The sequence below is a fragment of the Manis pentadactyla genome, chromosome 16, assembly GCF_030020395.1.
Source record: "Manis pentadactyla isolate mManPen7 chromosome 16, mManPen7.hap1, whole genome shotgun sequence".
In the NCBI taxonomy this organism is placed as follows: Eukaryota; Metazoa; Chordata; class Mammalia; order Pholidota; family Manidae; genus Manis; species Manis pentadactyla.
Window position 1 is genome coordinate 7,233,944 of NC_080034.1, and position 70,924 is coordinate 7,304,867.

Below are 70,924 nucleotides of genomic sequence, written 5' to 3' on the forward strand. Positions count from 1 at the left end.
TCCAGTATATGAAGAATGTTTTAAGTCTGCAGAGGATGCTGTTCAAAGTAAAATTCATATTGTAAAATTCCCCTGCAGCCTCCAAACTGGGATAACACATTAGAATGAGTGCTATAATGGCTTAAGCATGGCAGCTCTGTAATTGCTTAGCATGAAATAGGCTACAGAGGGTGGGTATTGGAAATTGAAGGTTAAACCAAGAGAAACAGGCTTCTGGATAGGAGAGTTGGAGAAGCTTTACCCAGTGGAGGACCTCTGGTCCTTAGGAAAAAACACAAAGTGGCAACAAAATATCGTGGAGTTAGGATGCCTGGACCCAAGTGCTGCAGACTTCCTTAGCCAGGACATGGCTTAGGAAAGAGATCAATAAGCTTGTTTTTAAAGGTTTCCTGAGAAAATTATTTGGGGAATACACAGATGTAAAAGAATTGTATTGGGGTTTTCCCGTCCAGGAGTGTGCTATTTGAACAGATTAGTCTTTTTCCAACTTTTTTAACTAGGATGCATAGTAAAACTATACCTCCTATTGCAACATATAGTACACAGACACACAGTATCATTGCATCTGCGACATTGTCAGTTGGGAGTCACAAATGCTCCCGATTATAATACTATTACAGGACATCAATTTAGAGATGATAAAATATGAACAAATATCTTAAAATAGATGGAATATAATTTGTATATGAATTACTGAAACAAGTCTCAGAGTAGTACTTTTATGACAATTAACTGTATGACCTAATGAATACAGCCAGCACTTTGAAAAATAGTGACAGTAGAAACAGGTTCTAGATCAAAATGATTGCATCCTTTCTCTATGGCATAAAAGCACAGGGACAACCTCTACCTATCTGCATGTAGGTAGTCTTGCAGGCCCAGAGCTTACATTTGGAAAAACTGGTCTTGTCCACAAATCACAGCCAGCCTTTCATGGGAAGGTGGTTGCTCTCTTTTCGGTGTGAATTTCTGTAATGCAATGTGACATCAGTTTTCTGCACAACTTAACTGCCCTAGTACTTCAGTCAACATGAGATTATATTCTAGGTTCTCGAGGCAGCTCGCACTGTAAAATCAATTGCAACTAATTTCTGCCCAAAGCCGCTGAGGCAATGGGTATTCGTGGAAGGCGGCCAGCGGGTTCCACGGTCGGCTCGGTATCGGGACGACCTATGGAGCTTGTTGAACAGACTGAGTCAGAGCTGCTCACCATAAGGTTTGGCCATCCTTCCCACCTGCTGTCCAGCCAGGTTTAAGAAGCACTGCTCAGGAAGATGGACCCACCTGAGAATAGTGTTTGTGAGAAAAAAAAGCATTTACTTTAAACTTTTTATCCAGTGTTTGACCCAGTGATTGTTTTGGAAAAAGAAAATTTTTTTATAGCTTTTACAGTTTTAAAACCAATCTTAGGACAAAACAATGCTGGGGAACATGACAGTCACCAGTTCCAAAGGCGTTGCTTCCATTTTCTTTCCCACACCTCATTCCTCATACTTAACCATCCGTGATGGGAGTCGGTGCACCGTGCTCAAGTCATCCAGACACACAGCAACAGAACACACAAAAGATTAAACTTTAATTCTTTAGTTTACTGGGAATTATTTGTGTTCCAGAACTTTGATGAAAGAACTTCTACCAAGAAAAGATTTGCTCAAGGCCTTGCCAGTCATACATGCCTATAGTTTCTTCTAGTAACAGCTTTATCTGTCACATACTATAAAACGCACCCTTTGGAAGTGTGGGGAAGCCTTCAGCATCTGCCCGGCACATGCGGCTGTCAGCTTCAGCCCCCTTCAGGCCATTCTCATCACTCAAAAGAGCGGTGCCCTTTTTAAGTGCCAAGAAGCCGCCCAGAAGACAACTTTTAAATTTCCTGGGCCAGTTTGCACATCAGCCTCAGGCCTAGACCGAGGGGGCGATAGTAACCAAGATTGTTTTATATCAGTGAAGATTCAGCCCCTGGGGCTGTGGAAGGAAAGAGTGAACAAAATCAGTTTTGGTGTAGAAGAGAGCAGCGGACGGGCACGGCCACTGGGCGGCAGCAGCCCTGTCGGGCGAGCGAGTGGCAGGCACACGGGGAGCCATTAGGAAGTAGCTACTCTGACAGAATCACCCATGAAAGCATTGTTTTCCCTGACAGGTCATGTGATACATTTCTCGTAGAGTTTGGGAATATGAAAAAGTTATCTCCTGGTCCCCTTGATGAGACAAAGAACTGTACCACTGCCACCGAACCCCGAGGTGGACCTTAATGTTGAAGTGTAAGTAATCTGCGTTTTACTCCGTTGATCCTCAATTTTGAACTGTTTTCTTTAAAATGTTTCAATTACATTTTTAGAAATGAGTAAGGGATAATTATCAACAAATAGGTTTTAGAGACTGGGATACATACACAAATCTTTTCACTTGGTTTAAAAAAAAATCTCAACCCTTTTAAAAGTGCACAGTGGCAGTAAGTACATTCGTTGTGCAACAAGACAACCAAAATCTTGAGAACTCGTTCTGCAAAACTAAATTCTGTACCAAGTCAACAGGAATTCCTCATTCTTCCCCTCAACTCCTGGCAAGCACCTACTCTGAATCTGACCACACTCGGTATTCATGTGGAATCTATGGAATTTGTCCTTTTTAGTGACTGGCTCATTTCACTTGGTGTAATGTCCTCAAAGCTCATCCATGTGGTAGCAGGTGTCAGAATTCCCTCAAGGCCGAGAAACGTTCTGTTCGTTCACGTGCATTTTGTTTAGCCATGCCACACAGCCATGAACAGGTTTTTGGGCACTTCCACCTTTCTGCTTGACCCGAGCCAGGGCTCTTTGAGACCCTGCTTTCCGTTCTGTTGGGTGTACCTCCAGGAGTAGAATTGCTGCGTCATATGGTGATGCTACTCTTAATTTTGGGGAACATCAAACTGTTTTCCATTGAGCTGCACCATTTAGAATTCTGCTAGCCGTGCATAAAGGTTTCAGTACCAATTCCTGCACCACCTTGTCAAAACTTTTGTTTGATGATAACCATCCTGACATTTGTGAGATGGCATCCCATGTGGTTTTGGTTTGTACTTAATGACATAGGCAATCACAAGAGAAGGTAGTTTTATTTTGGAAGTATCGTTGCTATACAATGTTGTATTGGCTTTAATGGTACAAGTTACACATATTAAATCCTCACCCCCTCTAGTGCAGATACTATCTATCAATGTAGTAAGATGTTACAGAATCACTGACTATATTATTCTCTATGCTGAAGAGGACATAGTTCTTAATACTCATGTCACAAATATTTTATCCCACTTAATTACCCACTCGTTTTAGTTTTGTCATCTCTTCCGTAATATTCATTCCTCCAAAAAGCATGTCCTGGGTGTCTACAACTGTGGCGTGGCCTGTATCCAAGAGGTTTGAATCATGAGGCTAAGGTAAGGCAGTATTAAAGTCAAGGTGGAATGCGGAACACGCAGTAACAGGACTCCTGTGGGAAGAGAGCCCGGGAGGAGCGGCTTGTCTTCCCTGTGCGCCTCCCAGCCTGCACGGCTCTGCGGCCCAGGAGCCCCTCGCATCTCTTGGCTTCCCTGGGGTATCCAGACTGTTTGGACTGCTCTGGACAGCATTGCATTCTAGGAGGTGGTATTTCTGAAGTGGAAAAGCCATGACAATTAAGCTAGGGTGAGACTCAAAAATGACAAAATACTTAAAAAGTATCAGTAATAAACTTCAAACTTGGCTGTAAGGTAACTTCACAATTCAAGGTCATAATGACTTAATTATAGGTGCCTGTCTTCACCTTCCCTCCCTCCATCCCCTAACCAATTATTTTAGACACTGGGGGTTTCTTGGCCGCTCCCTCTTTCCTGTCCACATGAACTTCAGGCCCTGGCCTTTCTACCACCAGGCAGGATGGTCTGTGACGGGTGGAGGAAAGCTGACCTTCTGCCGGAGGCTGACGGTCATCACTGTTGGGGGATTTCTAGCAGGAAGGTCCACTGGGCAAGGTTACATATTCAGCTGACTTCCCAGGGTGCTGTGGCCTGTAGCACTTCTGGCTCACAGCACCAAAAGGGAGGCTGTTTTGAAATACTCTTTTAAGTGACATAATTTTATATAAGTCAACGTATTTTGTATGATGGATTTAAAAAGATTTCACATTTAAACCAAATGGCAGAACCTAAAACAAATGTTTTCCATCAAACATTTTCAACGAGTTACCACTAATGGAATCACATTATAAAGCTTAAGTTCACTGACAAGCACAGTTCTCACCCGGCCCAAATCACTGCTGTCAGGGACCTTCCGGTCCCTCAAGGTGATGTTTTCTGATACTCCACTCAGTAAGCCCCCCATTCACTTGTTTCACTCCTTAACCAGGAAGCAATTTAAAACCAGTGATTTCCCTTCTAGTGCTAAAATACCTTTTAACGAAACACAATCTAGTGTTGTACCCAGTATTGCCTCTGTAGTAAGAATTCTGCCCTAAAGTGGCCCCGATGACAAAAGGAAAAGCCGCCGCTCTGTGAGATGACTGCGTCAGACGCCAAAGAATTCCGCATTGCTGGACAGTCCAAGTTACAAGTACCTTTCACTGGTTGCCAACCTAGACTTTATGAAACAAATCCATGAAAACTGAGCATTCAAGCAGCCAAACACGACTACAGAACAAGGTTTCGGCTGCCTCACCCGCATACTCAGGCTTCACCTACAGATCTGGAGCCCAGGTGACTCTGGGGCTGCTGCCCGCCGCGCGTGCCTGCTTTGGCCTGGAGCTGATGCAAGGGTGTCTCCCTGGACAGCTACCGGAGACCCGAGCAGCACCTCCAGGTGGAAGCAGGGCCCTCGGCCCACTGGACTGTGTTCACTTTCCAGTCTATCTGGAGAGGTCGCGGGCCCGAGGAGTCAGCCAGAGGGCTGCTGGTCGTCCCACCTGACCAACTGCGGCCACACTGTTGAAGAACTGTTAGAAGAGAAAGGCCAGCACCCCTCGGGGTTTATGTCAGTTCTGACTTAAACAGCAATGCTAGTCACCCATTACTACAGATTTGTCTTCAGTGCTAAGAAACTGTGCCTTAGAGTGTCAAAGAAAATACTGTATGATATCAAACAACTACCTTTATTCTCCCTCAACCAGGTTACCAAAACATTTCCACACTGTGGATGATGGAAAAACTGATGATTTCTAATCTGTTTTACAGTGTCTTTATTAATGTTCAAAGGCAATTACTGGTGGTGATTTCCTCCAGAAGTACAGCAATCTTAGAAGTCAACTTTTACACTAATATCACATTCCAATATTGGAAATTAGCCAAATGATTATGGATGATTTTATACAGTCTAAAATTTTTAGCCTTAAGAATCGGAGGGCTTGGAAATCACCTCCAGACCCACAACAAAGCAGACAACACTAACTTTCAAAGCCAGTTGAAGGATGAGAGCTTCACTTTTGTTACATTTTATGGCCCAAGCCCTTGTGAACAGGCAAATCTGGAAGCTGGTATTTTTCAGCTTTACTTGTAGGTCCACTGTTCCATCTCTGAGGAACAATTGCACAAAGCTTCATCAATAGGCTCCTGGAGAAGGAGGGCTTTACAACTGCTTTTTGAGATACAGGCAAACAGCACAACTAAACCTCCATCCTGTTCATGAGCTGATGACAAACCCATCAGAACTAACAAGGTTATTTTAATGGGTCCAATATAATGCTGCTTATCTCCTATTATGCTCTCATGTTGATTAAAAGTCTTCTATGAGTAGAAAGCTACAACTGTCTCTCTTCAAGTTTGTCTGTATCGCACAGGCGCGGATCAGTTTTGGGCAGTTCATTCAAAGCCCCCTGTCTCTGCTGGGTGGTCTTCACAAACCTGAGCAGGTTGATGATGGCAGCAGGTGTCACTCCAGGTATGCGACTAGCAGCCCCAATCTAAGAATGAAACCACAAGAGAAACCTAAGTGAGCTATGTCAAATCAAACCAAATCTATTTCCCCCTAAAAATAATCTGTGTATTAGTTTATATTTTCAAAATTACTATCTTAATGTATCTTCAAAATAACTTTGTCAAGTAGATAAAGGAAATGGGAATATTATAATATCTTCATTTTGCCAAACTGGAGAAATTGGGGCTCAGAGAAATCACAGCATTTGTTCAAGATCACATAACTAACAGATGGTAGCATACCTACTTTTTCATTGAATGAACACAACATCCTCAGCAGTGTGCAGGGCAGCACCTAGAACTAGTCTTGTTAACATTTCTGTGGTGTATTTTTACAGTGAAATGTATGAATACTTCCTCTAAGTGGTATAACGACTAAGCAGCCCATCCGTTCACGTCAGTTTTTATTACCAGGAGAGTCTAGCAACTGCTTCCAAACTCTGCGTGTCCACGACTGTGGAAGAGGGGTTGTGAAATCTGATGACCAGTGACGTCCACTGAACCTTCTGTGATAACAGACTTTTTATACTACTTTATTTGCATTGTAACACCATATGTGGCTACTGAGCATGTGAACTGTGGCTAGTGTGACTGAAGGGGTGTTTGAATTTTATTTAACTTTAGTTAACGTAAGCGGTCACATCTGGCTAGAGACTGTCACTCAGGCAGTGCAGCCTATGACTGCCTATTAGATCGTGGTCCAGAAGGAACAGGATACATGGAATCATAAAGGTCAAGGCCTATTTGCCTGGTTTCCATGATGGCTATTTCTAAGAACACCATGTTTTGTTGATGAAATTGCTCTTCCCTTTAAAAATCTTTTTTTTCCCAAAACTTTTTATAGGTTATATTTTTGCTAAATGCCATTTTATGAACCACTAACTACTAAAAAAAACCACCACAAAAACCAAAAAACACTACCCATTAAACTATGACACATCATCAATTCTTAACATACGGTTCAGTTACAGAGATGTTAAAATGTGCATCTCAGAATCAGAATAAAGGTAGCCTATCAAGCTTTAAATAGTTGGTATTAGAAGTTTGACAGTATGTACTACAGAATCAAGTTTTTCATCTGTTTACGCATGTGCACGTATACACACACGCGTGGGGCAGGGGACCTCTGTGGCCCCCTCTTCCTTCTAGTAGCTTCTAAGGAAACACTATGGGACCCTAGGGAGGGATCCAGGCAGTGATCTGAAAATCCTGATATGTATTACATTTTACCCTAATGTGGTTTAAGTTACTTACATAGTTTACAGTAATGGTTTAACCTATGGCTGGAACCAGAGAATAATCAACTCTGTTCTTGACTTTTAGTTTTTTATTTAGACTAAGCTTTTTCATCTCTTTATAAAAACATATCAGCATGTGTTATACAAAGACCTATATGAAAATAAGAGGTTGTTTTTTATAATGAAATAAAATATGTGGCCACTGTAAATCCAGGTTCAAAAAATTAAAGCACTGGCTCTTTATTTATAACCTGTTCTATCCACTGCGTGCTGTCTTACCGTCTGTGGGCGACTGAAATGTAGCTTCTCTCGGACTTCAGAGGACAGAGACACACCCCTAAGAGTCAGATAATCCAGGTCTTCTGGCAGCCGGAGAGCTTCATCTCGCTGAACTTCCTTTATTTCTTGTTGCTGATAGAAGAGCACCAATTCATAAGTGGCTGGTGAGCAAAATTAATTATGTTTACAAGGAGCTTGTGCATACAGTGTCTCATCCCATACTCAACACCCCAAGATAGGTGGGGTAGGTATTCCCTTTGGCAGGTGAGGAAATTGAGGCTAAAATGAAGAAAGGGAGTATCCTGCATATTAACTACAGTACTCTTTTATCTGGTCATTTATTGCATGCTCTTTTCATTTCAAAAATGTGAAAAATTAAAAGTAAACCAAAAGAAATTGCTTTCTCAAGTGCAAATTTAGGTGGAACGTTTCCCTCAACAGGCTGTGGTTTTGAATTTTAAGTCCTAAAGACAGAATGTTTCTTCAAGAAAACTTTTTCTGAATAATGCCCATATAAAGCTGTAATTTTAAGTTGTGGAGTTTCTTAGATGGTAACACATTAATTTAAATAATTTAGCTAAAGTTATACTCAGAAATGACATTAGAAAGATAATTCAGCAATCATTTTGTGATTAAAGCATTCTGATCTTAGAAAATTAAATTCAAAACTTGTTTTAAAACCTAAATTGAGGTGGGCATTCTTACCCTGTTCAAGAAAGTGAGTCTTCCCTAGAGGCTTTGGTAGCACCTGCCTCCTTCATCTCACTGGCAGCCAGAAAAATATCAGCTCCAAGCCTGGCTCTACCAGTGACTACGGGCATGTCGTTATCCTTCTGGGATATATATAGCAGTAATCTATATATTGGTATGCATATATAGTAATAGAGCAAATTAGTACAAATTATAATATAATTTTATGACTCAATAAAGTAATTTTTCCTCAATAAAGAAGCCATGATTTTGAAGTATAGTTTAACATTACTTCTTAAACATGAGTATATTGCTAGTGTCCAGTCATTTGGAAGAACAATTCTAGATTCTAGAGTTTCAGTGAGTTTCCTTTTCCGGTGAGCCTTTTGTTAATGTGTGTGGTGGCAGGCAGGTAGCACTCGGGTCATGTAAACAGCAGAAGCACAGCAAGGTGACAGGCCTCTCTGGAACCAAAGGAAAATGCCGCGGCTTGTGCTGGATGGAATGCAGCACCCTGAGCACCTGGGCTGGTCCCCAAGGGGTGTAGGGTCCTTTCCTGTTTGAGCAGTACAGCCTCATATGACTTCTATCCTTCTCCCACCTATTCCGTTCTCTGCCTTTTTCTCCACGTAATTTTCCTCCTCGGGAAAAAACTCTATCAAAATGCAGAAAAGTGATATTATTCTCAATATTCTTATGTTTGAAATTTTTCATAATGAGAATCTTTTTTTTTTTTTTTTTAATTGAAGGGTAGTTGACGCACAGTATTACATTACATTAGTTTCAGGTGTACAACACAGTGATAAAACATTTATATACATAATTCTAGGTTGCAGCTATCACCCTACCAAGCTGTTACAATATCTTGACTATATTCCTTATGCTATACATTACATCCCGGTTACTTATTTATTTTACCATTGGAAGTCTGTCCTTTTTTTTTTTTTTTTTTTGTGAGGGCATCTCTCATATTTATTGATCAAATGGTTGTTAACGACAATAAAATTCTGTATAGGGGAGTCAATGCTCAATGCACAATCATTAATACACCCCAAGCCTAATTTTCATCAGTCTCCAATCTTCTGAGGCATAACAAACAAGTTCTTACATGGAGAACAAATTCTTACATAGTGAATAAGTTACATGGTGAGCAGTACAAGGGCAGTCATCACAGAAACTTTCGGTTTTGCTCATGCATTATGAACTATAAACAGTTCCAATATGAATACTCATTTGGTTTTTATACTTGATTTATATGTGGATACCACATTTCTCTCTTTATTATTATTATTTTTAATAAAATGCTGAAGTGGTAGGTAGATACAAGATAAAGGTAGAAAACATAGTTTAGTGTTGTAAGAGCAAATGTAGATGATCAGGTGTGTGCCTGTAGACTATGTGTTAATCCAAGCTAGACAAGGGCAATAAAACATCCACGGATGCAGAAGATTTCTCTCAGAACAGGGGGGGAGGTTCTAAGCCTCACCTCTGTTGATCCCCAATTTCTCACCTGATGACCCCCCTGCGACTGTGCCTGTCTTAGGTTGTTCCTCCCTTGAGGAATCTTACCCGTCTCTGGCTAACCAGTCATCTTCCGGGGCCATACAGGGAAATGTAAAGTTGGTAAGTGAGAGAGAAGCTTTATTGTTTGAAAAGGTTAGCTTTTTATTTCCTTGCATATTTATGCCCTGTAGCTTCTATGCCCAGCATTTGTCTTGAGGTATCTTTACCACTTGGAAGAATTATGATACTCGGTAAATTTGATATAAGGCACGAATTCTATTTAAGGGTTGTAATTAGGAAGGAAGAAGAAAAGCTATAGAAGTAGCAGGCAGAAGAAAACATGGGAAGATTGATTATTTCTTTGACATATCTTCTTGTAGAGTAACTTCAGCATGTATAGGTTTTAAGCTACTACTTAAATTGTGCACACACATTAACATAATAGGAGTATAGTTACATAACCAAAGCATACCTGTAATAACCAGCCATCTCCAGTGAAACCAAGAAAACCAGTTAGGCACCTTAGGTATTTGTGAAAACTTATCTATGATATGGTGGATATTGTCCAACTGAACTTGAACAGTCTGAGAGAAATCAGACAAATTAAAACAACCCATTCCTGGGGAATGTTCACATCCCTTATGTTCTTTTAACAATGAGAATCTTTTTTAAAAATGCAGCACGACTACAAAAATCAGCCGTGGCTTCGCTGGTCCGGACACTCAAAGCCGAGAGCGCACCGGGTTGTAATTTACAGTGGCCGGCTCTGGATTTCTCTGCCCGATACAAAGTAAGTAATTATTAATGATCAAGTATTTCAGTATATTGTCAAAGCCAAAGACAGTATTATTTTCTCATTACTAGAACATTAGATGGGGGAAATGTAAAAAGTTCAAGCAAGCTTTCCTTTGGGCACAGGAAAGCTGTACAGAAGCCCCAAACGTGAGTGTGCAGCCACCTGGGAATGGTGCTGGCCTGTGCTCAGTGGGTTTGAGGTGCAGCCTGCCTGAGGTTCTGCACTCCTGGTAAGCTCCCAGGTGTCGCGACGCTGCCAGCCCAGAGACCTGCTCTGAGCAGCAGAGCCCAGGACTACGCTGGCTCTACGGCAATACCGGCCCTTCTGGACACAGAGCTCCCAGCAGATCTGCTGTCCATTCATAATGTGAACACATGGAAAAGAGAGCATACAGACCTCTTGAGTAAAAACTTATTTTTTCCTACCTTCTATTTTCAGTCTTTCAGCTAGCTGTGTACATGTAGTGTACTTCTTCAGGGGCTCTGGGGCGGCCTTGGCTAACCGTTCCATGTCAACTTCCTCATACTTCAGGACATCTAGAGCACTGCCAATACACAAAGGTTTCATTACCATAAGGGCCTGTGTCACTCACACCAGATTAAGAACAAGATTCCTTGGAAATAATACCAAGTCTCAGTATAAGTCACATCAGAAGGTACTCCAAAGCCTCTGTGAGGCCAGCAGGCGGGCACAGCACCTGTGGCGCCAGGGCCTCTGCAACGTCAGAGCGGGACTCTCCCCTCACCCCCCGCAGGGGGCCGGTCGTTGGTGAAGTCTGCATCGCTCCCATCCACTATCCTCCCTGTCCTGGTGAGACAGCATTCTCTGGCAACGAGGGTTTGATGGGATTGCTCAGGAATTTACAGCTATGCCAGATAGAGCCCAGGTCCTGTGAATGAGTTACCTTTCTGCAGGCTCGGGACCAGCTGAGTTCCTGCTCTGCAGAACCCCGAACTAAGAACAAGAGGACACTTGTGTTTTAAGTCTCTGCAAAACAAACTGATGGAAATGCTAGAGGGGTTCCTGAGTACTCTTCAGTGTGACACTTTCACCTACGTGAGCACAGTCCATTCCAGTTTCTGGGGACTGTGAACTTTTGACGGTTCATGCTCAGTCCCACTTCCATGATCTGGCTTTTTACTTTCCACCGTCCACTAAAGTCTCCTGGGCCAAAGCAAGGGGAGAGGAGAACAATATTGCAGCTAATGCTGCCGATCAGTAAAATTCCCAGGCAATGTACATGGCTCAGCAAAGGAACACGCCTAAGTAAAAATGCTGACAGGTAGATGAGGTGAAGCCTGCAGTGACTCGATTCAATGGCACGTGGTAGGATCACACTAGGGGGAGAAGCTTCAGGCATGCCTCACCTCCCGAGTGAGGGGCTCCACGGGTGCTGCTCTGACCAGTACAGTCCTTTACACTGGGCTCAGATTCTTCTGCTGTCACCAGCACCCCCTCAGCCTTCCCCTGAGTGGAGATGACTAGACCACTCGTGGCTTTGTTAATTCTTACTTGCTTCATTTACGTGTGCCCTTTTTGGTTATTTATAATCTGTTCAAAGGGTTATTGCCAGGGCAACTAAAAATTGTGCATGATGAGTTCCATTGCTGCCGAGACCTTGGTGCTACTTGGTTGAATCCTAACACTGCCCTTGCTTGGCTCATCTCACTCCAGGGGTCCCAAGACTGCAAAATACTGTTTCCTTCTAATTTTGTTTGGTTCTCACAAGGCCTCGCTGATGGTTACTGTTTCCCTACATCCCTGCCTTAATTCATTTTATTTCTATTTACTAACTTTGGTCTCTCTCTTTTAATACATTACCTTTTTGGTAAATTCTGAACACTCAAAATCTAATGGGATGGTGACCTCAGAGAAAAGCCCTTGACCATCTAACTTGTAAAAGCTTTTAAATAATCTGTCTACAAGGCTGGGAGCTGTTCTCAAGTCCAAACTTCAAGACCTTTGAGTCAGTTCTAAGTCTCAGAGAGCAGAACTCTGGCAGTCAGGACAAGCTAGCACACTTCAATGTAACATGAGATAATCTGTGAGCTTCCTAATAACATGTGTTTCCCTGTGAAGCCTGTGAGTAATGTGTGTACACATGCACTTGTGTATCTCTTCTCAAAGTTGGTTCACTTGTCAGTGTTAAGCTCAGAGCTGAGCACGCATGCAGCAGATGCAGTTATTTGACTGATTTTTCATCTTTTTAGTTTTATGTCTCTAGACATGGATTAGCTTTATGTATCCAGCCTCATTTAGGAAGGCTGAATGCTAGACTGTAACTATCCGGCTGAAATAAAATACGGGGGCTGGGACCCTGCTTTCTCCTAAAGGGGAGGACACCTGAATTAAAAAGCATGTGGCCAATTATGTTTTCAAAAAAATCACTTTGACAGAAGGGCTAGTCATGGGAAGAGTTTGGGAAAAATATAAAGCTGAGGGCCACCTCACTCATAGTTTACTCATCAGGCAGCACTGTGGACTGCTGACAAGCACCCCTTACCCCTACACCTCGATACACACTGGTCACATTCACTGCAAATTCTGATTCTATAAATTTGAGATAGCACAATATTTGATCAAACCAAAGCATAATGTTATACATTCTTTGCACAAAGATTGAAATAATGTGAGCCCTCCTAAATCTAAAAAACAAATACCTGGAAAATGAGTGAATTATAAACTATGTTTACAGTTCTGCCATCTCCCAGTGCCACTTAGCTGGTGAACAGATATATCATCACCCTTACTTATGAATCAGGCTTCATTCCCGTGAATGAGATCCCCTGGTTTGGGTGACCATAATGCACGTTCTTTAACACTTACTGTTAATATAATTTAACATCTGCTTCATATCCCCTGAGTGATGCCAGTGCTTTGGGAAATGTCTGGGAAAATTAAAACTTGGGAATTAAATGACAAAACACTGTGATGAGATGAGAGCCAACAGGATATATCACACCAGGCTGTTAAATAAGGAGAGAGCACCTGGAAAGAGCAGAGATAATAAAAAGCAGCACTGAAATTGGTGTAACACCAAGTTCACAAAATCCTGGGCAAGGAAAACGGGGGTTTAAGAAAAAAGGAAAAACACATTGGGACACAGCAGCAAGATCAATGCCATATGGGCCTCTCCGTGGCTGTGACTGTAGATGTGAGACTTCTAAGCAACTCCCACCCTCATTAGCTTAGATCTTAGCTCAAGATATTTTTTAAAGGGAAAAAGCAGTGGTGAGATACGCAAATTTTGAATTTTGCAAGGTCCTTAGAAATGTATCTCTGAAGCAAAAAGCCCTACATTAATGTTCATTAGACTCATAGAGTCCCTATAGCCAGAATGGTAAAAACAAGGACAAAAAACCTAAAATGCAACAAGGGACTCTTCAAGTAAGTCTAAAGAATTTAAAACACTCAATCAAAGAGGTTTCCTTGCTAGAGCTCCCAGATAAGCTGAGACTGCTCTAATTGCTCCATGCCTATAAAAGAAAGCAGGTAACTTATTTTTCTTGGTATGTAACCTCTAAATCTCAAAATAGCCAGAAAAACCTCACTGGGAGCCCCTGAGAAATTATGTAAAGAAAAAAAATAATAATTTGGAATCATATATATTTTTAATATTGGATAAAGAGAGAAATTACATCTATAGGATTTTGAAATGAAGCCCAAAGTAAACATTTAAAATACGCAGGTAAGAAATCTATAGGCAGTGTTTCTGTCATGATCTCATTTTTCTGTAAAAAGTGAGAACGGTCTATACTAAAAATGCATACCTGAGTGGTAGACTTTTATCAATACTCATAGAAGCCTCTGGAATTAACTTTTTCCATTTAGAACTTGAAAGCTCAATGGATTTTAGCACAGAAATGCCTTCTTCTAGAGAAGACTTCATCCAAGCAGCCCTTTCGTATCGCTGTTGGGACACACAGCCAGCTTCCTCATACCCTAGAGCAGGGAGGGGAGGGACACGATGAGCGAGGTGTTGGAGACGAGGGGCCCCGGCCGCAGGGCGCAGCGGTACCTCGGAACGTGAGCCTGCTGTCGGCGTTGTCGGGGCGCAGAGACAGACGGAACTCCGCCCGGCTGGTGAACATGCGGTACGGTTCGGTGGTCCCGCGTGTGGTGAGATCATCTATCAGGACGCCTATGTAGCCTTCTGTCCGGCTGATGACAAAAGGAGGCTTGTGTCTGACCCGAAGACTTGCGTTGATTCCAGCCACCACGCCCTACAAGACGGCTGAAATGGTTACAAGGCCATGATGAGCGCAACAGAGCCAGCCCACTCACACCACCTGGGAGGAACGTGGGGCGGTGAGAAAGCAGGCACTGCCTAGAAGGGCCGAGACCGAAAATGGGGTCCTTCCTCAGGAACGGATGCAGGGATGCACCACTGTACAGTGCTGTGATCCACTGTTTCAAAAATACGTAGCATTCCTGATAAGCCTACATGGGCTATCTTTTTTAAACTCCACCTCTAAGACCTTTCGAGCTTTTTCCCACTTACAAATGACATAATTTTCCACTTAAAAGGGATAATATTTTTTAATAAAGTTATGTTAAAAGAACTAAATTTTCTTTTTTTAAGCTTCAGAAGCAATATAGTGGATCTAATCAAAATACAGTACCAAATCTAGGAGCTCAGAAAAGGATAATAAAGCCACAAGAGTTTTTTTAAAATCCTATTGTACACGGTAGCCATGTCACAGGCCCTGAAGCAGAAATGCGTCTCCTTATGTCGTGAGCTGTAAGGTCTACAGTCCCCGTAACAGGCGCTGAAGGGGGAACACCAGGTGAAGTCCCCGTCGCGTCTGCACCGCCTCCTACTTGAGCTGCAGCTTCCTCGTAGCCGGTAGTGCCGTTTATTTGTCCAGCAAAGAAGAGCCGCTGCACCAACCGAGTCTCCAGAGAGGGAGCAATCTGACGGGGGTCGAAGTAGTCATACTGAACGCCATAGCCTGCCCGGGAAAATGGCACAAAATGAACAAAAATGGAGCTGCGTTTGCCACGAGGGAGAGAGATGAGAATTACCATGAAATGTTCTTCAAAAACAAAGACTATTTTAAATGCACAGCTGTTGGGCTTTGTCTCCTGAGGCTCTAAGCCAGCAGAACTGCAGCTCAGATCTCACTGCGTGACAGGATGCTGAGCCCACAGTAAAGGGGAGTAGGGTTCTCTGTACCTGGCTGAATCATCTTGGCGTTCTCCAAGCCTCTGATGCATGTGATCATCTTCTCCTGTAATTCTGCTGGCAGTGTCATAGATAACCCTTGGGGGTAGATGAGATCAGAATCCAAACCTTCAGGTTCCAACCAAATCTGATGTAGCCGGTTTGGAAAACGCAAAACCTTTGATTCAATGGATGGGCAGTATCTAGAACAGGACGTTGAAATACATACATTTAATGAAACCAACAAGAGGGCTGACATCATCTCTTACAGTCACTGAGCCCCAGGGTCACATCCTTACCGGGGTCCCCTCGTAGTCTCCTTAACGTGACTGTTGAGGTGAAGGTTGTCCAGGACAATCTCGTCCACTCGCGGATTGGTGTGTGTCAGGTGGCACGGCAGCTGGTCCTCTGGCTAAAGCACAGGAACCACTCACCACACTGTGTAGCGTCTCCATGAGCCTTGCCTCTTCTGCACGCTGTGCACGTGCTCTTATAGACATTAAATATATGCACAATGCCGAGTACTCCCTGTGAAATATTTTTGCCCAAACAACCTGAGATGAACCGAAATCTGAGCAAGCCTCTAGATCTACCAGTTCACAGGAAATATAGAGAATGGAGGAGCTAGACAAATCTAGAATGTGGGGAATTCTAGAGAACAAATGACTCAGTTTCTTCCACATATAAATGTCAAAAAAAAAAGCGGGGGGCAGGGGGGTGGGTAACTGTTATAAGACACATCACCCAATGCCATGTGTGCTCCTTATTTTGTTTAAAACAACTATTAAAAAACAGTTTAAATAAGCTGTAAACATTTAAAGTAAGCATTTAAACTGGGAAAACTGAACAGTGCTGGGTGACGTTAAGTATGCTTTGCTGGGTATGCTAACAGTACTGTGCTTGGTTTACACAACTTTATCATCTGTGAAAGACACACACCAGAGTTATCTTAAGTGAAACAATGTCTGACATCACCACTGCTTTAAGACTCAGCAAGAATAAAGTGTGCAGGAAAGATGAAACAAAAAGGCCAAAAAAGCTACCTGTTGGAGCTGGGTGATGGATGCATAGAAATTCAGTATGCTATTTTTAGTACTTTCTGTAAACTTGACAATTTACCATGAAAAAATTAAAAATATACACACTAAGAAAGTATCACAACTTGTACTTTACCAAAGCAAAAACATAAAACTGACTTTCTTAAAATAAGGAATATTTGGCACCACTTGGCAGAATAATACTCGCCAGAAACTAGGACCGTCAATTTTAAGTCCTCAATTCTAAACATACAACATACTTTTTTTAAATACAAAAGATAGGCAAAAGCAGCCTGTACTCTTAAAAGATACCAGTATCATGAAAAACTGAAGAACTATTCCAGATTAAAGAGAAATGACAATTACATGCAGTCTGTGATCCTAGGTTAGAAAAAAAAAGGTTGCTGTAAATGACAACACTGGGGTGACCAGCACAGTCTGACCAGGGACCGTGTGTTAGGTCACAGGGCCGGATCCGCGTTAAGTTCTCCCAAGTCCATCACTGCACTGAGGTGATGTCAGAGCATGTTTGTGCTTGAGACACACACTGGAGTACTTAAGAGGTAAAGGGTCATGACCCCTGCAGCTTCCTCTCAAATGTGTCAGAGAAAGAGAAGAGTATGTGTGCTGTTACTGTGTCATACATCATATACACATATCTGTATGTCTCTCTACATACAGAGAGTAGAGTAAAATATTAACGATCAAATTTCGATTGTTTGTGAGAGTGCGTTTTAAGTTTTGCAGCTTTTCTATAGGTCTGAAATTGTTTCAAAAAGTTTAAACAGGCAAAGTTATCAAAGTCATGAAATGTAAGAACTTAGGGAAACAGCCAATTAGCCAAATCAACTAATCCTTTCAAAAATCACTTTTTTGTACCTTAAGTAACAGTGATGTAAAGTGGATTGCTACAAAAAAAAAGCAAAGAAGTGGTTAGGCCATATCCTGCTGTGAATAGCAATTATTAGCTTTAAAGCTGGATCTTCATAAATGATCTTACCTTAATCCACACTGTCTCATTGATGAAGCTGAAGGGTACAGATGGACTGTCTGGGGTGTGCTTGTTCAGAACGCTGAAATTAATGGACTCTTTGGCAATTCGAGGTGGAGTCCCGGTCTTCAATCTTCCCACCACAAACCCCAGCTTCTCCAGAGTCTGGGCCAACCCTATGGAAGGCTCATCCCCTAAGCGTCCTGCTGGATGCACCTCCAGTCCGATCACAGTCACACCTCTCAGGAACGTCCCAGTGGTCAGAATCACGCTCTCAGCACACACCGTGCTCCCATCCGCTAAAGCAGCAGAGAAAGTAAAAATCTGTTCTGTGACCATAGACCAAATGGGAATGTGATTGTTTCACATGAGAACTACAGAAAAACTTGTCTTTAGAAACTTAAAAAAATATTAAATCCAACTCAAGAATCCAAGAAAGCTGGAGGGGAGAACATAATGTGTTATCATGATTCACATGTTCCTAAAATCACATCAGCCCTGAAATTAGTCTGTTAATTTTTAAAATTAATTATATTAGACTTGTTAAATATGACTACCTCACGTGATTTCTTCTCCCTCCTGAAACTCCAAGAAAATGAAATAAAGGGGGAAAAAGGTATAAAACCACAAGGACAAGTAATGGAAGAGAACTTTTCAAATGATGAGAAATTCCTAAATATTTTTGAAAGACAGGCAGTGATTGGAAGAGTGAAAACATGCTCTAGCAGAGGGGAGAAGGCTATAGTTAAGAACCTGAAGAGAAGATACCAATGAGCATGAACTAATTTGCCCTGCAAAGCTCACAAACTGGGGAACTGAGAATGATAACTGAGTAGTGCAGGAATGAAGTTTGGGGCTGAAAATGAAAGATAGTTGAAATCGACATATAAAGGTTTTGTCTTTTACAGAGAATGTAGGTTTATTCTTCAGATAACAGAAGTTATTGTTTAATGGGTACATATGTAGGCGGATTAAAAACTTCTGGAGATGGATAGTGGAGACAGCTGCACATTTTTTATACACTTAATGGCACTGAATTGTACATTTAAAAATGGCTAAAAGGCAAATTTTATGGTTTTTAAAATTTTTATTAAGGTATTATTGATATACACTCTTATAAAGGTTTCATATGAGAAAACAATGTGGTTACTACATTTACCCATATTATCAAGTCCCCCACACACACCCCACTGCAGTCACTGTCCATCAGTGTAGTAAGATGCCATAGATTCACTATTTGCCTTCTCTGTGCTACACTGTTTATCCCATGATCCTCGGCACCATGTGTACTAAACATAATACCCCTCAATCCCCTTCTCCCTCCCTCCCCACCCCTCCCCTTTGGTAACCACTAGTTCATTCTTGGAGTCTCCAAGTCTGCTGCTATTTTGTTCCTTCAGTTTTGCTTCATTGTTATACTCCACAAATGAGGGAAATCATTTGGCACTTGTCTTTCTCCGCCTGGCTTATTTCAGAGCATAATGTCCTCCAGCTCCAACCATGTTGTTGCAAATGGTAGGATTTGTTTCTTTCTTATGGCTGAATAGTATTCCACTGTGTATATGTACCACATCTTCTTTATCTATTCATCTACTGATGATGGACACTTAGGTTACTTCCATTTCTTGGCTATTGTAAAAAGTGCTGTGATAAAAATAGGAGTGCATATGTCTTTTTGAATCTGAGAATTTGTATTCTTTGGGTAAATTCCAAGGAATGGGATTCCCGGGTCAAATGGTGCTTCTATTTTTAGTTTTTTGAGGAACCTCCATATTGCTTTTCACAATGGTTGAACGAGCTTACATTCCCATCAGCAGTGTAGGAGGGTTCCCCTTTCTCTGCATCCTTGCTAGCATTTGTTGTTCTTAGTCTTTTTGGTACTGGCCATCCTTACTGGTGTGAGGTGATATCTCATTGTGGTTTTGCATTTTCCTGATGATTAGCGATGTAGAGCATCTTTTCATGTGTCTGTTGGTCATCTGAATTTCTTCTTTGGAGAACTGTTTCTTCATATCCTCTGCCCATTTGTTGATCGGGTTATTTGCTTTTTGGGTGTTGAGGTATGTAAGTTCTTTATATATTTTAGTTGTTAACTCCTTGTCGGATATGTCATTTACAAATATATTCTCCCATACTGTAAGATGCCTTTTTGTTCTGTTGATGGTGTCCTTTGCCATACAGAAACTTTTTAGTTTGATGTAGTCCCATGAGTTCATTTTTGCTTTTGTTTCCCTTGCTTGAGGAGATGCATTCAGGAAGAAGTAGCTCATGTTTATATTCAGGAGATTTTTGCCTATGTTGTCTTCTAAGAGTTTTATGGTTTCATGGCTTACATTAAGGTCTTTGATCCATTTCAAGTTTACTTTTGTGTATGGGGTTAAACAATAATCCAGTTTCATTCTCTTGCAGGTAGCTGTCCAGTTTTGCCAACACCAGCTGTTGAAGAGGCTGTCATTTCCCCATTGTAGGTCCATGGCTCCTTTATCATATTATTAATTGACCATATATCGTTGGGTTTATATCAGGGCTCTCTAGTCTGTTCCATTGGTTTATGGGTCTATTCTTGTGACAGTACCAAATTGTCTTGATTACTGTGACTTTGTAGTAGAGCTTGAAGTTGGGGAGCATAACCCCCCCCAGTTTTATTCTTCCTTCTCAGGATTGCTTTGGCTATTCGGGGTCTCTGTGGTTCCATATGAATTTTAGGACGATTTTCTCTAGTTTGTTGAAGAATGCTGTTGGTATTTTGATAGGAATTGTATTGAAATCTGTAGATCGCTTTAGGCAGGATGGCCATTTTGACAATATTAATTCTTCCTACCCATGAGCACGGGATGTGGTTCCATTTATTGGTATCCTCTTTAATTTCTCTTAGGAGTGTCTTGTAGTTTTCAGAGTATAGATCTTTCACTTCCTTGGTTAGGTTTATTCCTAGGTATTTTATTCTTTTTGATACAACTGTGAATGGAATTGTTTCCCTAATTTCTCTTTGCTAGTTCATTGTTAGTGTATAGGAATGCCACAGATTTCTGTGTATTAATTTTGTATCCTGCAACTTTGCTGAATTCAGATATTAGATCTAGTAGTTTTGGAGTAGATTCTTTAGGGTTTTTTATGTACAATATCATGTCATCAAGGCAAATTTTACGTTATGTACATTTTACCACAATAAAGAGTACTACTGGGCCTACAATATATAGTCAGGGTAAAAAAAAAGTATCTAAAGATACTAAATTAAGTAACAGAAGTACGTTTATGTCTACACTAATAAAAACAATACAATCACTAAATCTGGAGAGGAAAGGAGGCAAGGGAGGGAAAATGAAATGAAAATAAAACTAGTTTAGAAACTGTTCATAGGGAGGAAGTCAGTAAACACTGACAGAAGAAAGAGAAGATTAAGCATATTAAATAAAATCATAGTTACTAAGTAATCATCAGAAAACACAAACTTGAAAAATTAACATAGCTCCCCAAAGCAAAGCAAACACAGATTAAGTGGTTAAAAAAAACAACACTCTAATATGCTGCTGCTATGTGGAAAAAGAAACATGTTAACACATATGCATGAAGATACATATATATGCATGTATCGATGGAAAGACTGCCCAGGAAACTATTAATGCTCTTGAGGAAGAAACTGGTTGGCTAGGGGACAAGATGAGAGAGAGAGACCACCTTTTAATTCTATAATCTTCTGTCCCCTTTAAACTTTTTACCAAGTATAGGTATTCCCCATTCAAAAAGTTAAGAAATCTAAAATAAAAATTAATTTTTAAATTAGGGGAATTAAGCCAGGATCTGTACTTTAAATTGTAAGATCTGCCAGCACAGCCCCTCTTACCATTTTATTCCCAGAAAGCTAGCAGGCAGCCATAGTAACCCCTTGATTTCTACTTTCTTCTCATGAGAACTAGCAAACGTTGATATTTGGGAGTTCCCAAACAAAAAGTCCAGTTCAATCCCTAATCACCAAACTATAAAGTCATACAGCAAGTTATAAAGCAGTAAAATCAGCTATGCAAACACGAATCTTCCAGTGTTTTGATGCCTCGTTTAAAAATCTGGACAACCAAAGATCCCTAGACACCTGCAGAAGGCTGTACACATGACAGTAAACAGCCCAAATAAGCAAACAGGATAAAGTAGCCTAGGAAAAACAAGTGTAGAGCAAAGGGAACTTCAAAAACTGGGAATTAAAATCCTTTATAGATTAGAGAAATTGAGAAATCATGAACAAGATGCTAAGTAAGAAAAAGAAACAACCCAGATAAAGACACTTTATAAGTGAAAAATATCATAAATCCTAAAAATTCATTGTAAGGATTTGAAAAGTAAAGTTAAGGAAATCCCCTAAGAAAGTATGGCAAATAGACAAAATATAAAAATAGAAAGAAACCTAGGAGACCAATCCAGGAAGAGATCGTAATTACAAAAAGAGAGCATGGAGAAATAATAGAAGACAATACCTCAGAAAACAAGGACACAGAATTCTAGATTAAAAGGGAACACCTAGCACCAGCACACAGAGAGAACAAAGACTACACTAAGGAACATCCAGAGACAAATACAAGACCCTAGAAGCTTACAGAAAGGAAAAAAAAGAAGTCATATGCAAAAAAATTTAAATCAACATGCACTGAGTTTCTGGGGTTTTTTTTGGCTTTTAATAGATAGCATCATTTTATTTTGTTTGTATCTCTGTTTATAGAACAGTATATTATAGTGGTTAGGCTTACTCAGCTCTGACTAAAAATACCAGGTCTGCTACATCCTGGCTGTAAGGTGTTGGGTAGGTTACTTAACTTTTTTTTAAATTGAAGTATCATTGATGTACATTCTTATGAAGGTTTTGCATGAATGACATTGTGGTTTCCAGCTTTCACCCATACTATCAAGTCCTCACCCCCCACTGCCGTGCCTGTCTATCAGCATAGTAATAAGATGCTAAAGAGTCACTACTTGTTGTCTCTATGCTGTATTGCCCTCCCTGTGACCTACCTATATTGTGATTGCTAATTAGAGATGCATTGAGCTTCTTAACAGCAAAACAGGAAACCAAAGACTGTCAAAATGCTCAGGAAAAAAAAATATTTAAATTAGAATTCTATTCTGAAGGAAATTATGAGTCAAGCCTAAGGGTAGAACACATTTTTAGATATGCAAGGACTCAAAAAACCTACTTCCCATGAATCTTTTTTCAGGAAGCTGAAATATGTACTCCAGCAAAATGAGGTAATAAAATCGACACCAACTGGGGGCCCAGGAAACAAGGGATGGTGTAACACAGCAAAGTACTGAAAGGCAGTCTCAAAATGACATCTGTGCAGACGGACAGAGAGCAAATGTCCTGATTATAGCAGATTGTTGGGGCTTGTGGCAGTCAGTGTCTCTGAGAGGGAAGCATCAAAGAAAAAACATAATTGATAATTATTTTAGGATTAAGAAAATGATAGTTTTTTTCTCTAAAAGTTGAACAAGTACAAAGATAAAATGAGCAAATAGAAAAAAAGCAATTACTAACCCAAGGCAAAACAAAGAGGTATAGGAAATAAACATGACACACTACTTGGATCTGCAGTGAACAATTAAATAATTATAACAACATAAATACTATCAACTAACATTTATGGTATAATTATACTGAAAGGATAGAGAGAAGGAAAAGGGGATTAAAAGCTACTGCCGTAAAAAAGCTAATAGATAACATCCAAGACAGAGAAGAAAGATATAAACATACTGTTTAGAAATAGGTAAGTATATGTCACAAGTGAGGGGGAAAACACAATAATTGTTTTTCCATACCAACTTTTGACTCTATTTGATTTTATAAAAATTCTGCACCTGTGTTATTTTGACTTAAAAAAATACATAACTCTTTGGAAAAAATATAATAATCTTTAATTAAAAATTTAAAAAATGTAAAGTCAGAACTAAGAAGAATAAAAATCATGACATAAAGACCAGGAGAAAAAGACAATTATGCAGGTTATAAAGTCCTTCACTAAGGTGGTGCAGATGAACCCACATTTTGTCTGAGCTTCATGTAGGTCCAAATGAATTATGACTTTTTATAGTTTTCCTGACCCATGAAGAGAAAACACAACAGTTTCCTAGAATAAGCAAAACGTCTCCATAGTCTGCTCTAACAGAAGTCTCTCACATGGCCTCTGACGGGGTTCTTACCACCTCTCACCGGTACATACCCAGAACCACGCCACTGACACGGTACTTCCCAGTGTGCCCAGGCTCTGGCTCTGCAAGGATAAGATCTTCTACAGCTCCCTCCTGAACGGTTAGCAGCGGGGTATTTAGGATTTCTCTCTGTCAGAAAAGAATGCAAGTTGAAATATAATGGTTAAATACTCACTTCAACCTCTCCTGCTTTTGTGCCCTATTCTTACCTGCATGTTCTGCTTATAGAGTTTCCTATCAACTTGAGCTCTCAGACCCCAAACCGCTGGTCCCTTACGCCGGTTCAATACTTTGTAATGCACACCAGACTGGTCACAGATTCGCGAACACAGGCCATCCAAGGCATCAATTTCCCTCATTAAATGCCCTTTTCCAATGCCACCAAAGGAAGGGTTACAGGACATCTGACCTAAAAAGAACAGACATAAACTAAATATATGAGCACCTTGCACATACTGTTTAATAGGGAAATATCTGTACAACTAATCAGAATTATTTCATAAAAAATTTTAAAAACTTCAAACACTAAAAAGAAAATTCCAAAGTCCCTGTGGGAAAGCAAGAGTTATTCAGGGCCTCCTGGAAGACAGATCATTGCCTGTAGTTTCTGTTGAATCTTATCCTTGATGCGTATTTTTACTATGTCATTAGGTTGCAATGTGGCTGTGAAATCCTCACTTCATGAAATCAAGCATACTTTCAAGAAGTCCTTAGGCACTGGTTCACTATTACAATCAATTGTGTTTTCCTTAAGTGCCATCTGCTGTTTTCTTTTTGCTTATTTTGCAGAAATAATTAAATTATAAGCTTCCCCAAAGAAGAAACCTTCTCTTTAAATTCCCCTGGTCTTATCTGGAGGTTTAAACTCATGTGGTTTTTAAACTCTTAAGGTTTTTATGATGGTGGAGGGGGTGGGAAAATTCAATACAGCTCTAGGTCTCTAGGAAAATATTTTTTCCTCTTTAAAAAGACACAGGGAGAAAAACCTTTTTCTGTTGAAAGTTGTCCTGTTTGGATGTGACATTTAAAACTACTATGGACACTTTGCAACCATGAGGATAGCTGGTTTACAGACAATCCAAGAAGGGCATAATAGAGATATGCGTGGAATCTGAATCCTTGGACATTGTGAACTGCTGAATTACCCAACCTTAGAGCTGATCTAACTGCAGACTTGTTAGAAAATAAATTCTCCTTTTTGTTTAAACTAATTGAGTAAGAATTTGTTACTTGCAAAATGAGTGTACATAAACCAGTTAGCACAATGTCCGGCATAGAATATGCAATAAATAGTATTTACGAATAATGATTTTAATGTTTCTCAAATCAGTGTAAAACATACTTTGTTTCTGATCTTCACTTTTTAAAAATCACGTAATTTCTTTGCATTGTTTTTGCATTTATTTTTAATCACAAATAATTTCCCATCACCACCAGCATTAAAAAAAGTCTACTTTATTTGCTCAAACATGTCAAATATTACTATTTACATAAGTATCCTTACATAGTTATTTTAGAAAAGAGCTCCATACACTTTGTATAAAATCAATAAGTATTTGGTGGAGGACTTGATAATATGGGTGAATGTTGAAAACACATTGTTGCTCATGTGAAACCTTCATAAGATTGTATATTAATGATACCTTAATTTAAAAAAAACCAGTAAGCATAAAGAGTGAATATTTACCCTATCCTTGAGTTTATATGGAAGCAACAAATTTGCACTCCCGAGTTTCTAATTCAACATATTATTTCACATACAAATGTTAAAATATTTTATTAAAGGATAAGAAGTAGAGAGACTAGTGTAATGAATTCCTAATTATTGACTCAGGTCCAACCTCACGTCTTTCATAGCTCTACCCATTTCCTTCTCTCCTAGGCATATCACCTATGTCATTATCATCTGTAAGTATTTCAGACAAGGTCTTTTTGAAATCCTTGGGGGAGGGAGGAGATAACATAATCACACCTGAAACATTTGTTTTTAAGGAATAAGTAACCAAAATATAAACTAGAAATGTGGAATGACATCACCAAGTACAATTTTTTTTCCTATTACTCTGTACCAATCGTAAGTAATCCTCTTCCCATCTTTAGACAAGACACATTTCAGATACCTTTAGATCAGAGGTCATAGCCCAGGGGTTTGCTATGATATTGTTTGCTACGCATAAGGCTTTTGTTAAAACAAAACAATGAATGGGAATGTATTTTCCAGCACACCAATGTTCCTGCTGCTTCCTGCTATTTTTTCCCTAGCTTCACACATTTAGTTCCTGTAGCATCTAAATTTTTTATCTCTATTTTAGATGTTGCTACTCCTCAGTATGACTTAGCCTTTAATCAGCTGATTTTTTAAAATCTCTGAACTTAATTTGACATTTTTCTCAAACCTTCATACCCAGAAATGCCTCCTCATATACAGAAAATGAAAAAAAAACAAAAACTAAGAATTATTGGAATTCTACCACTTCCTTATATCTCAAAACTAAACTACTTCTAGTCACATTACTGAATTAGTATATACCTATTTATAAAATTTACATTTGTGAAATTCAAGTGCAAAGAAATCCTCATCTTTTCAGATTGCTGGAAACTTTTTCTCAAAGAAATATATGTATCAGCATTGAGCCTCTCTCCATATAGGCATAAAACCTGAATATGCCACTCTTTTGCTTAGCCCTCAAAATCTTTCTCAACATACAACTCCAGGAAGCCAGCATTTATTCCCAATCATTTGTAGTTGGAATAATAAAGTCTATTCATTATCTGTGCTCTGAAGACAGGCTATTAACATTTCAAGTATGGCATCAGTAATTGGGATGGACAGTGGTAGTAGAAATGTATAAATCAGTCCATTTTCCACTCTACTAAAGGATAAACTTACGTCAAATAGTTAACATCTTATCACGGTGTGGGCCAGGCACTGTTCCAGACGATCTGCATGCATTTTCTGACTTAAACTTTACAGCAACCCAATGCAGTTGGTACTAGCATTTCTATTTCATAAAGAAACTGAAGTTTAAATAAATTGTCCCTTGTCCACAGTTACACAGCTGATACACAGTGGAGCCTAGGTTAAAATTTAGAACAGAACAAAAAGGCTCTGGAAGCTTTTCTCTTTCATCTGAAAGGTAAAAATAATTTGCCAAAAAGCGTGATTTTCCAGATTATTATAAAATAAAAGATTTTCTGCCTCTGACTTCATTATTGGCAGATGATCTGACTAAATCACACGGACAATTCTTGCATCCTGTATTTTTTTTTGGTATCACTAATATAAATCACATGAGCAACACTGTGGTTACTAGATTCCCCCCATTATCAAGTCCCCACCGCATACCCCATTAGTCATGTCCATCAGCGTAGTAAGATGCTATAAAGTCACTACTTGTCTTCTCTGTGCTATACTGCCTTCCCCATGCCCCCACCCCCTTAAGTGTGCTAATCGTAATCACAACCTGTATTCTTATGCAAGTTCACCCTTCTAAGCCAAAACTATCCTTCGGAGGCCAAGCAGAAATAAGAATCTTGATACTTCATTACTGTATCAAATCACCTTAACAAATGACACTTTCAGATGGCCATTCACTAAGCTCATCTATAGAAGTTATTAAAGTATCTCTGAAATGTTATTTACTTAAAAAGAATCTTTGAGCGTATTGCGTTGGCAGAACATGAATATGGGTTTTGGCGGGAGGCCCTCCATCCCTGATAGAACATTATACTATTGAATGATCATCTTAGTGCAGCAATACTTTTTTCATTAGAGTTTCGTTTGTTTTTGAAAGGTAATACCTATCTACTTTTTTAAAAAACGTAAACACAATGTAATCTCTCGGGTAACCATCTAACCTCACTCTAAAGAACAGCAGTTAACAGTGTATTTCTCTGCAGTTATGAGCTGAATGATAGTTTTGAAAAAGTATTTCACTAAACAAACATGATTTATTCAGTCTCTACAAGACACACTTAATGTTCCAATTACTGTTCACTCCTCAGCAAAATGCGGGCGGAGTCGCAGCAACGCCTGATGTGCTAGAGGACGCCTCGCCCGCGACCAGGCGAGGCCGGGGAGCGCCCGCGGGGCCCGGCCGCGCCCTCCCGCCAGCCCGCGGCCGCGCGCTCCTCACCGATGGCGGCGGCCCGGTGCGTGAGCAGCAGGGTCCGTGACCCGCACCGGGCGGAGGCTGCGGCCGCCTCGGTCCCCGCGTGTCCTCCGCCGACCACCACCACGTCGAAGTGCGGAGCGCGGGGCGCCGCGCTGTGCCCGCTGCACGGGGCTGCCGGCCGGGGCCGCCCGGGGAAGGGGCCCGCGAGCCAGCGGCCACCACCACGGAGCGCGAACATGGCGGGAGAAAGGCCGGCGCTCGCTCTCCGCACCGGAAGCCACGCGGAAGCTCAAGGCCCGAGGCGACGGCTCCCGGGCGCGGCCATCTTCCCTGACGTCACGGCGCGGCCGTCCGCGCCCGGCGTCGCCATGACGTGCGGTCTGGCGCGACGCCGCGGGCCGAGCGAGCGCGGGCACAGGCGCGGCGCGGGCGCGTCGGGGGCCTGTCAGGGGCCTGTCGGGGCCTGCCGTCCGTCCCGGGGAGGGGCGGCCCGGTCGCCGGCCGGCCGCCGCAGAGGCCCTGATCCCCTGGCTCGGCCTGCTGCCCGAGCGTCTGGCGCACGGCCGCCGGGGCCGCTGCCTGTGTGGAAACACCGCGGCCTGCAGGAGGGGAGTCGATAGGAGTCGCCGCGCGCTTGGGGACGAAGATGCCCGGGGCCGGTGGGGGAGCGGACGGCCTTTGCGGGTGAGACGCGCACCGCCTCCCCGGCGAGGAGACCCTCCGTGCTTGGGCCCGCGGAGCAGCCTCTGCGCTGGCTTTATTCCGATTAAAATCTTATCAAATATAGAACTTTATTATCTAATTATATTAATAATAAGCGTTCTTTATACACACTTTAAAGCTTACAGAAACGCAGAACGTTCTGAGTTAAAGAACCCGTAACTTGCGTCAGGTCTTCCAAACCCCACCCCGGAAGTCACAGCATTATACCGTGATGTACTAACCCTATTATTTTGCACATATAATAGTGTTTTTAAGTTTGCTTCTTTTTAAACGATGTTTTTTACTCTTTCCATCCCAGCATATGTGAATATAGCTGTTTTTAGTAGTACTTGGTATTTAATATTTTATATGAGCCAAGACTTATTTGAACAACTCCAATTACTGGACATTTGAATTGTTTCTAATTTTTGATATTATGATCATCCTTGTACATATACGTTTTAAATTTACGGGACTCTTTCCGTAAGTGAAAACACTAGGTAAAAGGATCCTCGGTGTTCAAATTTTTGATTACCACTAAGCTTCTAAAAACTTTGTGGCAGGTTGCACTAACAGTGTAAGATTACCTCATCACACTGTAGTCACCAGTCAATTTTAATTAAGTTTTAACTATTAGAGTTCTTATATATATATTTTTTTGAGATTTGAAAATACCTGTTTTTTTTAAAGGTATTGATATACACTCTTAGGAAAGTTTCCCATGAAAAAACAATGTGGTTACTACAGTCCCCCCTGTTATCGTGTCCCCCCCATACCCTATTGCAGTCACTGCCCGTCAGTGTAGTAAGATGCCACAGAGTCCCTATTTGCCTTCTCTGTGCTACACTGTCTTCCCCATGATCCCCCCACACCATGTGTCCCAATCATAATACCCCTCAATCCCCTTCTCCCTCCCTCCCCTTTGGTAACTGCTAGTCCCTTCTTGGAGTCTGAGTCGGCTATAGCCAGGGTGTGGGTCACGAAGGAAAGAACAGCGTCGGCGAAGGAGACGAGACTCAGCGTCAGCGTGTAGTATCTCCCAACATCAAGTGGCAGGGTCTTTATTTTTATATCTTTTAGGTCTTATATAATGTTGAACATTTTCTTTGATCATGGATGATACAATGTTTTTTCCCTTCAGTTTTTGTATAATTCCGGCTCATTATAGATGTTATCATTTCTTTGAACAGCTTATCTGTAACATTTAATGTTTAACTTTCCCTAACCTTTTTGGCCAGAGATGTAGGTTACGTGCTAGGTGCTAGATAGGAAAATGGCCTGTGACAGCGTGTGGTTTATAACATCTGCTTTTGCTTTTAAGCGTGTGAGGTTATATATAAAGTTTACTTATATAGTTCATATTTAGAATCTAAGGTTATAAGATACTCAGGTTATATGATTATTTTCTAAGCTAATACTATCTTATACTCATTGTCTGCCACTTCGTTTACACCCAAGTTATCTATCCATCCCCATCCTATTTTAAGTTATGGGCCCTCACAATCTGGATCTAATTTCCGTATACAGTATAAACATTTTATTCTGTCATAATAATTATTCCACATTTTTAACTCCTTGCATCTTTCCTCTCGCGTCCATAGGCAGTATGGTTTCCTAGCTCTTTTCATCCTCTCATATAGTGACAGAGTCTGCATGTACTACTTTGCCATTGATGTAATAGTATTTTATTATGTTTTCATCATAAATTCCTGTGTAAGGGATATCTGTAAATGTCCATCTGTCTATTTTGCCCATAGACTTCTTTCCCCTGCGTGGATACCTGAGGCCTCCCCTTATTTTATAAACAACATGGGGAGGCCCCTGAACCGTGGAGATTATTGGATCTTTTTTAGTTTCACTTTGCTGTTTCATGTAACTTTCTAATAAAAATGGGATTTCCCATGGCCCAGGTTCCCATAATTCTTTCTTAGCCAATCCAGTAAAAGAACTCTTCATTAGTCATGTTTGTGTTATTGCAAAAGGGGGGACAGGCCGCATCTAATTCTGTTAATATTTCAGGTTGTTCTAAAATAATTGTTCGTGTCAGCATGCCTGGGACAGTAGGTCCCGGAGCACTATTATTTTGATCATAGCGTTGGGTCAGAGTATTCTCCTCTACGAGGGCCAGATTGTTAGTCAAAATATTTGTCATGAAAATTTTCCCGTACATGAATCCAATTATCAGCATCATAACTGCAAAAACAAATACAGGGACTAGCAGGGGCCAACTGTGAGGTTTCCTGACTCAGGATTCCTCCTTGTGCCTGGACGTTATACACAGCATGAGTAGCATGGCCCACGCCAGGCTACTGTTTTGTTCCTTCAGTTTCGCTTCATGGTTATACTCCACAAATGAGGGAAATCATTTGGCACTTGTCTTTCTCTGCCTAGCTTATTTCACTGAGCATTATATCCTCCAGCTCCATCCATGTTGTTGCAAATGGTAGGATTTATCTCTTTCTTATGGCTGAATAGCACTCCATTGTGTATATGTACCACATCTTTATCCATTCATCTACTGATGGACACTTAGGTTGCTTCCATATCTTGGCTATTGTAAATAGTGCTGCAATAAACATAGGGGTACATATGTCTTTTTGAATCTGAGAAATTATATTCTTTGGGTAAATTCCTAGGAGTGGAATCATGGATCGAATGGTATTTCTATTTTTAGTTTTTTGAGGAACCTCCATATTGCTTTCCACAATGGTTGAACTAGCTTACATTCCCACCAGCAGTGTAGGAGGGTTCCCCTTTCTCCACAACCTCACCAACATTTGTTCTCAGTCCTTTCAATGCTGGCCATCCTTACTGGTGTGAGGTGATCCCTCACTGTTGTTTTTATTTGCATTTCCCTGATGATTAGTGATGTGGAGCATCTTTTCATGTGCCTGTTGGCCATCTGAATTTCTTCTTTGGAGAATTGTCTGTTCATATCTGCCCATTTTTTAATCAGGTTATTTGCTTTTTGGGTGTTGAGGTGTGTGAGTTCTTTATATATTTTGGATGTTAACCCCTTTTTGGATATGTTGTTTACAAATATATTCTCCCATACTGTAGGATGCTGTTTTGTTCTGTCGATGGTGTCCTTTGCTGTACAGAAGCTTCTTAGTTTGATGTAGTCCCACGTGTTCATTTTTGCTTCTGTTTCCCTTGCTCGAGGAGATGCATTCAGAAAAAAGTTGCTCCTGTTTATATTCACGATATTTTTGCCTATGTTGTCTTCTAAGAGTTTTATGGTTTCATGACTTAACATTCAGGTCTTTAATCCATTTTGAGTTTACTTTTGTGTATGGGGATAGACGATAATCCAGTTTCATTCTCTTGTATGTAGCTGTCCAGTTTTGCCAACACCAGTTGTTGAAGAGGCTGTCATTTCCCTATTGTATGTCCATGGCTCCCTTATCATATATTAATTGACCATATATGGTTGGGTTTATATCAGGCCTCTCTAGTCTGTTCCATTGGTCTATGGGTCTGTTCTTGTGCCACTACCAAATTGTCTTGATTACTTTGGCTTTGTAGTAGAGCTTGAACTCAGAGAGTGTAAATCCCCCACTTTGTTCTTCCTTCTCAGGATTACTTTGGCTATTCGGGGTCTTTTGTGGTTCCATATGAATTTTAGAACTATTTTCTCTAGTTTGCTGAAGAATGTTGTTGGTATTTTGATAGGGATCGCATTGTATCTATAGATCGCTTTAGGCAGGGTGGCCATTTTGACAATATTAATTCTTCCTATCCATGAGCATGGGATGTGTTTCCATTTATTGGTATCTTCTTTAATTTATCTCATGAGTGTCTTGTAGTTTTCAGAGTATAGGACTTTCATTTCCTTGGTTAGGTTTATTCTTAGGTATTTTATTCTTTTTGATGCAATTGTGAATGGAATTGTTTTCCTGATTTCTCTTTCTGCTAGTTCATTGTTAGTGTATAGAAATGCCACAGATTTCCATGTATTAATTTTGTATCCTGCAACTTTGCTGAATTCAGATATTAGATCTAGTAGTTTTGGAGTGGAGTCTTTAGGTTTTTTATGTACAATATCATGTCATCTGCAAACAGTGAAAGTTTAACTTCTTCTTTACCAATCTGGATGCCTTTTATTTCTTTGTGTTGTCTGATTGCCGTGGCTAGGACCTCCAGAACTATGTTGAATAAAAGTGGAGAGAGTGGGCATCCTTGTCTTGTTCCCGATCTTAAAGGGAAGGCTTTCAGCTTCTCACTGTTAAATATGATGTTGGCTGTAGGTTTGTCATATATGGCCTTTATTATGTTGAGGTACTTGACCTGTATACCCATTTTGTTGAGAGTTTTTATCATGAATGGATGTTGAATTTTTTCGAATACTTTTTCAGCATCTATGGAGATGACATGTGGTTTTTGTCCTTTTTGTTGATGTGGTGGATGATGTTGATGGATTTTCTAATACTGTACCATCCTTGCATCACTGGAATAAATCCTACCTGATTATGATGGATGATCTTTTTTATGTATTTTTGAATTTGGTTTGCTAATGTTTTGTTGAGTATTTTTGCAACTATGTTCATCAGGGATATTGGTCTGTAATTTTCTTTTTTTGTGGTGTCTGCCTGGTATTGGTATTAGGTTGATGCTGATCTCATAGAATGAGTTTGGAAGTATTCCCTCCTCTTCTACTCTTTGGAAAACTTTAAGGAGGATGGGTATTAGCTCTTCACCAAATGTTTGATAAAATTAAGCAGTGAAGCCATCTGGTTCAGGGATATTTTTCTTGGGTAGTTTTTTGATTATCAATTCAATTTCGTTGCTGGTAATTGGTCTGTTCAGATTTTCTGTTTTTCAGGGTCAGCCTTGGAAGGTTGTATTTTTCTATTAAGTTGCCCATTTCTTCTAGGTTATCCAGTTTGTTAGCATATAATTTTCAGAGTATTCTCTAATAATTCTTTGTATTTCTGTGGTGTCTGTAGTGATTTTTCCTTTCTCATTTTTGATTCTGTTTCTGTGTGTAGACTCTCTTTTTTTCTTGGTAAGTCTGGCTGGGGGTTTATCTATTTTGTTTATTTTCTCGAAGAACCAGCTCCTGTTTTCATTGATTCTTTCTATTGTTTTATTCCTCTTGATTTTATTTATTTATGCTCTAATCTTTATTATGTCCCTCCTTCTAGTGACTTTGGGCCTCATTTGTTCTTCTTTCTCTAGTTATGTTAATTGTTAATTTAGACTGTTCATATGGGATTGTTCTTCTTTCTTGAGGTAGGCCCGTATTGCAGCATACGGAAATATCTATGGATATAATCCTGGCTTTGCAATCTAAAAGCAGCTGGCCTGCTAGCACCCCGGAAGGTTTGTCCAGCAATAACTGGCTTGGAACAAAAGTTAAGAGCAGTCTAAGATGACAGCCATGTCACCTGGTACCCGAGCATGTGAAGGAAGGAGATGGTCTCCAAGCTATCTTAAAAATGTAGGTTAACTTAAGAACATACGGAGGAGTTGTTAATGTTATGTTCTAGGGCAGTAAAAATCAGCACATGCTGCTGGCATTTCCAGAGGCTTTGCTAAATAGGCTACAAGAAGGGAGTTTGGTGAGAGACGGAATTGGAAAGGGTATAGTTGTAGTAATATCAAATACTCAACTTTAAAATGTCTACTGAACTTCATGTTGATGTTATTTTTTGTTTGTTTTCCACAAAGAAAGGCAGTAGTGGCCTTGGAGTCAGGCCGCCTCAGATTTGAATCCTGAGGCGTCTTCTCTCTCCAGCTGTATGATCTCGGGCTGCTTACCAAGCCTCTCTAAGCCTCTTTACCCCTGTGTTTACTGGGTTCATCAGAGCTGCTTGAAAGGTTCTGGAAGGTAAAAATGAGGCAGTATATGTAAAACTCCTTGTTCAGTGCGCGGCAGTTCTCTGTTACTGTTATCAGGGCCTGGCTCATTTGTGGCCATACTTCCCCCTCCCCCCTCCCCCCTCTTCCCCGTTCACTGCCCCCCTGCATTCACTGCAGGGCCCCCGGACCCGTTTGCTTCTCGCCCGTGTACTCCGCCTCATGGGTAAGGACAGGGTTTCAGGTGGTGCTTTCAAGTTCCAAAAACTGAACTGAGTTAGTCCACAGATGAAAACGAATAATGGTGGATTCTCTCCAGTGGTGGAAAAAAATGAGCTTATTATCTTTTTCTCATCAATTTGTATAAGGATTTTGGGTACCTGCTTCTGCTGCAGTCCAGGGGAATTGGAGGGGGGTCATGAAACACGAGCGCAGTTACGGTGAGTATCGCTGAGCAAATCCCAGAAACGGTCACCGGTGCTCAGTGTGTTGGCTTGTGTTCTGTGGACGCCCGTCACAACTTATGCATTAGTCATTTTCTGCGAGAAAAGTTGTTTATAAGAGGGAATTACATCTATCATCATTCATGGGTCTGTAAATCCCTTTCTGCAAAGACAGGTTGTGTCCTGAACAATCTCTAGAATAGCTGCCCCAGGAAACCCTCACAGAGATCTCAACAGCACCCAGCCCACCCTCTGGCTGGCCCTCCTCTGACTGACTGGGAGGAGGCCCGGGGGACAGGTCAGATCAGGGATGAGAAAGAGGCCCTCAGTGGCCGGGTGGCTCCGCAAAGGCCACCAGAGTGTAGTTGCCCACTTCCATCCTTGCGTCAGGGTGGAGGCGGAGGCTGCTGATGGGTGCTGACCGACCTCTGCCCTTTCGGCTCACCCTTGGCCATTTATTCTCCGGCTCTCATCATCCCATACCGTCTCTATTCAGGCAGAACACTGCGTGTGTGGGCGCGCGTGGGCATGTGTCCACGCCTGCATGTCCGAATGGCTGAACAGAGGGGCAAATCACCAATGAAAACATCTGTACTCGATTGGACACCCTGCTGACACCAGTTCTTTTCTCTTTCCAGACATTTCACTAGAAATTTGCTGGTCTCACAAGCTATGCTTTTAAAAATAATTTGTCTGACTTTTAATTAAAATTTTCGAATTTGTTTTTTTTTACTCTTTTTACCTGTTTCAAACTCGCACCAGTACTATCACCAAGGGTACAGTGTTTTTAAAAAACGCTTCAGGTCTCTTTGCGCTTCCTTTGTTCTTCAGGTAAAGGACAGTCAAAATCGAGTTTAGACCCACTTGAAAACGTCTCTTCAGGTGGTCTAGCCTCCCACCCAACATAGTTAAATTCATTTGTTTCATTATAGTTTCTAATTTTAGATACTAGATTTTAAATTTTGGTTTAGTTTTGTTTCATAAATTTATAAAGCATCCATGTGGTTCTGAAGTCGGAGCTGTAGAAAAAGGTGTTTCAGAGAAACATAGCTTCCATTCACATCCTTTCATACTCTTCCCTCTCCTCTGATCAGAAATCCTTTGTTGTTTTCTTTACCTTTCATTTTTAACGAGTATAAGTAAGTACATATTCGTATGCTAATCCCCTTTCTAAGATAAAAAACATACCTTCCTTTTTTTTTTTTTTTCTTTAAACTTCCTGGATGTCACTCCATAGCTCTGTATAGAGACAGCACCCATTCTTTTTTAGTCTATTTTTACAGCCAGTCAAGGAGTAAATCCATTTGTGTTTTTGCTGGATATTGATACAGTGCCTCCATGGGGATTGCATCAATTTGTGTTCCCACAGCAGTATATGAAAATACCTATCTCATCCTCAGCCTTATCAGCAGAACTCGTTAAACTTTAGAATTTTTGCCAGTAATCCAAATAGTGAGAAGTGATCTTGATGTAGTATTTTAAAATAGATTTAAAAGTTTAGAATAGTTTTAGATGTACAGAAAAATCGCAAAGATAGCACAGAGAGTTCCCATATACCCCATACGTATTTCCCTGATACAGTTGACCCTTGAGCAGCACAGGAGTAAAGGGTGCTAACCCCCCTTGCAAAAGTTGAAAGTCTACCTATAACTCTGACTCCCCAAAAACTTAATAGCCTACTATTGACCAGAATCCTTACCAATAGCATAAATGGTTAACATATTTTGTATGTTGTATGTATTATATACTACTGTATTCTTCTAACAAGGTAAGCAAGAGAAAAAAAAGTTTCTTCAAATTGTTGCAAATCTCCAAAAAGTTTTCTAGTATGCTCACTGAGAAAAAAAAAAACCGCTTAGTGTAAGTGGATCCACACAGTTCAAACCAGTGTTGTTCAAGGGTCAGCTGTATTAACAACTTGTATAATATGATACATTTGTCATAATTAATGAAGTAATACTGATACTAAAAAGTTCATATCTGATTCATATTTCCTTAGTTTTCACCCAGTGCCCTTTTTCTGCCCCAGGACCCCGTATCACATCATCATGTCACCCTCGGCTCCTCCAGGCTGGGGCACTTTCTCAGTTTTGTCGTTGATAACCATGACCATTCTGAGCAATACTGATCAGGGATGTTTGTAGAGTGTCCCTCATCTGGCATGAGTCTGGTGTTTTCCTCATGCTGAGACTGGAGTCACAGGATTGCGGGGAGACCACGGGGGTAAAGGGCCATTCTCTTCGCACCGTATCGAGGGGCCTTGCCGCGACCTTACCTGAGCAGCACCGATGTGGGCCTGACAACCTGGCTGAGGCAGTGCCTGTCACGTTTCTGCACTGTTGAGTGACTTTTTCTGCCCCTTTTCATACTGTGCGTCTAGAAGGAAGATGCACGGCACACACTTAGGGAGCGAGGAGTTAGGCTCCACCTCTAAGAGCAGATTAATAGATAATTTGAAATTATTCTTAATGGGAGATTGTTTCTTCCCTATTTATTTGCTCACTCATTTACATCAATATAGACTCGTGGCAGCTATCCATTTCTCACCCTGAAAAGGACATTTTGAAAAATCATGGTTAATCTAAAATGTGCTGTGAAATTGATGGAGTGGAATGTTGAGCATAACTTCCTGATTTTGTGAAACGGTGGCTTATCTACAGAATGTTTCTTGGTTGACTCTGTAGTTCAAACCTGAAGATGATCACTGCTGGGCTGAGTCCTGGGACCAGTGCGTGGCTGGGCGGACCTGGAGTTTTACTTGGAGGGTGAGCATGAAACCAGGGATGCCAGGTCCAAGGGACCAAGAAAGCTTGTTAGAAGGCTCGGCCAGAGCGCATAGTTCTGAACCTGGATCAGACAAATGTCTGAGGGGTGTGAAGGACAGAGAGAGGGGGTGTGAGCACCAGCCATGACAGATGGATGTGGCTTAGTATTCTGGTTGCTTCAAGGTAATGAATATTGTCACAAGATTGCAGGAGGTCAAAGTGATGCCGGTGTTCTTGTTTGCGGAGTTGAAGAATGAACTTAGCAAACACCCAAGGTAGGAGAACCAGGGAGAGGCTTTTCTTTAGAGATACAGTGAGAGGACGGAGCTCACACCAGAAGGGGACAAGAGAGCCTGCAATGGTGCGTTGTCTAGGGAATTTACAGTCGGTTGAGGATTTTCAGGAATGTGGGTCAAGGGCTAGGGGTGCAGACTTGTACCACCTGCCCTGCCCCCAAGGTGGGCTGGGTTGTTGTCTGCTTGCTAGGGCTGTTTATAGTTGAGATACAGTGAAGTCACTGGTAATGCTGAGATGCTCTTCTATATTTGCGGAACACTCCAACATTCCAGGCCAAGTTGCTCCTGGCCTTTGAGCTTTAACTGATCTCACTGATGTCTATATTCCCAGTCTTGTATCTTTACCCTAGAGAATTAGTGTGACTCTAACTTTGCATAATGCTTAACACAGAGTTTTCATAGGGACTTCTTTGCACATTGTCACATTGTTCTGTCTATAATTACCTTGCTCTGCTCCCCCCCGCCCCCACCGGAAGCCCTCATCCTACTCTGCCTAAATACGCGGCCCCTGTCTCAAAGGATCACTCTTACTGCATCCTGGGGCTTTCTTTGAAATAGTTTGACTGCATCAAAGGCCGGGAACCAGCTGGCTAAACTTCAAGTAACACTGAGCATATAGTAAATAAGTAAATAAGCAACGAATTCCTGATAATTCTTTATCTTGGTAGCATATGCACATGAAGAACTGAGACTGAAAGGTTTCTGAAGTTGTGCAGTATAAGGGTCACAAAAGTGAAAAGACTTTGTCAAACACTATATATAAAATATAATATTGTGTACCAACTATACTTCATTAAAAAAAAAAATGTCCAAAATCTGGGCACAAGAGGCTCTTGAAGGCTTTCTTCTTATGCAGGTGCTGAAGCAAGCATTAAGAAAAATATTGCTGACAAGGTTAAATTATTTTATAAACACTGAGTTTTCTTGACTGCTAAGTTGCTGGGTGAATAATGTATTTACAGCCTAAAAAGGCAAATCATTTTATAAAAATTAAAAGACTTTTCTAGGTGCTAATATATGATGAATGATATAAATATGTGCCAGTTTTGTACACTTGAGTTAATCCTGACTAAAATACTTAAGCTAGGAATGGGGAAGAGGGAAGAAAAAAAGTGTTTTTGAAACTTGTAAGCATGTATTTGAAAGAATAGTCAGATTTTAGAGTGACTTCATCATTATATTATTTATATATTGTTTTTTGTATCTTTTTACATACAGTGTCTGTATCGCTTATTACATCTTCATATATTTTTCCTGTAAGATACCTAAAGCTCTTTGTGGAATGAAGCAGGTTGTAAGTAAGTAAAAATAAATTATCTTTTTTTAATTCAACATTAAAGATATGTTTAAAGCTGATGAAATGTCTTTTAGAACAATTGGAAAAAAGTTTGGGAATCAAAAGGAAGTAGATAAATTCTGTTATCATGCAGAAACTGCCTTCTTTCACTTAGGCACCCAGAACACACGGCAGTCAGTGGCACTCCACAAAGATCTGGAACTCTGCTTTGGAAACTGTGTGACATACTTTCTTCAGTGCCTCAAGACAGAGAACTGTAAGCATTATTTTGTCCCTGGAGTCAATTTATTCTCTCAGGACCAAATTGAAAAATAAATAATTTCAAAGCAAATTGAATATAATTGAATATGAAAGAATGGATTTCTAGTTTTTGATGAATTTTGAAGTTACATTTTTAGAAAGAATCAAGAATCAGAGTCACTTCATGATAATTGGAATGTTTGAAATTTGTTGTGTCCATGACTGACAAAATGAATGTAACTAATTATTCAGCTCTCAGTCTCTTTTTTTTTTTTTAATTTTGGTATCATTAATCTATAATTACATGAAGAACATTATGTTTACTGGGCTCCCCCCTCAGTCTCTTTTTTAATAAACTCTAGTCAGTATAACAGTATCAATTCTCCTAGGAAAGAGAATAGTCATGGAATCAGAAGCAAAAGGAGTATGTAAAATCTAAAAAGCTTACCAAGTTGGAATGAAAATGACAAAATACCTTTCACCTGAATTAAATTCATCGAGCACTTTGACCTGACACAGAAGTGTGGGTGGTTGCAGAGACAGTATTAGAAATGATCATTGCCTCCGTGAGACTGGTAGGCGTTGTTCAACATGCAGATTTGGAAGCAGTGTTCTGTCCTATGTGTTAGGATAGGCAAAAAGGGAATGAAAAAATAACTTCTACATTGTCTCTACATGTCTCAGGAAATTCATAATTTTTTAGGAAAACAGTACTTTAATACATGTGGCCAAGTATAAAACATTTCATTTTCAGTAACACTTTTCTATTTCTGAAAAGGCAACATATACACATGGCACAAAACGTAGACACAGATAGGGAATAAATGCCCCGCCACACTGCACAGGCTGTGTCCAACCTAGAGGTGGCTGCTGTTTGACTTTTTCCTGTTTGTATAGTTTACACATTTTCTTATTGGCTCTTTTATCATTTTCTTTGCCTTGTACAAGTTTTTAAATGTATTTTAGATACTTGTACTTTGTTGGTTGCCTATATAACAACTTCTCTCTGTGTAGATTATCTTTACCATTTTTGCTTTTAGTAAACAAGGGTTAAAATTTTTAATGTAATTGATTTTATCAGTCTTTTCTTTATGGTTTTATCTTGTTAACAACCTGTGTTTGAACATACTAAGAAAAGTTAAACAGTTGGAGAGTTTTGGGGAACAATGAATAAATAGAAAACTAAGTTAAACAAAACCTAAGCCACCTTTAACTCCAGGAAAAAATGTGCAAGGAGAGTAATCACAGTCTCATTTGAGAATGTTGCTCAGCTGTATTTATGAGGTCAAAGTAATAACCATTGACTATTAATCTTACCAAAATTATGATCAGTTATATGGGGAAGATAGGGCCACAGACTCAGTACCTTTGCAGGGATAGTGATGGTAAAGGGATGGGGCTGTATTAAGTTCCTGTTGCTGCGTAACAAGTTACCACAAGCTTAGTGGCTTAGACGAACCGACAGCATCTCAATTCTTGTGCATCAAGATCCTGGGCATGGCTTTGCACAGGGTCACGCAGGCTACAGTCTGGGTACCGGCTGGGGCTGCAGTCCCGCCCGAGGCGGACCCGGAGAAGGGCCCACCTTGTTGGCAGTACTGAGTCCCTGGCAGTTCTGTCAGCCAGAGGTCGCCTCAGGCTGCTGGAAACCGCCTTGGGCCCCTCGCCATGCGACCCAACACTGGCATCCCCATGGCAGCTGCTTCAGAGCGGCGGGGCAGGGAGGCTCCGGCAGAGGAGCGCTGGTCTCCCTGACCACGTGTCACGTCTACCTCACATGTACATTCCATCGTCTCCGCCATACTTAATTGGCTGGAACAAGTCACAGGTCCCACCCACACTCGAGGCTGTTGGGCTAGTTCAGCCAACTGTGCAGCGAGAGGGGAACGCCTCACAAGACCACCCTCCCCTCTGGCGCCAGTGAGCTTCACTCGGGCGTGGTGATCGGCCGGGAAGTGATCGCCTCGTTTCTTCGGTCCAGTCTGTTCAGCTTAACTACCTGAGTTAATTCTGACATCAAAATGGGGTCAAGCACTGAATTCCCATGTGTTGGCATAATGTTGTACAGTGTTCTCACAGTTTTATGCCTTTATGTTCCTAAGGCAGTTAGATCGGGGAGACATCGGGGAGAGCTGTTCCCCCTTACCAGACTTGCCAGAAATTTGTGTATTTGATGGGTCAACTGTAAGAGTCAGCTGTTGGCTTTCACTGAACTTTGTATCTTCTAATTGGTTAATTTTTGCTTTTACCTTTATTTCCTTCCAGTTCTTACTAATCTCATCACTAATCCCAGGAAACTATTACTGCATGAGTGAATAATGTGAGATGAGGTGAGGAAGGCCTAACTAATGGTACTCAAATATAAATACCTGCACAAATTGTAAATGTTGATGTAAGCAATTATCATGTTTGGAACAGAACACTGCACACAAATCAGTAAAGTTGGGGAATATAATTAGTCGAAGAAGCTTTCATAGAAATGCAAGTCATCTAGGATTTATTTTATCATGGAGCTACTGGCTAATATATAAAGAAACAGCTGTTGCATATTTTGGTTACATGAAATCCTTTTGCTGTTTCATTTCAAAGCAGGTGAAGTCTAATCTCTTAAAAGTACCCCCAAATAAAATACTGTTTAGCAAACACAAAATTGAAGTGCCATTCAGAAAGATAAGAGGTCAGTTTGTCTTCTTAAAAAAAATTTTTATTTTGTTAACAGCTTCTTTTTCACTGCCACTGCAACATCTGAACAAGCTTTAAACCCTTCAAAGACTAGCCTTAATACAGCAACATTACCGGAGCCAAAAAGTTACTTTTATTTTTTAACTTAAAAGGGGTAAAAAGTGAAATTTTAATGTTACATTCCTTAATATTCATGAAAAAATTTTCAATTTGTTTAAATACTTTTGACTTTATTAAAGTATAAAATATTGAATCTGCATTTTTAAACACTATTATTTTTAAGAATCAGTCTCTTCATACTGTCAGCATGTTCTCAATACTTCCATACATCTTGAATAGTATGTCTCTAAAAAAGGAATAAATTCTGAAAAATTAGTAGAAAAAAGACAAATTGCTGTTCCAATCTTTTTAAATTTCAGCTGCAATAAGACACACAATTTACTGTCTCCCCATTTCCAAGTATACAGTTCAGCAGTGTTAAGTATATTCACTGTTCTACAACCATCTCCAGAACTTTCCTCTTGCAAAACTGAAACTGCACACACATTAAATATCTCCCAATTTCTCCGCATTCCTACCAGCTCCTGGCAAACACCTTTCTGCCCTGCTTTACGAACTGACTGCTCCAGGGACCTCATGTAAGTGGAGTGGTATAGCATGTTCTTTTGTGACTGGCTTATTTCACTAAAGCCTCGTCCATGTTTATAGTGTCAGAATTTCCTTTTACGTAGCACTTTGTTTAGCCATTCATTCACATCTGGGTTGCCTCCACCTTTGTTGGATTTCAGGAACAAAGGTGCTGCCACACAGGTGTACAAGTACTCTGCTTTCAATTATTTTAGATATACACCCAGAAGTGGAATTGATTATGTTTGGGACTCTGAGGAACTGTCATATTTTGCATAGTGGATACACCATTTTATATTCCCACCAACAAAAGGTTCCAATTTCTCCACATCCTTGCCAACACTTATTTTCAGTTTGTAAATAGCTACCCTACAGTGGCCATCCTAATGGATGTGAGGTGATTGTTGGCTTTTTGATTGCCTTTCCCTAATGATTAGTGGAGATGAGAAATTTTTCATAGGTTTGTTGGCCACATGTATTTCTTTGGAGAAATGTCTATTCAAGTCCTTTTTCCATTTTTTAATAGTTGCTTCTCAGTTTTGAATTTTCTATATTGTAGGCATTAATCCCTTATCAGATTTACTGTTTGCAAAGACATTTTCTCCATAATTTATTCCTATGGCCTCTTGCTGGGCAGTTAGGTGATCGGCTTTCCCTATTACAAATATTTAAGCAATAAATCTTAATTGTACATGCAGACATATTATAGAATATACTCCTGGAAGAGGAACTGCTGGGCCCAGAATATGTATTTATAATTAGTACACTACCAAATTGCTCAGAAGATTATATCGGTTTTTACCTCCACCAATTCCATTATACTCTAATGATCTTTCTGTACAACTGTTCTCAGGTCTGAATTAATACTTCTAACTCTTAAGAGACATTAACTGAAATTAGGGAACAGGTAAAGAATAAAACCTATGTTAATATTGAGAGAACGCTGACTGCAGTAAATACAGTAACACAGCGTGGCTGAGGAAGAAAGCCCACGTATCATTGAAATTTTACCTCCTGTATGTAGGCTGGTAGTACTTTCAACCGACATTAATAAAACTTCCTGGGTCTTCCTTGGGGTTGTCCCAGTTTTCTTTCTGCTTCTTTTCTCAGTCTGTTTGCTTCATATCGCTCAGCCATTGCCACAAGGCCCTCCGGGACACTCTGTAACCGTCAAGTGTGCCATCAGGACTGAGACTTCTTAGGTAATGGCTTTACTATAATGGTGAAATGCCCCCGAGTCGCTTCAGACAATCTCCAAATAAATTATGACATCTTTCAAACAGTGAAATGTGTCTGCTTACATATTAAACTCTGAATCTTCAAACTCTAAAACCAGATAAATCTTAAAAATGCTCATTGTTAGCCCCTGCTTGGGCGGCCTTCTAGGTGCTTCCTGTGCCTGTAACATGCCTCACAGTCACTTCTGTATGTCTCGCCTCCAGGCCTGAACGTGCCCCCTTCTGGAGTATGCGCCCCACTCCTCTACAGCTCGCCCAGCCCCCACCACACAGATTCTCCTTCAGCAGGGTCTTCAGTGATGCGCCCCATTAGGTTCGGTTCCCCCATTGTGGCATTACAGCTCTTTATCTCTGCCATGCTACCGCCCTCATTACTTGTTCAATATGTCTTTCCTGATGAAGCAGGAAGCCCCAGTACTTGGAGTAAATGAATTCATGAAAATGTCAGAAAAAAGTGGTATGAGGTAGAGTTCTAATGAGTTGAATATTCTCACCTGATTTGCTCTTTCCAGAATATTAATTAATTCAGGGGCAACCCGCCAATCATTTCTAGTGATAAGGGTAATTGACACTCCAGTCTTCCTTTAAGGGGGGAAAAAACTCATGTAGTTTATATTTATACTGATACTTCAGTTAGTATAATTTAAAAATAAAACAGCGAAACCTCAATTCTTTCACAAGTGCACATGTTACACACACACACACACACACAGTATTAAGATTTAGCTTCATCCAAACAGCAGTTTGGAATCTAAGAATCAGCAGTTATTTAAACAGCATGCTGCATGGGATAGGATAGCGCTCTGGGGTGAGGGGGAGTCCTCTTAGCCATGCCGCCTGGGGCAGAGAGCCGCTGGGTGGAGTGACTCAGTGCTGTGTCACTACAGACAGACGGTGAGACCTAGAGGCATTTGCATGCAGCTAACCCCAGAGGTCTGGCCGAGTCTGGGGCAGTCCCACTGGGCAGGAGGAAGTACAGAACGGCCTGGAGCAGTGCAGACCATTACAGGTCAGAGCCGCCAGTCAGGGGCCGGGGGGAGCGAGGAGGAGCCTGGGACTGCTCCTTTCACTGGCGCGCTATCTTGCTTACCCTGCTCTTCCAGTGCGCCCCACTCTGTGCACATATTCTTCGATGTTCCGGGGGAAATCATAATTATAGACGTGTGTGACGTCATGAACATCAAGTCCCCGAGATGCTAAGTCGGTAGCAATGAGTATTCTCACTGTACCTAAAGAGGAAAGCCAAAGGAGTAGACATTCTAGCATGAGACAACCCAAGACATATCTCAGAGCGTATTTTCCCCTAATATCTAATGAGGTGAACTAATGCTTTTAATGTTAACATGATAGTTAAAATGGGAAAGGGATATTTATAGTGTTTATTTTTAACTGCTGGCAAGTTACAGTAAAGTAGGTACCGTGGCTCAGCAAACGGTCCCTGAATCATCTGAACTGTGTCACCAAGACACACACACACATGCCTTTCAAGTAAATTAATAGAAACATCTCCTATTGCAAATTATTACCTTGACATTAAACATTAGCTATTTTGAGTTTGGGTAGTTGTGAGTCTATTAATACTTAGAGCTCTACAAGTATAGTTTGGGGGCCTGCAAGCTGAAGACATTTTAGAAATGGGATCCATCAAAAGGTGCTGTTACTCAGCCATGCCCAGGCATCGTACACTTAAAAATTGCAGCAATTAATTATATAAATGTACCTGTTTTAAAGTTTTCTAATGCTCTCTCTCGATCACTCTGCTCTCTGTCGCCGTGAAGAGATTCTACTGATATGTGTCGGAGAATCAGGTCACTTGATAAGTGATCAGCACTGAGGCAAAAGGTAAGTCAGTGATTTACTTGCTTATTCTAGTAACACCGGTTCACTAGTTCACTTCTATTAGCAGAAGTCAGACATAGTGCACTGTGTGAAATATCTACATCTGCATTTGAAATCAGTGTTATTTCTATTTGTATACTAAACAAATCACCTGACAGGTGGTTAAGGATGCTGAAGAAACAATACCTACACAGCTTTTCTGCTGACAAACACTATGACCTTTTCTTCAGGAGACATACTCTCTAGGAAAGTCTGGAGGTGAGATCGTTTCTCCTCTTCTGTGGTGACGATTATATTTTGCTTTACGGTACTTACAGCCTAAAGGATTCAAAGACCACACAGTACATCACCATTGGTAGGTAAACCCCATACACTGTCACAAAAGACATTTTACTTCTATCATTGGTTAATGTTTTAAATAAACTGTTACAAGGAAAAGAAGCCAGGCCTTGCAAAATTACCTGTTTTAACTCAAGGATTTGTAGCTCAGCTGTTCATTTTTTATCACTTATTCACCTAAGCTAAGCTGGAAACTCTTGGATGCTTGGCAGTGTGTTGAAAGCACCTGGTTACCATGGTAGGAAAAGAACCATGGAGTGAGGCTAAGCTGAAAAGCTTAAAACTGTCAGGAATTTTGGGCACAGCCCTTAAAATGAAGGAAGATGATCACCTAATGACACACTTTCCATTTAATGAGTATTTGGACAACTTAACGCAAAATTTCAAAATAGCATTTATACCATGTTTTGATCCATAGATGAAAATGAAAGAATTGAGCATTTATTCTACCTTTCATGACAGCCCAATGAAATGAGTCTCGGAAATGATGCATTACTATTAATTACTGGTGATTAAGTGTAGGGTCAATTTTCAGTTACTAATTGAAAGGCTGAGGACTTTTTAATGGAAGAGAAATAAAATGGAGACCTTTAATTATAAATTATATAACTACTGACATCTAAATCCATTGATCAATCTTAACTTCACAAAAAGAGAACATGAGGTTTATATATGTAGACCTTGTTTAGAATCTGATTCTAGCAAGTTTAATAAAAATATCAGGAAAATAGGAACACTGACAATATTTGATGGTACTAAAATTTTAGATGTGAGATAATAATGTAGTTATGTTAAAATTAGTCTTTTAGCCATATTTACTGAAGTATTTATGGATAAAATCATGTGTCTAGGATTTGCTAAAATTAAGGAGCAAGCAGAGTAGACATACCAGAACACAAAGTAATTAAAATTTCCATAATAATACTGTTAATAGTAATAAAAAACAAGCTTACAACTAGATCCAGAGTACCAACATACACGATCATCGGCTCTTTCAAGTAAGATTGTGCAAGCCGACGGACAGCGGATGGCCACGTTGCACTGGAAATAAAACATGTTGTACAACATAAACCAAACATTACTGAGTTCCCTGAGAACGTTGTGAACGAAATTACCCATGAGAGACAAATTCAGAACTTTTCATTAAGGCAGATTTTACCTAAAATGTATGCTTCACAAAGCATCACTCAACTACAGTGAAACTAGATTCACTACTTCACAAAGAAACACAACTACAGGGAAACAAGCTTAACAGTTAAGTGTTAGATTCGTTTTCGCTTGGCTTTTATGAGAGAGGAAAAAAAACTAGTATTTTTCATACACTGCCAGCAGGAAAACCATGTGCTTATGCCAAAAAGCATTTTTTGTGTACTGATGAAGGTATATGTAAATTCTAATGTTTCTTCAACCATGTGTATTAATGCAAGTAACCACCTTTTGTACTTTCACAGTAGTTACACTGATGGGAAGAGTATTAAGAAAACAAAATGAGAAAACTGAGTATATTTCCTCAGTTACACACTATTTTTTATGTAAATGACACAAGGGTTAAAGCCCAGGAGAAAATGGTCTACAGGTCACTCTGCATTTAAATAACACTGCTTCCTCAGTTCTGTCTTGGGCAAAGTCCTCAGTAATCCAGTGGTCACCTCTGGGGACAGGTGATCACTCACTCAAATGTGAGACCCCACCATGAACAGCCTCCCCTCCAGGAGCCCTGCATGTTTTGATGGAAATCTCTCTCATTTAGGAAACCCAGTAGTCACTGTTGCAGTTACACTGTTGTTACACTGAAAGAGAACATGCTATCTTTCCCTAAAGGTTATCAAGATAACTCATGTAATGCTTTAAAAATCCTGTGGGAAAACCGACCTCAGAGAATGGCTTCTGTTGCGCTGGTTTCTGTGCTGCAGACGTGTTACCTACCTTGTCATAATAGTCTGCCTATCTGGGCGCACATCTAATAAAATCTTCATTATCTGGGGTTCAAATCCCATATCTAGCATCTTGTCGGCTTCATCTAATACCTGCATTAAAAATTATTGTGGCCAAGATCAGATATGGAAGGTAGCTAATATATAGGCTCTCTTTATAAATATAATACTAAGAGGTAACTTTTTTCCTTTCCCCTATTACCTATGCCACTAGTTTTTTTAAAGCTACTATTTTAATTTCTCCAGGAGAAAATAAGCTATCCATAGTTTTAACATAGATTTACTGATTTTTTTTCCCTCCAACTGCCCCCACCCCTTGCACACCAAGGCCTCTTCCTGGAGATTGATTTGATTTTTTAAATTGGCCAATAGTTCCTAAATGTAATGAAAAAAACTGTAATGTCCAATATCCATGTGGATTTTAATTTTCTTTTGTACTTACCTATATTTTCCAGCATTTCTAAAAGCCACTAAAATAGAATTATCCTAAAATCCTTATTTTAACATACTAGAAGGAATGGGAACAATTCCTAGAAATTAAAACTGTTATAAAAAGGACAGCCATTCCAGAAGCCTTTCATTAGTAAGAGTTGAGTTCTTCCTCCTACTATCCCAAATTCCTATTCCGTGATTACCAAGTAGGTTATGCTTTTCAGGTTGACAAAATTATTCATTTGCAGATCATTCAGTCTTCCAGGAGTTGCAATAATGATATCTGCACCTTTTGTCAGGCTTTGTATTTGTCTGTTTCTGTCTCCACCACCATATATACAAACACTTCAAAAATAAAACAAAAAACAGGATCATATTCAGGCAAGGAGTATCCCATCACAACTCAAAATCCCAACCAGCCCACGCATTTTGGGTGTAAAACAAAGTAAAAGGTATATAACTAAAGAGGAGGATCACGCAGTAGTATTTGCCCCTTTGAGAACTACCCGCACCCATCACCCCACAGCCGTGTGTCCCAAGGAGACGTGTTTGCAGCCGCCTTGGCTACAGCTGATTTGGATCAGGGCTAACACCTGACCCACGCTGAGCAGATTCTCTAAATGTGTGAATAATGGAAAATATACAAAGCTACACATGAATAAAATGCTGATGCAGGAATGGCCCCCAAAAGGACTTACCTTTTAAGACCTTTATATGAATATTTAGAACATTCACCTTCCACCTGAAGAGCTAATTCTCGAGTGGGTGTAAGGACCAGCATGCCAGCTCCATTCCTTTTTTCTCTAGCTCTTGGGAGAGAAAAGAGATCATTAAATTTGCTGTTTCAGATACATGGTGCACTCAATCAGTGCTTTCAAATTTGCAGTAACATGTCAACGTTACATATACCCACCATAGAAAGTGGGGAAGTACAGAAAAAGAGCAAAACAATACAATCCAAGGGCCCAGATACCAGCCTTTTGATTAAACATTCTCAAGCGATTATTTTGGATATGATAATCTAAGCAATTTGTTCCCAATGTTTCACTATTAAGACTTTTGGCAGCTATTATGTATTGCTTCCTAAAGTGTTCTGTCCATGTACACTTGGACCAGCACAGCGCAAGTGCATTTCTCTGGAACAAGGCATGACCTGACTGATGCAACAGATGGAGGAAACTTTAGTTGCCCTTTTGGCACCCATGGTCTAGTCCTTACAAACAGAACTGTTGTGGGAATGCTTACACTGGTTGAGAATCAAGATGAATAAATCCAGGCATTAAGTAGGATAAAGTCTTTCCTGTCCCAGTTTGGGCCACTCCTATAAGATCTATTCCTTGCAGGACTATTGGCCATGCTTGTGACTGAAACAGAAGGATAAATATTAAAGTAAGAAATGCATTTCTTTGTCAAGTGTCCCTTCTCTCCCAGCCCCAAACTTCTTCCAAACATTTCTGAGGCTGGGCTGGCGGTGCAGGTCTGAGGTGCTCATGAGAGGCAGGTGCCAAATGTTATGGTTCACTCAGAACCCCCTGTGTGATACATGCTGGATATAAGTAAACTTGGAGCCCCGCTGCCAGTTACGCTTTCTCACTGTTTGTTTTTTTAAAAAGTTAGAATTCTGGTCATCCAGACTGTCTCACCACAGTTCTAATATAACATAGAGTAACATAAGTCTTGTATTAAAAAATGTACTTCACAATGTCAAAATTTTATTTAAAGCTTTAACTGTCTTGAAACAGATTAAGAAAGTAAAGTGAATAAAATATGAAAAAAAGAAGAGGCAGTTGCTGCCTGGTAATTGAACTTCTAACAATCAGATGTAGGGGAAAAAGGGTCAGTGAAAGATTAGAATTAAAGCATACCTGAATTGGTGTTGGCTTTTGAAAACCTGCCTTTTTAATATTTTTCATAATGTCAGGGTAACTTTGAAAGGCATCCTCAAATTTACAAGTCGGATTGGGGATAGGACGTTTCTCACCATCCCTTAAGTCATCGCACATTGTATTATAATTTTCTTTCCTTTAAGGAAAAAATAGAACAAACATTACTGGCTTTGGTCTCTTTACCCACCAAGCCAATTTTTTTTCCAGTATTAGTTTGGGTCATATCTAGAAATTCAGCTGCAACTGATTAAAATCAGACTGTTAGTAAAGTTACAGTAAAATATAATTAAGAAATAGAAGTCCATCTTTTTCATATCAAAATAGTTGCAGAGAAGGAAACAAGTACACTGCAGGTATGAATGGAAAGTTTCATGAAAAGGTTAAGAATAGAATCTGATATTATATGCATCATGATTCAAAATAGGATTTGGCAAACACTTCAGTCTACAATGCTCTGCACATTATTTCCTTAATTTATCCTCAACAATCCTGTAAAGTAGGAATTACTCTCATTACAGGTGACAATGAGTATTTGTCCAAGGTTTGAACCTTACCCAAACTCTAGAATAAATGTTCTTTCTGCTATATCATACTATTGCAGTTTTGTATCAGACTTTAATAGAAAAAAATGTTGTCTTTAGGACTTTTAGTTCCAGATAATAAGGATCAAAGATAAGTTTTAAAAATGTTAATGTATCAATTTCTTTCAATTTTCAACAGTTATAGGGATAATTTTCTAAAACTGCTGTCCAATACAATACTAACCACATATGGTCTTTAAAATTTTTAATTAAAAATTCAGTTCCTCAATTATATTAGCCATATTTCAAGTGTTCAACAGTTATATAGGGATAGTGACTACCCCATTAGATGCAAATATAGCCCATTTTCCATGTTTGCAGAAAGTTTCACTGGCTAGCATTGCTCTAATATATCATGCGGGCTGCAACCAAGTTTTCATTTGAATATGGAAAGTGTAACTTTCAAATGCAATCATTTCAAATCTCTGCCAAATGAATTAATTAAAAAACTAACTATACACTCCCTTAAAGAAATAAAATTACCTACCTCCAGTTGTCTATTTGCTCTTGAGACATAGAACTTGTCATTTCTGACTCCATGTAAAAATTTTTCTTAATTGGAGGTAAATCTGGGACAAAGTTGAAAATTTAAACTTTGAAAATGACAATTTAAATTTCATTGACACACTCAGAATAAAAGAAATCAAACTAAAATATATACTACATACATTAACCTTGCATAAACATATAGTTTTAGATAGTTGCTCTATAGTCTGATAGCCAGGCTTATGCCAGTCTCCAAGATAGTTTCCCTTTTTGGTTTGTCTTTCAATTACATTTTTCACTCAAGAAAAGAGATCTTTAATAGTTAAATATAAAAGAAACCAAGTTTTACAAAGCACACAATCATTGCAAATGATGAATCTTCTCTCAAGCACAGTAAATTGATTTTATCATTCTTGAAAATCCATCCCATTACTATTTAGGAATAAAATACTTATTCAACCCTGATTCTACCCTCAAGCTACTTTGTTTTCTTTCTTAAATGTCTATCGTATATCCTCCAAACTTAAATCCTTTTTCTGGCCTCTCATCCCAAACTTCCCCAACACACCATCTTGTGCCAGGTGGCACTGGAAATTTAACGCAGACATGGGCTGACTGCCACTGTGGAATCAGTTGTTGGTAATATCTGTCACATGTTAGTGATTAGCTCTCTGATTTTAAATAAATGAAGTTGTATCACTGCCTCATTCAGAGAGGCAAAATTGGCGCCTGAATTTACTTTGATATTCAGTGAATAGAATGTGAAACAATATACACCATAGATAATTCCAAGTGAGAATTTGATTTAAAATTAAACAAATTTTAAAAGTCCATCACTTAAAGAATTTTATACTTATTAAATGTTTTTTCCCTTTTCATTTTGCCCTTTGCAGCCAGGACACTCACTCCAAGATCAATTTTTGCCTAATCACAGCAACAATGTTAACATAGGGCTGGCATGTATATATATTCCCTTCATTTTCCCCTTGGGCCAATTTTCTTTTTATTTCATTAAACTTTTGCAGTTACCTCAAATAAGACAAGGTGTAAATAAGTGTATTTATATTTAATTTTCCATTTATAGCATAAATCACAACATAGAAACTTTCATGTCCTGGGACTAATGGCAGCATTTCAAGTTTTACTATCATTTTTCATATAGATTTCATTACTAAAATTAATGCATTTGATACAGAATAAAAACCTCAATTAAGAGAAACACCACCACATGTAAATGTTGGGTGCAGCACTAACCTGACCACTTTTTTCTTTCCCATTTTAAAGCATCTTCTCGAATTTGGTCCCAATCAATCAATGGCTGACCTGCAGCTCTGTCATCTGACCTTTCATCTCTTCTACCAGAAGGTTGGAATGCAACAATATCTGTTAAAAATATTTTTACCAAATTAGTGTCAATGCAAATCCTAACTGCTACACAATCCTTTAAACCATTTACTATTTTGTGTTTTAATAACCAGGCAATAATGCTTGAAATTTAGTTTTTTAGAACTGCAGTACCATGACAATTCTGTTTATGGTTTTTGTAGTTATTTACTTCAGATTTATGAAATGGAAAAAAAATTTAATTTACTGGGGGAAAGTTAAATAGCATAAGATGGGTTAATCAATCTGCTAATAAATCACACATATCACTTCATCTTTACAGTAGTCTTGTGAGGCAGGTGTTATCCTAGATTAATGGATAGTCTTAGATGCTTCTCCCAAGAAACATGGAAGCAACGTTGCCATCTGGACCCAAGACTGTTCTTTTTACATCCTTGTTGCCTCTGGAGATGGTTCAATACTGGCTTTTGCTCTAGTCCAAGCAGATTTGAGTTTTGTGTAAATACCAAATAACTACGCAGTTTTCAAAGTCAGTCATGTTCCAGGGAAGAGAACATGAGAGACAGGAATCCAGGACTAATCCTTTCTACCACTCATAGAAATGTATTCAAAAGTTATTTTGTTTTTTTTTCCTTCACTCATTTGTGGTTAAAAGTAAAAGTGCTAGGCTTAACCACAGAGATTAAGTGTTTTAATTTGAGGAAAAAAGTATTCTTGGGTTTCACAGAAAAATATCCTGTAACTGACTAGACTTAAAGATGGCACTCTGAAGCTTTATTATCAGGAAAAAAAGCTATTATATGGCTTATAACACAAATGAAATTTAAAAAATTTTACAGGCTTTATGGGCAACAATTACTTACCGACTTGGGGTTCTGATTTGCGGCTTTCTTGTATTTTAACAAGATTGTCTATCATTGCTTTTGCTTTTGTCTGCATTGCTTTGCTGCCAAAAATTTTGATCTCTGCCTGGGAATGCCCTTTTCTTATCTAGGTACAAGAGGTAAAACAGGTGGTTGAGACCGAAGTCCCTTCACCATGCCCCCTTCAAAAATCACTCAACTTCAAGTAGGATAGAATATAAAGTAAATTATAGTGTTGGTTTCAATCAATGTCTGAGATATTACGGAAGACTCTTATGCAAGAAAAGGCCCTAACACCTGATTTGTGTTTTAGAAAGACTGACATGGGGCCACAGGGGAGAATGGCTAGTGGAGGACAAAGCTGGAAGCAGAATGGCCAGTTAGGGGAGAACACCCCAGGTGACGTAGGTTCCCCCTGAGAAATACAGGAACTGGAGAGGACTCAGGGAGGGACTGGTTGTAGGCTGAGAGGGACGTCATTGATTTTTGGCTTAGGAACCTGGGGAATGATGTTGCTGCTTCCTGAGACTGGGGACACAGGAGCAGCTCAAAAGTTTGAGGGGTGGGGGTCAGGAAGGGCTTGATGGGCAATACTCCCCAGAGATTCAGTGAAGAGTATCTCTAACAATTCTTACCCCCATGAGTCAAAAAACCTAGACTTGGGATGGACCTCTGCTTAGATGAGTTCTTGTAAAGAATGGCAGTGTAACAGGTTTGACAACTTACCTGAATCACCCAGAAGAACTGAGCAGAAACTAGAGTTAGGAACAAACTACACTCTTTCAGGATTTAAGAACACAGACCACTTACTTGTATTTTGGTGTTTGTTGTACTTTGGATATCTCGTACTTTTGACCCACCACGACCTGTTTTTAAAAATAATTTTTTTAAAGAAGTTGAAACTAACAAGGGGGATTTATCTACTTTCTGCAAAGAACCTTTTCTAGTTCTTTCTCAAATCATCTGAACAGATTCCTAGGGTCCAGTGGTCACTTTCAGTCTGGAAAGGGGAACCGAGAACTTTCTATTGCAAATGTTGGTGGGTGGAAGGAGACTCCTTCCACAGAGGGAAATACTGAGGATACATCATCAGCCCAAGCAAAAACTAACTGGAGCCCAAGTCTTGGCAAGGATGTGGAGAAACTGGAAGGCCTGCACACTACAATACAACAACAAAAAATTCCAATTAAAAAAACAGAGGTCTTGAGTAGACATTTCCTTAAAGAAGACATACAAGTGTCCAACAGGCATCTATGAAAAGGTCTTAAAACCCAGGGCAATGCAAATCAAAACCACAAAATCACCTCATGCCTGTTACAGTGGCTGTCATCAAAGACAAGAAATAAGTGTTGAGGATGTAGAGAAAAGGAACCCTTGTGCCTGTAGGTGGGATTGTAAACTGGTGCAACCACTATGGAAAACAGTATGGAGGTTCCTCAAAAAAATTGGAACTACTATGATCCAGCCATACCACTTCTGGGCTTTCATGCGAAAGAACTGAAATCAGGATCTCAGTGACATATGCCCTCCCATATTCACTCAGCATTATTCACAATAGCTAAGAGGTAGAAACAACCTAAATCAACAGCTGATGGGATAAAGAAAATGTGGTATATACAATGGAAGATTTCAGCCTTAAAAAAGGAAACCCTTCCATTTGCAACACGGGTGACCCTTGAGGACACTATGCTAAGCATAATAAGCCAACCACATGCAAAAAAATAATGCTACTTCTAAGGGCTATCTAAGTAACCAAACTTATAGAAAGAAAGTAAAATGCCAGGGATGGGGGAAGGGGGAAATGGGAAGTCGTTCAATAGGTAGATTCAGACATGCAAGATGAAAATGTTCTAGAAATCTACTATGCAGCAGTCTTACGGTTAATACTATACTGCACATTTAAACTCATTTTATGGAAATTTGTTGTATTTACCACAATTTAAAAAAAATGGATCCAGAACCAACATCAAGTCGTGCTCTCTAGCACGGTGCATTTCACAGGTGTTGACTAGTTGTTGAGAGTGTAAGTGATATTTATTGCAAACCTAGTGGCTTTCATTTACGGAGCGTCACTCTTCAGACCTTTGAGCCAAGCCTCCTTGAAGGGGTCAATGAACCTGTGGCTGGTCTAGCAACCAGTCTTCTATTGCTCTACTTAATATCACACAAAATCTGTGTGTCTTTTCAAAAGAGATTAAAAGGGGAGTAAAGCAAAATATTAGCTTCTATACCTAATGGGCAAATGCTGGAATTTATCCTCAGACCTAATGGCAATAATGGGGCAAGTCTAAATTCCAATCATTACTAAATGCTTTTCAAAAATGAACTTAAGATATACTAAGAAAAAAGATCCTGATTTTCAGATCAATCCTATCAAGTTAAACTAAGTTCAAGATGTGGCTAATGCTCTGAGCAGCCCTATAATAATATCCTACACTTTCTCATCTTTGGTTATTGGCTCAAACAGACGGATATCAGCATGCTTTCTGGATCATTTCGGGGTAAGCTGTCAAGGGTCTGATTTTCATCTCAAAGATTTCATAAATCTAAGTTTGCTCCCCGCAACACCATCTCTAAAACACCACCTCTGAAATATTAAAAGGTGCATTGAACGACATCGTTCTAGCACCAGAAGGCATTAAAGACATCGCAGGGAGAAACCTTGAGTCTCGTTAGGCAGTAGCTGATTGGAGGCGAGGCGGGCGGGCGGGCGGGGTGTTCTGCCCAGTCCCGCCGGCGCACCCCCTCTCACCGATCACCGTGCCGACCCAGTCGTTCCTCAATCCAAAGCACAGCGGCTCTTCTTGGGGGCCGGCGGGGTCCCTGCGGCCGCCACCTCTGCCGCCCCGACTGCCCCCGCGACCGCTTCGATTCGGCTCCTCCTCCGGCCCCCTTTCCGGAGCCTGGGACATTGCCGAGCTTCGCCGAGAAGCAACGACCCCGGGAGAGGCGTTGGCGTATGCTTCTTGCCTAAACATGGTTCCGTGAAGAAGATCCGGCGCGTTCGACGTCGTTCGCGGCCGGCTTTGCACGTCCCGACCGCGCCGTCGGAGACTGGTCCTCCGAAGCCGCCACGCAGCCGCTTCTCCAGGCGCCCGCGCGAGGCCAGCCCGCCCCGCACAGGCCGCCCATTGGTGGACGAGACGTCGGGGGAGGGGCCGCTCTCTCAGTCAGGGCGCCCTTTGAACCAGTGAGTGCGTGGAGAGTCTGTTTCTTTCTGGGCGTGGGACTTCCCGCGCTCCCTGCGCTTTGCCCTGTTGAGCTTCCACCCCTAGCAGCCCGCACTTCCGGGGCTACAAACGTGTTTAACCGTGGCTGGTAAACATCAGTCACAACCTGACCCAATGCATACGTAAAATTTTTGAAACAAAAGGTTGACAAAACAGCCTTGCTTTTGCTAAGAGTTTTACCATTGCTAGCAGTTTTGCCAAGTGAGCAGCACTTTGACATATTTAAGCCGATATTAGTTTTTAAAATGTTGGTTGTAATGCACAAAATTTAATGACCCACAGTTTAGAAATCTCTGGCCTGAGAGTCGTTTCTTCAAAACTTAATATTTGCTGTCGTTTTAGAGCTAATTAAATAAATTGAATAAATGCTTGTAGCACTCCCATCATTGCAGTGTGGCTCTGTGGCTGGACATCCAGTTTTAGGGGTGCAAGCAAGCTGGGAATGCTTCTGCTTTCTTCAAACTGCCTGAACAAATCTCAGTTCAATCATTCATCAAACATAGTAGACATCTATTATAATGCTAGGCACCTGTCTGTGCCTAGGACTGGAAAATGAAAGTATTAGACCTGGTTCATCTCGGGTTGAATGGGTTAACTCACATGGATTAACTATAACTCTTAATATGATCATCTGTGTATAAATAGGATTACAGTGCTAATGGAGCACCCAGGAAACAACAAAAACCTAAATGCACATGTATGTAATCTCCATTCTCGAATCCTTAATATGAAATGGATAGTATTCATGATCTTTAGAAACGAATTTTGCTGAATTAATTTGCTAATGTTTTCTTGAGGATTTTTGCATCTATCTTTATGAGAAACATTTTTCGTAGTTTTTTGGCAATGTCTTTCGTTTTGGTATTGGGCCAGTGTTAGCTTCATAGAATGAGTTAGAAAAATTCTCTTTGCTTCTATTTTCTGAGAGGTATCGTGGAAAATTGGTATAATTTCTTCTTTAAATGTTTGTTAGAATTCACGAGTGAACAAGTCTTGTTTGACAATCTCTGTTTTGCAAAGTGTGGGTAAAACTGAAACATATCCAGAGTATCTGGCCTGGCTTTAGTTCATTTGCATATCCTCAGGGGTGGAGAAGAGGGTGTGTCTGAACCTGAGAGGTTAGGGGGAGGGGCTTGCTGGCTTGCTGGCTTGCTTCTTCAGGAGCAGAAGAGGGAGATGGACCCGGACTACAGTTTGTAAGCAATAAATGGGTTTTAAATTTTATTTCTCCCTTTGACTGATTTTGGTTTTTAGAGGTATTTTGCCCCAGGATTTCCTCTCCCCAGACTTACACAAAGTTATTAATTATTCAATTTCTTTAATAGATATAGGCCTATTCAATAGTTTATCTATTTCTTATTGTGTGAGTTCTGGCAGATTAAGTAGTTCAAGCAACTGGTTCATTTCATCTAAATTCTCAAACTTGTGGGCCTAGACTTATTCATAATATCCCTTTATTATCTTTTAAAGTCCATGGAATCTGTAATGATATCCCATCTTTCATTTTGATATCAGTAATTTTGTCTTCTCTCTTTTTTTGTTAGCTTGGCCAGAGGCTTACTGATTTTACTGATTTTATTTTTCCCCAAAGAACCAACTTTTGGTTTAATTGATTTTTCTGATTTCCTGTTTTCAATTTCATTGATTTATGCCCTAATTTTTATCATTTCTTTTCTTTTGCTTACTTTAGATTTAATTTGCATTTTTTCTAGTTTCTTAAGGAGAAAGCCTAAATGATTTATTTCAGATCTTTCTTCTTTCCTAATATATGCATTCAGTGCTATACACTTCCCTCTAAACACTGTCTTCACTGCATCCCACAAATTTTAAATTGTGTTTTCATTTTCACTTAGTTCAAACTATTTTTTAATTTCTCCTGAGATTTTTTTTGACCCATATGTTACTTAGAAGTGTGTTGTTTAATCTCCATTATTTGGGGATTTTCTAGCTCTCTCTCTGGTGACTGCTATTTCAATTCCACTGTTGTCAGGAAATATACATTGTATGATTTATATTCTTTTAAATTTGTTCAGGTGTGTTTTATGGCCAGAATGTAGTCTAGTTTAGTGTTGTGTTACATGTGAGCTTGAGAAGAATGTATATTCTGCTATTATTAGATGAAGTGGTCTATAGATGTTAATTATATCTGGCTGACTGATGGGGCTGTTGGGTTTTTCTGTGTCCTTATGAATTATCTGCATGCTAGATGAGTCCATTTCTGATAGAGAGGTGTCAAAGTCTTTAACTCTAGTGGAGTCATCTATCCTTATAGTTCCATAAATTTAACCTCACATATTTTGATGCTCTGTTGTTAGATACTGTTAAGGATTGTTATGGCTTCTTGGAGAACTGAGCTCTTTATCATTATAATATCCCTTTTTGTCCCTGCTGACTTTCCCTGATTTGAAGTCAGCTCTGTTTAAATTAATATTTAGTCTTATCATGGTATGTCTTTCTCTATCCCTTTACTTTTAATCTATATATGCCTTTATATTCATAATAGGCTTCTTGTAGGCAATGTATTGTTGGATCTTGTTTTTTGATCCATTTTGACAATCTCTTGACTTTTGATTGGTATACTTTGACCATTAATGTTGTTAAAAAGAAAGATACAGGCCTGACATGGGGTCACTTCTGCTAGGCAAGGCCACCAAACTGGGGCTTCATACCTAATCTAATTGCATATTCAACCTTTCCCAGAAATGTAATCAGTCAGGAATTTTCTGGTCAGCATTCTCCTAATATAATCATCGCCTAAGCCCTCTCCACCCTCCCTAAAAGGTGAGGTAATCCACTTAATAAGACCCTTTTGTCCCCAAACAAAGGTGACTCCACCCAAAATAATTCTTTTTTTTTCTCTGATTTCCCTGTCCCACCTTTAAGAATCTCCCCCTTTCTGTAGCCCTGGGACCCATCTCTCTCTACTTCCTAGAGGGGATGCTGCCTGATTCATGAATCACTTAATAAAGACAATTCAATCTTCAAATTTAATTGGATGAATTTTGTTTTAAACAATGTTAAAGAGATTACTGATATAGTTGGATTAAAATCTGCCATGTTGGTTACTACTTTCTAATTGTTACCCTTGTTCTTTATCCATTTTTTCAGCGTTTTGTGGTTTTAACTGATTCCTTTTCCTCGCCTATCTTAGCATATCAATCATTTTGCTCATTTTAAAACTGAATTGTTTTAATATTGACTTTTAAGAGTTCTTTATATATATTGTATACAAGTCCTTTATCAGAGATGTGTTCAGCAAATATTTTCTTGAAGTCTGTGGCTTTTTTTTTTTGCTCTTGACACAGAACAGAAGTTTTCAATTTTAATTACTCTACTTTCTGATGAATTTCCTTTGTTTTTTCCTGCCAAACATGTAGGGAGGAAATTATGCCGATTCTGTAATATCTCTTCTGGAAAAATAGAAGCACAGTGACGCTTCCTAACTCATCCTATGTGTCCAAAATTACCCGTCCACCAAGAGGGAAATCTGCGGACTTGGAGGGCAGATGCGGGGAAGGGTGCTGGTGAAGGGGGAGAGGAGGTGGATGGGGGATGCATGTGGAATCTCTGTGCTTTCCACTCGGGTTTGCTGTGCACTTAAAACTACTCTATAAAAGTAAAGTCTGTTTTTTTAAAGAGGATTTTTAAAAATTTGTAGAGCTCTTCGTTTTTTCATTTGTTTTAAATTAGATTGGCTAATTCCTTGCCCCTTGGGCTCTTGACTGACAAATGACTCATTCAGATACTTTGTTTCCCACAGCGTCAGCGGTGGTGAAGAAAGACATTAGGTAGTTCCAAGAAATACCAATCCTTGCACTTTGCTGTATTTAAAATTATTCATAGAATAGAGCAAAATACATCTCCTTTCTCCAACAGTGACACAAAGCCTTTTGTGTCACTAAATCAATAAAAACAAAACAAAACAAAACAAAAACCCGACCTGGGTTTAGCAGGGCCTGCAGGAAGCAGGTAGAAAGCCGGTCCGGCCGTGGGGCTTTCCGGTCCTGCCATCCTCTCCCCTCCGGACACGGAGAAGGATGGGAAGCGCGGAGTCCCGGCGTGGTTAGGACCCGGGGCTCCCCGGAGGAGGCGCTGGCTTTCCGCAGACCCGACGGAAAGGTTGCTGCTCCTCCACGTCCTCGCAGGGCCGCGGCCGCAGCTGCCCCAGCCGGCCACGCTCCCCTCCCTCGAGGCCGCGGCGCCGGGTGCCCCCCGAGGCGCCCGCTCCCCGCGGCTCCCACGCTCCCCTGGGCGGCACTGGCCGAATCATTCCCGCCTCCCGCCGTGGGCCACCGTCCCACGGGGGCAGCAACGTCCTTTGGCTCTCGACGTGGCGGGACGAAAAGTTTCTGTCTGTATGTGGGTACAGACCGCGCTGTCAACTCGAGGAGCCCTGGTTTGGGAAGACAGACCCTGTAGGGTTTAGCTTAAGCCCCGGGCCGGGGAGGGTGGCCCTGCCCCGTGCGGAGCCCCCACCCCGGCCGGGCCCTCCTCCCCTGTGAGTCTCAGGATCTCCTGCCTGGTGGGCGGGCATCCCCGCCGCGCAGCTGAAGCCCGGGGACAGGGCGGCGCAGTGCTGGGGGCCCGGGCGGGTGCCATGCCCCAGCCGGGCACTTCTGCGGTGCTGCTTTGCCTCTCGAGAACCCGTGGGCGCACTTCCGGGGACAGAGCATCAGCTTCCAACCGCCGTCCATCTACTGAGAAAAAACTGTCCTCCCTCAACTGCGAGAGTGAACTTTAAGACGATATAGAACTAATGTGTTCATTGCACGTGATTTGGAAAAATAAAAGCATAACCTAGAGATAAATTTAATACTTCCAGGTTTTTTTGCCCTAGGTCAATTTCTGGGATTCTACCATATATTGTTTTGCATGCTGACTTTCCCCTTAAATTTTATGAAATAGGCATTTTCCCATGTTGTTAGACATGATTATTATATAACTTCTTTTGTTTATAATTTGTCTTTTTGCTTTACGTTTGGGGGAGTGGGGCATAAGAAGGGTTTTTTTTTTTTTAACCAAAAACCGTTTTAATTCTAATTTAGTAAAAACTATCAAGGTTCTTTTATAATGACATTTGGAGCTGTGATCTGGAAAGCTCTCTTTACTTCAAATTATGTAAACATTCATCTAGATATTCTTCCAGCACTTTTTGAAAGATGCAAAATTTTTATTCTCCTGGAAATGTTTTATGTGTATGTCAGATAAACAGCCAAATTTATTTTCAAAATATCCAATATCCCACCACTGTTTTGAAGTAACAGTTTCAGTGCAGACCATACTATTATAGAAACCATATGTATGTTTCCAGACTCCCTGTTCTTTTCCACAAAGACAAGAAGACGGACATGGTCATATTTTCAAAGGATTACTTTGGCTCCTAATAGGAGAATAAACTCTTTAAGGGGAAAATGCTTTGATCTGATGGAAAAGTTTTAACTTAAGCAGCCCTTAGGCCAGGAGGAAGCTCTGGCCGAGGCAGAGGATGGTGACTGCGTGGACTAGTCTTAGCAGGGAGGCCACGAGAAGTAGTCCTGTTTGAGATATATTTTAGAAATATAGAGCTGATAGGATTTTTTTAATAAATGTGAATTATGACAAAGAGGAGTCAGCCAAGTGAGTGGTGGTGGTCTCTAATGAATGGGACACATGTGGGGACAGGCTAAAATGGGGGATACGTACACTACAGGTGCCAGGTAGGCTGTTGGTTGGATCTTAATTTACATAAATATTTTACTTCTCTAAGATTCTCTGTAGCTTGATACAGGTAAACTTGTGAAGGAAAAAAGCAATCTCTAAAGAGGACAAAATATGTTTGTGATCTCTGAACTAGTAATTCCACATCTGAAGTTTTTTTCTGATGGAAATATTCATCACATGTAAAGAAGTTTTATGTACGCAGATAGTAATAGGTGATATTTGTCGAGTGGTATTGGCACAATTAAGGGCTTTACATGTGTTAACTCATTTAATTATCTCAACTCTACGAGGTACTATTATCATCCCCAATTTACAGATGAAAACTGAGGGGTTGAGAGGTTAGACATCTTGCCCAAGGTTACACACCGCTAATCAATCAATAGTGGGAGGGGGCAGAGGAGTGGAGAAAGTTGGGGAAGGAGGAGTGGGGCAGGGTCCAGAGTTCAGAGCAGCTAGTCATTGTTAACTGGAGAATGTCAGACATAGCGGTGTATAATGGAAATGATTTTTATTGAACTGGAAAGTACTATGAGCCAGAAATTGCGCCGCAGTCTTTGCGTGCATCCAGTTCACTGACTCTCACGAACAATCACAGAAGTGTTACTACCTTTATTGTCCACATTTTACAGAAGAGGAAGCCGAGAACAAGTCTGGGAAACCGCGCAGTCACGGCTGCGGTGGGCAGGAGAGCCAGAGCTGAAACCCACGGTTCTCCCGGGGCCGCTCGGGGCCGGGACCACCCTGAGACGCCAGCCTGGTCTCCGCGGGGACTGCCGCCTGCCTGCGCAGACGCAGCCGACCGAGCCGTTCTTCGCGGAGCCGCGCCCTCGGAGCTCCTAGCCGCGACCGTGTCTCGTGACTTTCCGCCGAGGCCTCCCGGTTGCCGGCGGGCTGCGACGTCCTGCTTCGACCGGGACCGCACGGCGGGCTCGCCAGGAGAAGGATCTCCCCGCATTCGCAGGCCCGGGACGCGTCGGTCCGCGCATCTCCCGCTGGTTCCAGGAGGAGCCCCTGCGAGTGCGGCGTGCCAGGCCCAGCGGCACGTGGGAACGATCCCGGGCGGGCGCGCGGCTGCGGCTCCCACTGCCCGGCCGCTCGGGGCGCCCCCTCTCCCGCCCGCACCGCCTACCGTCGCTCGGGCCTGCCGCTCGCGGCGCACAACCCCGGGCACCGAACACCGCCCTTCCAGCAACTGACCTAGGTGCGCTGCAGGTGCAAATTCTGGGCCCCACGGGCACGGCCAGGACCTCATCTTACGACCGCCGGAGGAGGACCAGGTCAAGTCCATTTCCCCTTGCAGAGGAAGGCAACGCCCTGTCCGTGCGTCACCGGAGGGTGGCGGGCCGCCGGGCGGATCCCAGGAAGAGGCGCGGAGTGGGGACGACCGGGCAGCCGCCTGCGTGGCCCCCTGCCTGCCCGGGAGCTGGCCTGAGCCCGAGCCCCAGCCGCCGGGGGGCGGGGGGGCGGGTAACCGCACTCCTCAGGGCCCCGGAGACCTAGCAGCGGGGGAAGATGGAAGGGGGGCAATCCGTGTGTCCCTCTGCACCCCGACACCCGCCTAGCCCCAGGGGCTCTCAGCACGTGCCCAAGTCAGCCCCAGAGAACGGGGCGGGGGCAGGCCCCCTAGGGTCCGTCCAGGGTGTGTGAGGGATTCCGACACGCTGCGCGAGTGCCCGGCCCCTCCAGCTTCTGCGAATCCAGTTGTTTTTTCATTTTCGAGGTAGAGAAGGAAAAGCTGTTGAAAACTACGAGGATCATCTAGAGCACCTATAGCAGGTGAGAAAACCCTAGGAGGTGAGGCCTTTGCCTAATCTGAGTCCTCGTCTCGACACAGAGCAAGGGTGGGCTGCATGGGTGCGCACACCTGACTTGGAGTTCTGCCACAGAATCTGCAGGGGAGGAGAAATATTTTCCCTCTACCATTCTGAGTTCTTGGCTGGGACCCCCTGTAATAAAAGATAAACAAGAAAAAAAAGTTTCTTAACATATATAGTTCATGTATACATGAGAGGTATTCAGGGAAGCATGAGTAACTCTCCCAGGTGGCTTAGAGTTCAGGCTGAAATACCACTTTAACAGGGAACGAGGAGGAATGTCAGTCTCTTGGTGGGAGAGTAAATGAGTTTTAGGAACCCCGAATGGGCACTTGGAAGAAGACATGGGAGGTAGGATTGTGGCAGTTTGTGTGGGTGTGGCATCCACCTCTAGTCTCCTCTGCCGTCCTGAGCCAGTCCGCTTGGGGTGTTAACATTCCTGGGGGGGGGAGTTCGTGACAATGGAATTCCTTTTGGACCACCTGTCTTTAGGCAGAGAAGCGAGTTCAGAGAAAGCCTGTCCCTGCATTTGCTGTTTTTCAAGTGCATTCAGCGCAAAGCAGTCAGTATGGCAAAGTAATTTATTTTGAGGTGGCATGTCCTGAGTTCCTGGAGTCATGTTTTGTGGTGGCATATTATGCTGCCTTCCATCACCAATTAATAGAAACTTGCTTTCAAGGTCACAAATAGCTCTATAAGGATAAAAATAAAATTTCACTCCTTAGTACTGAGAAGATGACTATTGTTTTGCCAACATATTTAATACAGACATTCAGACTCCAGTTCTTTATAAAGTGTATATTTGGTGGTTTTAGAAATAATCTCTGCAATATAATTTTAGAACATTTCCATCACCTCAAAAAGAAACTTTCTTTTGCAGTCACTCTCATCCCTAGACACAGGTGATCTGCTTTCTGTCTATAGAGAAAGAAGTTATATAAACAGAATCATACAATACTTAACCTTTTCTGTCTGGCTTCTTTCTCTTAGAATGCTTTCAGGGTTCATCCATGCAATAGCACGCATCAGTATTTCCTTTTATTTTAATGCCAAGTAATATTTCTTGCCCGAATATAGCACATTTTGTTTATTCATTCACCAATTAATGGACACTGGTGTTGTTTTCATTTTGGAGATCACGAAAAAATGCTATGAACAGTTACTTGTAAGACTTCGCGTTTTCATTTCTCTTAGGTAGATATCTAGAAATGGTCTTGTAGAAACAGGCATCTTCCCAAGGTGGCTGTGTGTTTTGACATTCCCACCAAAACTGTATGAGTGTTCTAGTTTCTCCACATCCTCAACACTTGTAATTGTCTATCTTTTTATTGTAGACATTATTGTAGGTGTAGCGGTATATGTTGTGCTTTTAATTTGCTTTTCCTTAATAACTAATGATGTAAAGGATCCTTTTATGTGCTTATTGGCCTTTCACTATATTTTCTTTGGTGGAAGATCTATTAATATCTTTTGTCCATTTCTAATTGTATTGTCTTATTGAATTGTAAGATATATATCCTTTGTAGAATAAACGAGTTACAAATAATTTCTCCCAGTCTGTGGCTTGTCTTTTTACTTTCTTATGATGTCTTTAAAGCACAAATGTTAATACTGAAGTCCAATTTAGCAACTTTTTTCCTTTATCACATTTGTTTTGGATATTAAACCAGATTCATGAAGGTTTACTTTTAAGTTTTCTAAGAGTTTTATCATTTTAACTCTTCCATTTAGGTCTGTAGTCCTTTCTAAAATTAATATTTGTGTATGTTTTAAGGTAAGGAAAGGGTCTAAATTAATATTTTTAGTCTTTTAAACCATGAATGAATTATCTCCATTTATTTAGATCTTTAATTTCTTTAACAATGTTTTGTAATTTTTAGTATACAAGTCTTACACTTACTAAATTAATTTCTAAGTATGTTTTAATGCTATTTGTGCCTAAAATTATTTTCTTAATTTCATTTTTAGGTTGTTCATTGCTAGTATACAGAAATGTAATTGATTTTTGCCTATATCCTGTAATCTATGTCCTGTAATCTTATTGTACTCATTTTTTCTAGTAGTGTGTGTGTGTGTGTATTCTTTAGGATTTCATACATACAAAATCCTTTTGTTGGTGAGTAAAGACAGTCTTACTTCTATTCCTATATGCATGACTTTTATTTATTTTTCCTGCTTGATTGTACTGGCTAGCACCTCCAACACAATGCTGAATAAAAGTGAGAGCTGGAATCCTTACCTTATTCCTGATCTTTGGGGGAAAGAATTCAGTCTTTCACCATTAAGTATGATGTATATATTAGCTGATTTTTTTTAAGTTGGCATTTATTAAGTAGAAGTTCACTTCTATTCCTACTAGTGTTCCTATCATGAGTAGCTGTTGGATTTTGTCAAACACATTTTCTGCATCTGTTAAGACAATTGTGTGATTCTGTCTTGTTCTATTAACATGGCATATTATAGTAATAGATTTTTGAGTGTTAACCCATCCTTGCAATTGTGGGATAAATCCCATTTGCTCACGGTATGTAATCTTTTTAAATGTTGCAGGATTTGGTTTGCTCATTTCTTGTTGAAGATTTTTGCACCTGTGTTCATGAAGAATATTAGTCTGTAGCTTTCTTTGTGATGTCTTTGATTACAGTGTCAGGGTGATGCTGGCCTCGTAGAATGAATTGGAAAGTGTTCCTTCATCTTCAATTTTTTTGAAAGGGTATAAGTATTTTTATTAATTCTCTTTTAAACATTTAGTAGAATTCACCAGTAAAACCACCTCTGGTTTAAGAGAATAGTGAGTTTATCTGCCATAGCAGTAAGACTAAGTAGGTCTGGCTAATGCAGTATGTTAATCAGCAAAACAGAATGGGAGAAAGTGGGGTTCTAATGGTAAAAGACAACCCTATAAGGTTATAGTGGAAGAACATATGCACAGAAAGGATATTGATAAACCTCTAGGACCTTTATATTTATATCATAAAATATACAATGATTGTTCCCGATGAACAAGATGTAGTAGGTAACTGGGCTTTTTCCAGGATAATGTTTGTATCTAAGGCTGGCTACCTCTCCCTTGGGAAATTTTAAATATAACCAGCTAGGGAAAAACCACAGTCACTGTTGTTGCATGACCCTGAGGTCAGAGCCTTCTGAAGTTCTGCAGCCTAGGCAGCACGCCTCGCTTAGTCCTGGTATGGTGGCCCTAACTGCTCCCCTTTCAGCACCTCCACCACAGTGAGTAGGCAGCTGGGGGACTCATCTGCTAAGCAGGGGAGGGATCTTCTGTCTCCTCTTCTGCCCTAGTCACATCCTCTACCTGGGAGTGCAGGGACACCGTCAGCACGGCCCGCCTGGAGCCTCTTCCCTTGGGCCTCCCAGCACCTCCAAGCCCATCCTGCGTCCCGGAACTATCTGTTCCTGCTCTGAGAGCCTCGCTCCACAGTCACGTGCCTCTGCTTTGTCCCCACTCTTCTGGCAGGTCTCTGCCGCTCTCAGTCCCTGGCCTCGGCTGCGCTGTCCAGCCCCAGAGCCACTAGCCACCAATGGCTATTGAGTACTTGGAATAAATGTGAGGTCATGCCGCTCAAATCTAACTTGCTCTTCGTCCTGGTATGGTGTACTTAGCAGTACATCTTCTGTCCATTCAGTCTATTTTGTTATTCTTAATGGTTACAATGCACTCTATTATGTTTATGTGATTTAAATAGTTGGTCCCAAAATTTTAATTATTTTATTATTTTGTTCAAAATTTTTGCACTGTAACAAATAATGCTAAAATGAAAAACTTTGTTCATGTTTGCTTATTTACTTGTGAGTTTCTGTAGGAGGGAGCCCTAAACATTAAAGTAGTAAATCATAGAGGCTACAAACTAAGATTTTGGTAAGTAACTGCCACATTTTCTGTTTAAAAAAAGTAGATCCTTTTTATTCGATGTTGATGAAGAGCACCCTTCCACAGAAGTCTGTCAGGCTTGTGAGATGGATAACAGGGAGTTAATGAAGGTGCTTCAAAGTCATTGTTTTGGTCATCTGCTCTGGAAAGCAAATTAGAAGGAAGGAGAATGAGATTGCTGAGTTCATGCTGACGACTGTAGAGATCCTGATGTCTTAGGGACTTGATATTTGGTCAACCTAGTAGCACCAGGAAAGAGGTCCTGGGTGGACAACAGGGTTTATAAATAATATATTGTATGTAATAGGTCAAATTTGGAATAAGAATTCTTAGCAAGCCAGTCAGTGTAGGGAAAGAAGAGAACTAGAGGATGGGATAGTCAGAACACTAAGCTTTAAAGGGAAAGCAGTGACCACTGTCAGATCTGGTAATAAAATGTGGAGGAGAAGAACAAAAAAGGATATCAGAAAGCAGTGCAGAAAAGAGTCTGGTAACAGGAAAACAAACGTGAAGCTGAGTAACCTTGTGAAACAAACAAAAAGGCATTAGACGGAGGCCACTAGAGAGCAAGGATTCATGATTTGCAAAGTTTCTGAGTAATATCATGGTGACTGGTGACCTAGTTTATTATAATTTTGTCCAAGGGTAAATCAAAGAGACCAATTTTCCTATTTTGGCATTGTGTATCTTTTTGTTCATGTTTCTGAATTATTACTATATATGTTTGTCTTTATAAAAGTCTATCTATTCTTTTGTCTTTTAAAATCTTACATAGTTATGTCATACTATACATATTCTTCTGCAGTTTGCTTTCCTGTTATATGAATTTGTAAAGAAATCTAGAAAAAAGTACATCTGCATCAATGATAATAGAGGGGATGAATTTAAATAGACTCGTGGGATGGATGCAGGTAGTGATGACTTGAGGGGCGGGGGCCAGGGACGAGGGTCAGAAAGGTAGCTCAGGAGGCTGGTTCTTGGTGTCCCCTTTGGGGACCCTTAGCACTGAGATGCTAGGGTGGCATGAAGGGGGCTTTTCTCCCTGAGAATCCTTGCAATCATGGATTTATACTTCAGATTTGAATCATCTGTCTTATAGTTTTAAATGCAAATATTCATGGAAGAAGACCAGAAGACATTCCCATTATGGAAGCGCTCAGACCACTTTCTTGGGTGCCTGTACAAGCCATTTGCAACGGTCTGTCTCCATTTTCGATGTTTTATTGCTGACAGCTTGTAAGGCTCCCCCTCCGCCTCCCCCTTCCGCCTCACATGGAGCAAACTGATCAGAGAGCGTTGAGTGTTCCTTCCTTTAACAGCAGCAGCAACTTCCTACCGTGCAAATCCCAGACCTTGCTGGGAATTTCCACCCCAGATCCTCTAGCCACTATAAAATCCCTAAAGTGAGCAATGAGAAAATGGGCGTGTTAGGGGCTAACACTCTGCAAGGACAATGGAGGACGTAATCAATGCAAATAAAAGTGCTGGTTTGTGAGCATGAATTAGAGACAAGTGACATGCAATTTAAAACAAGTATGTGAAAGGGTTCCTGGATATCAAAGTTTACCAGAAATAATCTGTGAGGAAATCCCCACACCCTCATGACACAAGGGTGAAGACTGTCAACTGAAATGCTGCAAACTGGAAGATGCGAGCAAGATCCTATGGTATCTCCGCTGACGGTGCACAAGGGTCTGGCTTCTTCAAACTCCGAATGGCTTCCCTCCTCATTCCCTTGGAAAGACGAGGAAAGGGACAAGGACCCCAGCGGAGAGCCCCCTAGCGGCCAGTTTCCACACCTGAAAAGACCGTGGAGGTGGGGTCCAAAGAGCTGCCATTCAGCTACACTATTTTCTCGCCCCAGGTCTTGGGGCTAAATAAGAAAACACGTGAGCCCTGTTAAACGTGGGGCTGGAAACGGCGGCCTCAGGGCGACAGCGCCAGTTCCGGCTCCGTCAGGAGACGCGCACCTTAGGGGGTCCTTCCGTGCCCTGGACGCCCCCGCCCCGGGACGGGTTCCTGAGTGTCAAGGGGTGTGTGCGCGACCGTGGAGACCCGAGGGACCCGTCCCTGCGTTCCCGGCGCCTCCCCGGCCTCCGTGGGCCTTTTCCACGCCTCTCCTCGCCGCGGCGTTCTGCCCTCCGTCTCTGCGGCCAGAATCCGGTCTCTCGGAGGCCGTCGGGTTGCAGGGCGGCCGGGCCCGCTAGGTCCCGAGTTGGGGCGCCCGCAGGGCCAGGGCTCCGAAGGGCCTTCTGGGCATTGGGGAAGTCCCGAGCGGGGTGTGGGAGGGCCCACGACCGCCTGGGCTGACCCCGGGCGCCCACGGGGCCCCTGTGGCCGCGGGTGGTGGTGGGCTGGGCTCAGCCCCCAGCGCCCGCGTGGCGCCCCCGCTCCGAGGGGTGTGCGCAGCGAGGAGCGCGCTGCGGGCCGGTGCTCGTGCCTGCAGGCCGCCCCCGCCGGTTCCCCCCGCCCCCCCAGGGACCCCAGCCCTCCCCCAGGCCGTCATCACAGCGCTGCGCCTCCTCAGCTCTTCCGATGCGCGACGGGCCTGCAAGAGTACGTTTGCA

General features: G+C 41.0%; 3 protein-coding genes across 10 annotated transcripts; 1 reads left to right on the forward strand and 2 right to left on the reverse strand.

The window, feature by feature from the left end:
- Positions 1-3,078: 3,078 nt before the first annotated feature.
- On the reverse strand, positions 3,079-28,169 carry MTO1 (mitochondrial tRNA translation optimization 1). 3 transcript variants are annotated; one of them, XR_005030929.2, is made up of 12 exons: positions 27,953-28,169; positions 24,026-24,225; positions 23,828-23,945; positions 17,631-17,920; positions 15,893-16,005; positions 15,606-15,796; positions 15,251-15,381; positions 14,448-14,652; positions 14,200-14,371; positions 10,855-10,973; positions 7,441-7,572; positions 3,079-5,910 (listed from the first exon to the last, which is right to left on the reverse strand). XR_005030929.2 is itself a non-coding variant. In XM_036916200.2 (12 exons), the coding sequence occupies exons 1-12, from the start codon at positions 28,167-28,169 to the stop codon at positions 5,749-5,751; spliced, it is 2,079 nt and encodes a 692-aa protein (XP_036772095.2). In that variant the 3' UTR covers positions 3,079-5,748. The 3 variants fall into 3 exon arrangements, 1 of the variants encoding a protein (XP_036772095.2); XM_036916200.2 differs by having other exon boundaries at positions 7,441-7,601; XR_008994462.1 differs by lacking the exon at positions 3,079-5,910 and adding an exon at positions 8,146-8,273 and having other exon boundaries at positions 7,471-7,601.
- Positions 28,170-28,474: 305 nt separating this feature from the next.
- CGAS (cyclic GMP-AMP synthase) lies at positions 28,475-53,699 on the forward strand. Of its 6 annotated transcripts, XM_057494284.1 has the most exons (8): positions 28,498-28,615; positions 37,560-37,640; positions 39,155-39,234; positions 39,388-39,489; positions 42,737-42,793; positions 44,225-44,338; positions 45,801-45,862; positions 47,197-48,194. In XM_057494284.1, exons 1-7 carry the CDS (start codon positions 28,578-28,580, stop codon positions 45,842-45,844), a joined length of 516 nt encoding a protein of 171 aa, XP_057350267.1. In that variant the 5' UTR covers positions 28,498-28,577; the 3' UTR covers positions 45,845-45,862; positions 47,197-48,194. The 6 variants fall into 6 exon arrangements, 3 of the variants coding, with proteins under 3 accessions (XP_057350267.1, XP_057350269.1, XP_057350268.1); XR_008994465.1 differs by lacking the exons at positions 37,560-37,640; positions 39,388-39,489; positions 42,737-42,793; positions 47,197-48,194 and adding an exon at positions 52,802-53,699 and having other exon boundaries at positions 28,475-28,615; positions 39,198-39,234; XR_008994463.1 differs by lacking the exons at positions 37,560-37,640; positions 42,737-42,793; positions 44,225-44,338; positions 47,197-48,194 and adding an exon at positions 52,802-53,699 and having other exon boundaries at positions 28,476-28,615; positions 45,799-45,862.
- DDX43 (DEAD-box helicase 43) lies at positions 43,830-58,120 on the reverse strand. The gene is made up of 16 exons (XM_036916203.2): positions 56,477-58,120; positions 54,535-54,590; positions 53,725-53,851; positions 52,772-52,900; positions 51,519-51,600; positions 50,430-50,586; positions 49,810-49,928; positions 49,263-49,373; positions 48,768-48,909; positions 48,125-48,225; positions 47,152-47,239; positions 46,050-46,177; positions 45,741-45,850; positions 45,111-45,249; positions 44,515-44,602; positions 43,830-43,943 (listed from the first exon to the last, which is right to left on the reverse strand). The coding sequence occupies exons 1-16, from the start codon at positions 56,700-56,702 to the stop codon at positions 43,830-43,832; spliced, it is 1,917 nt and encodes a 638-aa protein (XP_036772098.2). The 5' UTR covers positions 56,703-58,120.
- Positions 58,121-70,924: the final 12,804 nt, after the last annotated feature.

Bases quoted from the DNA above. Each gene is read 5' to 3' on its own strand.
- MTO1 (XM_036916200.2), bottom strand. From the start codon at position 28,169: ATGTTCGCGCTCCGTGGTGGTGGCCGCTGGCTCGCGGGCCCCTTCCCC. The intron at 15,382-15,605 runs GTACAGAGAACC...TTTCCCGGGCAG, and splicing joins CGCCAAGATGATTCAGCCAG to GCTATGGCGTTCAGTATGAC. The intron at 14,372-14,447 runs GTACCGCTGCGC...TCCCTGCTCTAG, and splicing joins CAGCAGGCTCACGTTCCGAG to GGTATGAGGAAGCTGGCTGT.
- CGAS (XM_057494284.1), top strand. From the start codon at position 28,578: ATGCCCGGGGCCGGTGGGGGAGCGGACGGCCTTTGCGG. The intron at 37,641-39,154 runs GTGAGCATGAAA...TTTTACATACAG, and splicing joins CCTGGAGTTTTACTTGGAGG to TGTCTGTATCGCTTATTACA. The intron at 39,235-39,387 runs GTAAGTAAAAAT...TCTTTCACTTAG, and splicing joins TGGAATGAAGCAGGTTGTAA to GCACCCAGAACACACGGCAG.
- DDX43 (XM_036916203.2), bottom strand. From the start codon at position 56,702: ATGTTTAGGCAAGAAGCATACGCCAACGCCTCTCCCGGGGTCGTTGCT. The intron at 49,929-50,429 runs GTATGCTTTAAT...CTTCTGTTTCAG, and splicing joins AAAAGCCAACACCAATTCAG to TCACAAGCATGGCCAATAGT. The intron at 48,910-49,262 runs GTAAGTCCTTTT...TTATTTTTGAAG, and splicing joins TCATATAAAGGTCTTAAAAG to TGTTTGTATATATGGTGGTG.